This window comes from Magnolia sinica, chromosome 15 (genome assembly GCF_029962835.1).
Source record: "Magnolia sinica isolate HGM2019 chromosome 15, MsV1, whole genome shotgun sequence".
In the NCBI taxonomy this organism is placed as follows: Eukaryota; Viridiplantae; Streptophyta; class Magnoliopsida; order Magnoliales; family Magnoliaceae; genus Magnolia; species Magnolia sinica.
The window spans coordinates 71,589,039-71,661,127 of NC_080587.1; the positions used below are offsets into that span (position 1 = coordinate 71,589,039).

A 72,089-nucleotide genomic window follows, 5' to 3' on the forward strand; every position below is an offset into this window, starting at 1 on the left:
TTCCATAAAACTTCTATGATAGAATGGTTAGGATTGTTAAATCAGTGTGATATATATTTGGGTTATGACCCATTCAACCTATAGGCTACCTTATGATTGGTCTGGATCTCATAAAGATGGTGAGAAACACCATAGTATAGCATATTTTACATGTAATCACAACAGAAAACCTAGTTTAAGGGTATCAAAAAGTCAGATGCATGCACCCACAAGCTAATCATCCTGACTGCTTCTAAGTGGGGTGTGCGCCACACTATCTACAACAAATCAGGTTCAAAAATCAATCTGAACTGCCTATAAAGTCCAGATGACATTTTTATGGGCTCAAAAATCACATTGATCAGATGATCCAACCTATTCGTGATTTGTCCCTATTCTTGTAGCCATCCTTTCCCCGAGCAATGGATGGATAGTTATGATTGTCCAACAAAAGTGTCTTTTTCGAATCATAAGCAATCTATGATGAGTTTTGACATATCTCATTTCAATCTTTTTGCTAGTAGCATTCGGTAGCAGCTACAAAGAAGGGATACGGATATTCCAACTGCAAACAGAACAAGCCAAGCTTCTCATCCAGTCCATTCATATACTATACATCCTGGCTATAGGTGCATTTTTCATTCATCTTCATTTCTCAATGCATGTGTTAAAAACCTATAAAAAAAAAAAAAAAAACATGCCAGTAGAGCAATTGCATTGGAGAGCAATCAACATAGTACAATTTCTGCTCTGGTACTGTTGATATGGATATCCAGCAGATTATGTACTGCCGATCTTAGGCCATGTTTGGATGTGTTAAATTGCAAGAATGATCAATTTCCCCAATACAAGATACAATGTGAGCACAGTCTCACAAAGGGGGCGTTTGGATGGTAAGTTAAGATAAGCTACTTTATAGAATCTGTATTCCCTCATTTGATACCATATCTTTCTGTTGTCTCTTAATCTCTTAATTACTTCTACTCATTCATTCTAGATTCTTAGGTTGGTGCGCAGTCTTACATCTTCATAATGTGCTTTTTAGGTATATGTAAAATCCATTGTTTCGTGTGCAACTGGTGCTTTGATTTTTACTCTTTGTTATAAATTTCCAAAGCATGACTCACTCGTTCCTTTTGGTAGACATGGGATTCTGTACCAAGATACTCCACTGCCCATATGGTGGTTGGTAGGAGTTCCATGCAAATTTAAGTTTCTATTAATGTCAGTTTTTCAAAAAGTGGGCAAAAAATGTGGATTGGTAGTTGGATGTCTGTGACAGTCTCATCTATTGACGGGTAAAGATCTTTTCTCATTTCCTAATTCTTAAGATGCTATAAGTTTTAGAAGGCTGGTTTAGATACTATTGGATGGCTGTCATGTTTTTTGAATTAATGGATGCCAAGAAAAAATTAAATATTTTTGTGCAGTTTTGATTTGCTGGAATCTTTTGACAGGATAATCCTTAGATGTGGTTTTTTACTGAAAATTTTGGATGGTATAGTCTGTGTTAAAAAAAAAAAAAAATCCTTTTTGGCACAAGAAGCATCTCTTTTCAACTCCACTTCACCCCACTTTGAATTATATGGTAGCAAAATCTTCCAATGTATTCTTTTATTGGCATGCCATGTAATTTGAACATTCATGATCCACATGTACTGGCTTTAGCTATATGCTTTCCACTGTAGCTTTGATACTTTTTGTGTGAAAATTCCAATGACTGAGATTTTATTGCCGCATGTCAGGCATGTTTCTGAACTATGGATTTGTTGTTTAACCAAGCCTTCTGTATTGGTGAATAATATAGGAGATCTATCCTTTTATCCTCTCTTTCGTTAGTAAAATTTATTAAACACTACCGGACACCCTCATGATGGATTTCATGAGTTTGTGACTGTGGATTCAATTGCTATCTCACTAGTTCCACAGCTTTTTCATGTGTGTGGTGTGTTTGGCTGATTGCCAAGTGAACAACCATTGCCAAAATCCACCTTTGTGGCAACCCACATTGGGCTTACAATATTCTCGTCGAATTCCATTCTCAGCATAACTTATTTCCCTTTAACCCCTCTCTTTTCATTTTCATTCTTCTCTATGACTGGCCGCGACATTGCTCCGCATGCTATTTCACTTGTGAAGTTCAAGCAACGTTTGAAAAATGACCACACCAACCTACATTGTATGGATAATGTGACTTCTATTAATGGAGCCCTACATGGGGGAAAGAATTATAGGGAAGGGCTAGATTCCAACATTAGTTTTGCACCATTTAAAATGTAGTGGTGACTCATCCCCTCCTAGGCAGCGTTGACATATACTGCTATCTAGACCATCTAAATTGTGTCTGATTGTGAATGTAGTATATAGCTAGAATCACTCCAATCAACAAATTCTGACCATCAATTTATGGCTACCAAATGGATGGTTAAAAGTAAATGCTGAGGTGTCCAAATTTAAAGGTAGATGGTCAATATTGTCATATTAGTGCAATCTCTGGCTACGCTTCATTCACAGTTTGGTCAGGGATTTGGTGTGTCTGGATTGCTGTAGAACTGTGCCAAGTTTGATATGTGTTTTGGGTGATTCAACTTATTCATAACAAGCTAATGTTATTTCACAAGCATATTTGTTTTGGGAGGCCTGAGTTACATAACTTGCGCCGTGCATTATTTTCTTTGGACATGCTAGTTAATATGTTATTGCTCTCAATGCTCATTGTAAATGGTGTTTGTGCTAAAGGGGTGTTGCTAGATGACCTTCTTGTGGCTGAAGATCTAGCTACTGCTAAAACAACAAGTGCTGCTTCACACATGCTGCAGCAGCAGCTGCTGCAACCAATGTACAAGCAGGGAGATTACCTACAAGATACACATTTGTTGATGAAAGAACAAGACAAGAAATTCCTGAAGCAGGTGTTGAGGGTGCTGTTGTGCTGGGTAGCCTGGTTGCCCCTCCTATAAATGGAATATGTACACCAGTATAAGTGCTGAGAATGCAATGCTTCAAAGGTAAGCTATTGGAGATCTATATTTTGTTTAATAGATCAAATTTTGTTTTGATATACTCTACGATTGTATTCCCTGAGGACCTGATGCAAATTATTGAATAGCACTTAAAAATATCTTTATCATGTGTGAGCTTCCCGGAGAATTGTACTTGGTTTAGATCACACTGCAGGAGACTTAGTAAAGGGGTTGAATACTTGGTTGATGCCTCAGCTGCAGAAGCTGGGGCTATAAGTGCTACATTAGCTGCTGCCAAGGCCTTACAAACTAATTCCTAAGATGTGATAGAATAATCAATCAAGAATTTGCTTCATCTAATAAATTGTACATGTGGAGCCCTTTTATTGGTACTCTCTACATAGAAGCATTGTTGTGCATGTTTCTTTTATCGTTGAATCCAGAATTTTTAGATGAGTTGATCTATCAGGGCATGCACTAGCAATGGTAAGCCATTATTTATTTTTATTTTATTTTTTAAAATAGAAACTCACTACGGCTAATAGCCGTAGCTCTAGACGTACGGATAAAGTCATACTTTTAGCTACAAATATTATTCGTAGTTTTACGTAGATTTTGCTACAGAAAATATTACTACGTATCTAATCGGTAGCTATGACTGTCTATGACTACGTATTAAATCCGTAGCTATATCTTTTTGACTGTTGTTAATGCACTACGACTACATTCATGCTACGGATTCTAACCGCAGCTTTTTCCCTTTTTGGGTAGTGTCAGCAGAAGTGTCTACTTGCCTCTTACTACTTGTCGTTTTATTGCCTCATGTTGTCATTGATTTTGTCTTTTGCCTTTTGAATAAATGGTTATCATACCTTTCAAACTCAAATTACCTAGAGAGCACAATGAGTTTCAGGGAGGATGTTAGAATAGATTACAGTAATCTTCCTAGGTTAGGGTATTTCTATATTTGTTAAGATGTGAATCTACTAGCATCTCTCAAGATCTCCCATCTCTTCTATATATTGATGTTATTCTCATAGAAATAAACAAGTTGTACTTTCCATAATGTAGTCTCTTGTGGGAGATCTTGAGAGATGCTAGTAGATTCACATCTTAACAAATATAGAAATGCCCTAATCTAGGAAGAATACCCTAATGTATTCTAACAAATATTTAAGAATTTCCAGTTCTGTTCTCCTTTTATAGATGCTCTTGCTTTAACGTTTTACTCATAGATCCTCTGAGTCGCTTCAATGAGTTCTTGAAGTACCATTTATCCCAATGTCCCATCTACTACTGGTGAAATGTTAGCTCTTTGTCGAGGTTTGATAATACCCATGTGTTCTTGGAGCACATTTGCATGCACTTTTTGATATTGCTGCATTTGTTAATCTAGTAAACTATAAACAACCAAATTGTGATCTTCTCAGCAACCATATTGAGGTTCTGGTCTCCAAATCATAACTTTCAAGTTAAGACTCAAAAGAAACGCAATTGGAATTCGAGGGCTACTTTCTCATTATGAATTGTAAGAAGCATCATTACCGCTGGTCACTGCCTCTTTCACTTAACTGAACATAGACGATTCGATTCACGATTCATGTACACATTCAAACATGGGCTTAAAGTTTCTGGGATAGTTCATTGCTTAAATAAGCTTCTGATTACATGTTGTTATTTATGCATTGTTCCAACTTGTGAGTTGTGACCAATTGGATTTGACTCCCTGCAGGATTTCCAATCAGATTTTCAAGGCAACAGAAGGACGAAAAATGCAGTGGCCACTCAGCAGTTTCAAATTCTACTCTTCCCCTGTTCAGCAGGTAGGCCCCACTGTGTATCCTGCATGGTCTGAAATGAAAAGCGCAAAGTAGAAGGAATTGACCAACAACGCATATCAACATGTATATGCTCGCTGGCTACTAGACAAATGATGGCGCCGACTTGATGAATGGCTTAGATCTTGCACCCACATGCATGTTGGCGGATTCGATGTCCAACTCTCACAGGGAGTCTTGGTAGGGTCAGGCAGGAAACATTCGCCTGCTACATGCCGAGGGGTCTCCTCCTGTCTCGATTTTCATGCATCATAAATTCTATTGTCATGTAAAGAAAACCCAAATTTAGAAAACAATCCGATCCAATAAAATCTTGTTTTTGGTGTGTTCTTCCTCATAGCTTAAAATCTGTATTGAATAATCATGGAAATAATCCAGTCAACTTGAATCAGTTGTGGGATTTTTGGGTTTTAAGGGGGGTATTATTTTCTGTTATAACTCAAAAAACCCAGCATTGAAAAAAATCCGAAAAGTTGCATAAAGTATATGCTTGATGGACCTTTGTTATGATTGATTAGATGTGAATGTGTTTTACTACTTTAAGGTGAGAAGAACTATCTGATGGATATGCACAAATGGGGCCTGGGTCAGTGATTGAGACCATGGGAGTGTTTGCAACAGGTTGGATGAGCCATGCCCCAAAAATCTACTCAGCAGGTCAATCCTAGCTTCTCTATTTAAAAATGGGTACATCAGCTATCCACATTCAAGTTAAAAAGCCGATCGGCCTATATGTCAGCTATCCACATTCTTTATTTTTTTTAAACACTCTATTTTTGTATATATATGAATAGAGGGTGTACAATCCAAAGATAACAGGTGGGCTCCACAATAGGAAAACAGGCCTCACCTATCAAATATCAGTATAAGCAAACACAAGATGAGAAAAGAAAAAGTCTACCCCACCCTGAAGAGCTACAACTAGCCACTCCTACCAATAAAGTCCACAGCCCCTGCTTCTCCACTCATTACAGAAGGAAAAATCGACAAAAGCATCTTATCAATAAATTTATTGTATTCTCTGTCCCTTTGTCCAAATTGTTAGCGAGGGGGGCTTGGCCTTATCCTCGGCACTCCCTCTTCTCAGAAAGTTGAGCTTGACAGGCTGTGGTCTTTCAGGCCCCATCCATTCTTCCATTTTCAGATTGCCAAACTAACAATACTCTCCGGGAGTTGTCCCTATCCCACACTGGATTATGTAGCAACCTACAGGATTCATTGAGTAATTCCAAAATTGTCCCTTTGTCCAAATTGTTAGAGTCCAAAAGAGAACACCCATTCCTGCTCCATATCCAACTCCAAACCCAATTGCCATGAGTTTCCAATCATATTTGCTTTCCGATTGTGCCAGTGGTAGTAAAGTCATTGCTCGCACTCAATGTCCCACAACCATTTCACAGGCCGAATTCCAATATCAGTTGGGAACATAAAGGCTCTTGAGTCATTAAATATGTCACAGAATAATTTGTCAGGTGAGATCCCATTGCAGCTAAACAAGTTACCGTTCCTCACAGTGTTGAACATTTTGCACAACCTCCTTGTAGGAAGCATATCTCAAGGTCAACAATTCAATACATTCACTGTAGGTTGCTACGGTGAATGTATTGAATTGTTGACCTTGAAATATGCTTCCTACGAGGAGGTTGTGCGAAATGTTCAACACTGCAATGAATGTTAACTTGTTTAGTTGCAATGCGATCTCACCTAACAAATTATTCTGTGACATATCTGAACTGCGATGTTTGCCCAATTGAGATGGAGTTCTCTCAGACTGGACAGATTTTGGACGAATGCTCCGATGCTTGAGTTTTCGAGTTTCAGGTATTCAAGATACGTACCATTGAAATGTTTGGCATATACATTGTAAGATAGATCAAGGGACACCAAAGTGGTGAAGCGGGAGATTTCCAGCGGGATTTGGCCATAAAAAATGCAACGAAGAGAGGTTGAGATGGGTCAAACTGGTGAGCTGCTCAAACCCAGATGGGATTGTAGAGCCATCGAATTGATTGGAAGCGAGGTTGAGCCTCTGCAGGCCCTGAAGACGAAAGAGGCTTGCAAAATCAATCCGACCGAGGACATTGAGCTCGCTGAGGTCGAGACTGGTCACGTGACCAGTGGCACCATCGCACGTGATGCTTCCCAAGAACAACAATCGCTGAGTTGACAGTGTAGGAAGAGAATAGGTGGGGAGGCATTATATAGGCGAGAGGGAGTGCACTTTCCACCGTAAAAAGATGCACATTTGCGAGAGATGAGATCACCCAGTCAATACACATGAAGACCCTTGAATCCAAATTACCGTAAGTAGCCATCGCTGTATTTCGTTGAAACAGCGAGCAAACCACTACTACTGTAAGTGGCGATCAGCTGAAATAGCGAGGAAGATGGTGGCGATCCGCTGAAACAGCGAGGAAGATGATGGCGATCCGCGTGGAAGACGGGTCCGAATCCCCTGTTTGCCAAAACCCCGACTTTCATGCTTTTTTCCGGACGCGCGGATTTCCTGCGAAAGGCTAAGTGGGGTCCACCGTGATGTTTGTTATAAATCCATCCCGTCCATCCGTTTTCCGAGATCATTTTAGGACATTATACTGAAAATGATGTGGATTAAAAACTCAAGTGGGCCATACGAGAGGGAAAACTGGGGAAATATTTTTCTACCGTTGAAACCTTTCTGGATCCACCTTGATTTTTATATGCCATCCAAACGGTTTATAAAGTCATTCCCACTGGGATGAAGTGAAAACACAAAAAAGTTAGCATGATAAGAAACTTTTGTGGCCTTAAAAATGTTTCAACGGTAGTGACTGAATCACAACTCTTTCCTCTCGTGCGGCCCATTTGAGTTTTGAATCCACTTCATTTTCAGTAAAATGTCCTAAAATGATCTAGTAAAATGAATGGACGGGATGGATTTATCAAAAACATCACAGTGGACCCCACTTAGCATCCCAGCGCAGGAACTTCCTGCCAAAGAAATCCCCGCCCTGAACAACCGGGCCAGTATAGTACATCCACTGAAGATCGCCAGGAATCTCCTTCCCGAGTTTTATGTGTTTCATCCATTCTGTTCATTCATTTTTAAAGATAATTTTAGGGCTATAAACCAAAAATTAGAGGGGTATAAATCTCAGGTGGACCACACCACAGGAAAACAATATTGTTTGGATATCCACCATTAAAAATCCTCCTAATGCACAATGTACTGTTTATTTGACATCCAATCTGTTGATTAGGTCATATAGGCCTAAATGAAGGTCGAAAACAAATATCAGCTTGATCCAAAACTTTTATGACCCCCAAAAAGGTTTTTAATGGTCTACGCTCATTCAACACTGTTTCCTGTAATGTGTTCCAGTTGAGATTGGGATGTAATTCATTTATTGTCTAATACCATAAAATGTTCTAGAAAAATAGATGGACAGCATGGATGAAACAAATACATCATGGTGGGGCCCACATAGCACCGACCATCAGCCATAGGCTGGTGGAGGGGGAGTAGCCGATCCGCTTCCCCTTTTTTCCTCCTTTGCCATCAATGATTGGTCCGTCTCAGTCAGCGACGCAAATTCAATGCATTCACGGAAACGAATTGGCTACTCCCCTGCCACCAGCTCCGTGGCTAGTGGTTGGTGATCTGTGGGACCCACCATGATGTATGTATTTCATTCATTCTGTTCATCCATTTTTGTATATCATTCTATGACTTAGATCCCAAAAACGAAAGGAATATAAATCTCAAGTAGACCACACAACATGAAAAAATAGTGATTGGATATCCACCATTAAAATCCTCCTAAGGCCCACTATACTGTTTGTTTGACATCCAATCTGTTGATTAGGTCATATAGGCCCAGATGAAGAGAAAAGACAAAGATCATCTTGATCCAAAACTTTTATGGCCCCAAAATGTTTTTAATGGCCGACCCTCATTCAAAACTCTTTCCTGCAATGTGGTCCACTTGATATTTGGATATACCTTATTTTTGGAATCACACTGTAAAATGATCTATAAAAATAGATGAACGGCATGGATGAAACACATACATCATGGTGGGGCCACATAGCACCGACCACGGCCACTGGCCGGTGGCGGGGGGAGTAGCCAATCCGTTTCCAGATACACCATGAAATTATCTGAGAAAAGTGATGAACGGCGTGGATAAAACGCTTACATCAAGGTGGGCCTCACAGAGCCTTGCCCAGACGGATTACCGTCCGGGCGGGGGAATGGCACAATCCGCGTCATGGTGGGCCTAGGAAGGTTTCAGCGGTAGGTGTCATCAGCACTGCTCTTTCCCATGGTGTGGCCCATTTGTAACTAGGATCTACCTCACTTTTGGCCATATAATCTAAAATGAGATGTGAAAATGCATGGACGGTGTGGATTTCTCACAATTCACGTTGGTCCTCTTAGTACGGGCGAGGAAGTATCTTAACAGAATTGGATAAATATTTCAAATACGTTTTGAATTCAATGAAATTTAAAAGCTGACTGCAGATCGCCTTGTTTTGGCCGAAGTTGCTTTTTTCCTTGTTTTGGCGGAAGTTGCTTTTTTCCATTTCTGGAACTTTCCTAGCGCATACGGTTGTGTATCTTGACTTAAGATACAGCGTTTTATTGATAGCTGAGTAGCCCTCATGTACAACATCGGATCCGTCAAATGGGTGGGCCACATAATAAGGATTACCTGGGATGAAAAAGAAAACTGTCCTATCATTTGGAAGTCTACAATTTTGAAATAGATGGATGGGAGCACGTATTGGGTACCAGTTACACGTTACACGTCGCTGTAAGTACCACATCACCGGCCTTTTTTAATATATTAAAAAAATTTAGGCCGTTAGACGGTTTCGCTTGGAAATCGGATTGCACACCGATTACCGTACGCTCCTGCTCTTACCGTACTGAGTAAACTCAGTTAGGCCCACCTCGTATGTATGTGGTCCATCCAAGCTGTCCATCCGTTTTTCCATTTAATTTAAGGAGTTGAGCCCCAAATATCAAGTGGATCTTACCACTGTAAACAGTGGGATAATGATTTCCACTGTTGAAACCTTGTTAGGCCCCACAGTGATGTTTATTTGTCATCCAACCTGTCCATAAGATCATACAGGCATGGATGAAGAGAAAACACAAATATAAACTTGATCCAAAACTTTTGTAGCCACTGAGAAATTTTCAAGGGGTAAACGATTCAATTCAACTGTTCCCTGTAAAGTGGATTGAAATGTATATGCTTCGTTTTTTGTATCAAGCCCTAAAATTATCCGGTAAAATTGATGGACGGAGATAAAATACATAAATCATGGTGGACCCTGCAGAGTTTACCCATTACACTAACGTAGTGAGTTACTCGCAATCCGCTTCCTTCTATCCAGGATTCAGTGCACGGGTTGAGCAGCGAGGCCCGCTACCAAAATGACATCACCTAATCATGTGGATCCCACAATAAAGTATGTTTTTTATCCACACCGTCCATCCATTTTCAGAGATCATTTTAGGGCATGAGCCATAGAATGAAGCAGATCCAAAACTCGAGTGGACCCCACCACAGAAAATTGTGGAGAGAATCACGCCCACCATTAAAAACTTTTACGGGTCAAAAGTTTTCCATTAAGTTGATATTTGTGTTTTACCTTCTTCAATGTTTGTGTTAACATAAGGTCCACTGTGATTATTATTTAAGTTTTCATTTGGAGATTCGCACCGGTTGAGTAGTGAGACTCACTGCTAAAGTGACGTCACATAGTTATGTCAATCCCACTATAATGTATGTTTTGTATCCATGCCATCCATCCCTTTAAGGTGATTAAATGAAGCAGGTAGTTTGATCTGGATTGTCCAATATCTGAAAGTTGACAAGGTGAGCCATTAAGAGATGATGGGTGACTATGTTTGATAAAGATCTTGCCTTGAGGTTTCCGAATCTTGGTTTGGTTGTTTTTATCAAAGGAATTTTGGTGGTCACAGACAAATCTTTAGTGGCCATGAAGATCTCAATAACAAATTAGTTATGAGAAGCAGTTCCGAAAAGTCAGTGACTTTGGAGTTCTTTTTTTACAAGGCAAAGCTTGCACGAAGAATCCCAAAGGATCTAGAAGCCCATGGCTAAGGGCTTTCAACTTCTCGAGAAAGTTATAAAAAGATTTACATTCATGTTTATTTTACATATTCTAGCCTAACCTAATTCACTAATATCCAACAACTCTCGCTCTAATACGTTTATCTTATGAGTAAATTAAATATCTGTAACTTTAAATTGTCAAATCTCTATGTCCATCTGAATTCCGATTCAATTGTTCATGCTCTGATCATATCCTGCTAATTATCTGCATTGATCATCTGTTCTAATGGGTGCATTAAGTATTTATCTTATTTTTCGCTTCAATTAAATTATAAAGCACAATGGTTGTAACAAGGCCAATACATTAATAAAGATTGATCGTATTATATTAGTCTTTATTTTATTTTATGCAAATCTTCTACACTAATTGAAGAATATTATGTTAAACTACTTATGAAATAGAAAATCTATTGACTGGCCGATTCTATAATCACTGGTACAAGGCAAAAAGAACTCATTCGTGAGAGCTAACCCCTTCCCTAGCTCAAATTGCCTGATTACGACACACAACAAATCAACAAGTCAGTGATAGAGATGACTTTAGGTTCCGATCTAGTCTCCAATATGTCCGTCCAGATGTAGGGATGCTGGCCAATTCAGTCAATATCCTTGAATTGAGTAGACTCTATCATGCCTGCACAATCATACTTGCACACATGCTTTCTATCCAAGCCCTAGATCACACGAGTAACCATGACTTATTGAACTAAGAGCAACAAAAGATATCATGCTGGATCACAGTTATTAGTTTTATTTGAGCTTTATATTTTTTATTGTTGTATTTACATGATAACCATTCCCTAGGCTACCTATTGAAGGGTTAGAATATTTGAATCCAGGAGATTTTTAATAGACGAGACAATGACAATGGACCTCTGAACATAAAATGCTTAGATTTCAGCAAAACTCTGCCGATGAGGTCTGCCTTATAGGCTCTCAATTGGCCCACCTAATCAACTGAACGGATGCATAGAACCATCCTATCTAGAAAATTTTCAAGAAATGCTAATGAGGCCTATCATATCAACAGTCTAGATCACTTAAATAGATTAAAGATATGAACAGGAGAATTTTATTAATTTATTGGAATTGTAGCATTTATTGAAAAATGACATTAGAGGACTGTACCAATGTCATACATATTACGAAAAACACCTTCCTGCATTTTTTTTTTATTTTTTTACACACGCACACACATACACTCACGCCAGTGGGATTTCACCACCTATGGATACTAAAACCCTTGACCGGGTGTTGAAACTCCTGAGAGTCTACCACCAGAGCAAGAGTAAAGGATCCGTCCAGCATCTGCCTTTGGTACCATCTTCTCAACTGCACACCACCACACAATGTTAGCTAAACACGTGTGAAGATAGATTGGACATGTGGGGCCCACAAGGCCCACCTCTGATGATGCTGGATGCTTGGAGAAGGGATTCTACAAGGACCCAAAAAGAGATCTGATCGGATGATCACAGCCATCTGAATAAAGACATGGAAAATGGATGGTGTCGATTTCACATCACCTTAATCCTATGGATGTGATTATCAATTATAATTGTTTTTGGCCCATGTACAAACTATTTCAATGGAACGGATTTTCTGCACTTCTTTTTGTTGGACGTCAACAATTGGTTTTGTTGGGCCACCTAATGAAGGGTTAGGATCTTCACATTGTGGATCGAACATCCACAGCCGATCTATAAAACAAATGGTTCAGATCAAATAAACATGGGCCCACAACTTGATTGCCACCAATTGAATGGTTAGGATCATCAAATCAAAAACTTTCTGGGCCTTTTTCTATTTAAAAGATCCACCCCTTGCCCATCCAAGTGGGCCCCTGCATAGATGGTACATGTTTTTAAAACCAAAACCATTCACACATCGATGGTTAGATGGCTGGGATCATCTGACCCATTGACTATTTTGAACCAAGTGCCATAGGCCGTCCCATGGTTCCAATACAATGCACCATACCTGGTACACCGGTAGCTCAATCCAAACCGTCGGAACGGTGGGCCCATTGCAAACTGAGTGTGGCTCAAAAACAGAGCAACCTGTAAAATCTAAACCATTGGAGCAAACCAATCGAATCAGCACCGTTGATTACAAATCCAATTTCAAGATTCAAATCCCATAATCCAATTTCAAGATTCAAATCCCATAATCCTATCAACTAACAGAGTAAAAAGGGAAAGTAGTTTTTTCTGTTCTTAGTTTCTAAACTTTCCATTCCAGTTTTCAACAAAGAAGAGCTTAAAATATGAGACGTTTTTAAGGCCACAGAAATGGAAAAGAGCCAAGGATGAATTGCCATGAAACACCAGAGATGCTTCTTCGATCTGACAGGAAACACCATAAACACCTCATGTGTCCAACATGTTCTTGCGGCCTGGCAAGCGGGCAGCCACCCATCTCTCATCGATTGATGGGAAACAGATGGTGGGACCCATTACAGGTAATACCGCCGCCACCCATGTGGGGAGGGAAGGTGGGGTGGCCCAGATCGGTCCGCTGAATGATGTCATCATTGTTCGAGACGCTCGTTACGTCCGAGCAGGTAGCTGAGGCGCCAGTATTGCTGTTTTCCGAGCGCAGGACGTCTGATTCAAGGATCCCACCCAGCTGAAGGACGGGATCAGAGAGGTTATGGCTGTCAGTGGTGGTGGTTGGAGTTAGCTTTGATTGCTGGAGCTTCTTTGTGTTGAGGAACCGTCCACCGGATCCCCTCGGTCGGTTGATCGCATGACGATGCCTAGACTCATGAAGGTATGGCTGCATATAATCACAGTTAGAAATCAACGAGAAAAATAATGAGAGAATAGGCAGTACATTCACAAGACCCGCACCAGTCATCCACTGGGCCCCATTGTTTAATATAAGATGGACTGTCCCTGATGTGGGCCGCGGATATGCACCGATGCAATCCAGTGGTTCATGCAGGTGGCCGGCCTGATGACTTGACCAGCATGAATTCCTGGTGATGGCACATTCACAAGGGCGCCCACCTAACGGACGGGCCGGATCTTGCACATACATGAAACATTGGCATGTGAGGGACGGATCTGTTCAGTAACATACTTTTCTATCTTTGATCAGTTTACTCTGAGCCTCTAGCTTGGCACGTAACATTCTCCGCCTGATGATTCCCCGGTATTGTTTTGCATTGACATAAATCGGACCATCCTCTTCAAGGTTGAGAGGGAGCGGCACACGTGCAGTAGCCATTCCCAACATTTGGGGATGAATCTGGTCACAGGTCCAATAAAACAATATAAACAAAGGGTGCAATACAAGAGAATTGTTACAAGAAACACATCCACATGCAGCAAGCCACTAGAAAACACACAAGATCCAAGCCATTCATCAGGTGGGCCCCACCAGATTCCATTTGACAAAAAATCAGGCCAAGACAAGTATCAGGTGGGTCCCACATCATGAAAAGGCCGATCGATGTTCCATTTTCAAACAAACGTGTTTGATCATTTTGAATCTAAATCTATTCATGCATGAGATCAATCCACAACTGTTATGGAATTTTTCAGGCCTTTTTTTTAATTGATTATTATGATTTGCTTTTATTTATCATGATTTGTTTTTATTTATTTTTCACATGAAGATCAATCCTAGGCTGTCAACATGTCAGGTCTGAGTCAGTTTTGGTGTACTCGTACCCTGTGTTTGTGTGTGTGTGTGTGTGATTCTAACACATCGAACGGAGGTTTGCTAAGTCCACACACATGTATAAGAGACCCGACTTACATTGGTGTGAGATCTAATCCATCCCTGATCGATTAGATGCCCTACCCGACACGGACCTGACTCATACATGACCCAAACACAAGCTCAGAAGACCCAATGGGGGCCTAAAGATTTTGAGGATCATTGCCAAGTCTCTGTGATTAGGGTGTTTCTATCTTAGATTAGATTGATTTGACATTTGAAATCAATGTAATAGTCGAGGCATCTTGATTAAAGATTTGTAAGAATGTTATCTTTATGCTTTTTGGGCTTCATAGAAGGGGGGGTCCACAGAAAGGGGGGTAGCTCCCTATAGGACAGCCTATTTTGTTAGCCACTGATTGGATGGTTGGGAGGAACCAAGTGATTCTTAAGAGCAAAGGGAATCGGAGGTGGGTCCCACATGATTAACAGTTCAGAACCATGATTACATACTTATCATCATTTACCTAGACCATCAAGTTTGTTTGTCCATGGATCAAATGGTTAGGATTATCAGTTCGAAGTAATTCTTGCAAGGAACAATGGAAGTGGAGGTGGGACCCACAAGAGGGGCAATCTAGATCAATGAAGATGTTTTTGTCATTAATGATCTAGACCATCCATTTTGGTGCCGTTGATAAGATGACTAAAGATCAGCATATCAAAGTGAACTAGGGGAGAACAACAAATCAGCCGTAGGGTCCACAAATCAACATTTTAGATCCATGATCAGCAGGTTTTTTGTCATAAATGATTTGGATAGTCCATTTTGTTAAGCATTGATCGGATGGCTAAGATCATCAAATCAAAGTGATTCTTGAGAGTAAAAGGGATATCCAAGGCAGAGCCCACAAAATGATCAGTCCAGATCAATGTTTAGACTTGTCATAAATGATATAGACTATTTACTTTGTTGGCCACTGACTGGATGGCTAAGACAATTAGATTAAAACAATTCTTGAGAGAAATGGGAAAGTAGAGGTGGGGCCCATAAGTCAGTCAAATCCATGATCAGACACTATTTTATCATAAATGATCCGGACCATCCATTATGTTGCCAATTGATCAGATGGTTAGGATTATAAGATCAAAGTGGTTAGGATCATCATATTGAAGTGATTCTAGAGCAGAACGGGGAACTACAAGTGGGGCCAAGAACATGGAAACTCCCAAGATTAAACATTTTTTCATCAGAAATGATTTCAACCATCCACTTCTTTTGGATATTTGATTGGTGGCCAGCATCAATAGATCAAAGTGATTCTTTTGAGGCATGAAGAGTCAGGTGGGGCCACCTTGTGGACAATCCACATCCATGATTAAATTCTTTCCATAAATGATCAAGACCATCCATTTTGTTGGCCAATGATTGGATAGACATAATTGTTAAATAAAATAGATTCTCAAGTCACCAGCTGAAGCAAAGGTGGAAGGCGCACATGATGGACGACAGTCTTCATGCATGTTTGGTCCTTTTTTGTCAAAAATGAATTAAACCTTCCATTTTATTGAACATTGATCGATGTTTAGATCATTTTATAGGGCCACCTTGTGGACTCTTCACATTCATGATCAATTCTTTTTGTCACAAATGATCTAGACTGTCCATTAAGTTGGCCATTGATTATTTTTTTTAAGGATCATAACAATTCATTAAAACAAAAGGGATGACAAGGCATAATCCAAAGACAAAAGGAAAAATATAAATATAAATAAAAAAGAGGCCTCTTACAAAGAGCCAAAAAAATCCCCAAATACATTGACTATACTGACCCATTCAATGTTTTGATCAAGCCAAACCAAACTCGACTGTTTTGATCGAGCCAAACCAAACTCAACTGTTTTGATCAAGCCAAACCACCCAAGCACTAGGCATGAGACTGTCAATGGGTATTCATTTGCCCGAAAACCCGAAATATCTGACCCAAGAAAATCCTTTTCGGATTCAGATTTTTGTCCTGATTACCCAACTTCTAAGCATTATCATATCCATATCCACCTTACGCAATGGTATTTTCGTAATTTATCCAATTAAAAATATTTTAACTAAAATATTAAACCTAACATATGATCATAGTCGAATCTTAAGCAAAAACAATTTGAATCCCACCTTTTGAATCCTTTTTTATATGAATCCTACGATTTTATGATTTGAATCCTACGATTTAGGATTCAAATCCTGATTTATGATACATATTATACTTGTTTTCTTCTATTTTAAGCTTCACCTGGCTTTCATTTTATATTATTAAATTAGCAGGGGCTTTAAGAATAATAATAAAAATAAAATAAGAAGAAGAAGAAGAGGAATTGTTTAGAAAAGGTAAATTATTTTATTTGGTTTTTTAATAAGAGATTAGATGCTATATATTCTCTTCAATGTTAAATCATAGAGCTTTTTTTAATGATTTATTACTTCTTAACTGGCCAAAACACCAAAATTGATGTATGACTTATCTAGAATGTTTTTATCGATGGTTACGATCATGTTGAGTTGTATATACTGTGGAATGGTGGTTATAAATCAAAATATCTATTTTCGTCAGTCTACAAAATTAAATGTTGCTTTTCCAACGTGATTATGCATTTTTTTTTTAAAGGTAACAAGAACATAAATTATTAAAGTATCCTTGTATGCTTTTTAAGAAAAATTTCTTGAAAGACAAAAGAGAAGAAGAAAACATAGAATCCTTTAAAACTATCATGACGTGGTATTACAATGTGCATGTTGATGGCAAAAGGATGATTGTTGAGTTTTTAAGTTTTATTTATTTATTTATATTTTCATATATTTAAAAGAATTATAAGAAAAAATTCACGATTTACGATATGATTTGCGTTTCGATACAATTCAAACCTTACGATTTCCAATACGATAACGATTTTGACAACACAGGCTATGATATATTAAATTCTTTGTCGTTGCTGACACCGACTTCGATGATGAGGTTGTTATGGTGGTCGTTGCTAATGACTGACTATATATTATTAAAGTTGCTAAATCTTTTAATTTAAATGCGCTGGGATTTAGGTTTATATTAGGTAATTATGTTATCGAAATTGCAATTTTTTACTAGTTTATTAGGTATTTATCCATGTTGAAAATATTTTTCTAATTGTATTAGGTATTTAACTTTTTTAGTTGTTTTTATTTAAATATTAGTCAGATATCCGATTACCTGACTATCCGACTTCCTTGGATTACATTCGTATTTCACTTTTATACAACTTCTTTAGATGATCTCCAAATCCATGTCCGTATTATCCAACCCTAACTGCGCATAAAGATAAACACCACATAATTTTCCCTTTCTTGCATCCCTTCCCGCAACCAATCCAAGCCCTAAGGAAAGCCCCAATATCCTCTGCAAATATGGAAAGAAATTTCCTTTATATGGATTGCACATAAGAACTATGAAAGAAAAAAGTGATTCACCAATTCTGCATCCTTAAGACACATGATGCACCCGTTCAAGACACATGATGCAGCCATTCGTACTGTAAAGACTTCACTTCCTAAAAGAGATCTCGCCTATTCTAAACATGTGTTGTGTGTGCAAGCAAGATGCAGAAACCATTGATCACTTGGGTTATGACCCTTCACCAATTATGCCCCTTTCACCATGTCCTAGCTGCTTTCGAGGTGCATTGGGTTATGCCAGGTTCAGTTTGGGATCTCCTTTGGACGTTGCATGGGGTAACAAGGGGAACAAAGACCATTCTAGCTGGCTCCTGTCGCTGCCGGCTGTGTGGTGGTCAATTTGGGGTGAAAGAAATAGTAGGTGCTTCTGGGATTCCCCTCAATCGGTTGAGTCTGTGGCAGAGGCAGTCTTAAAGTTGCTTTCTGATTGGATAAAATTTAGTTGTTCTCAGGTCTAAGCCCTGGTCCCTGGCCGCTGGCAAGTATTCTTTTGTATTCTTTGCCGCCAGTTATTTGCTCGCAGCTTTCTAATAAAATCATCATAAAAAAAAAAGACTTCACTTCTTAAGGTTGTCCATGGCAAGAACCTCATTTTTTGCCCACCAACCAAAAACACGCAAGAACAAGGGGAGGGGCATTGTCTTTCCAGATAAGATTAATGTGGTCCCCATGAGGATGGTGAAATCTTTGATCTCGTCCACCGAAAGGTTTCTACAAGATCTTGGGGCACAAATGTATGCTCCTACCAACTCTAACACAATGAGATATGGAACCATCACAAGCAACCGCTATCCTAAACAGCCTGGGAATGCCATGCGAAGCGGGTTGTCCCCATACCATTTTTCCATCCAAAACATCATGCACGAGCCCTCCCCTTGCTTGAAAAGGATTTCCCTTATGAATGAATCTGCCGCTTCAATCACTGATTTCTGCAACCCGAACCCCTTAATAAGGGGAACCACCCTCCTACCACCCCATATGATTGGATAGATGTAACTGTAAAATCAATGAGAAGAGATTCTCAAGTCATGGCATCGAGCAAAGGTGGAACGAACATGATGACTGGTCTAGATCCATGTTTGTACTTTTTTGTCAAAAAAATGAATTGAACTATCCATTTTATTGACCATTGATCAATGCTTAGGATCATTTGACCGCAATAACTGTTAGAAGTTATGAGCAACCAATGAGTCCGATGCAATCATGACCCAGATTGACAATATTGACAATAGAACCTATCATAATCAATTTAGAAGCAAGTGGGAGTCTATTCTTCCATAATATAAACACCCAAAAACTATTATTTTCAGTCCATTCTTTTAAAGAAGATGGAGAGTACTAATAACCAAATACCATTAATTACAGAAGATGATTGCAATTAATGGCGCCCATCCTCATGAGTAGGCAGGAGGACGAGATTGAAGACTTCACCATCCTCATGAGTTGGTAGGAGCAACAAAGTATGCTCTCCAACAGAGTTTGGCTTCTTCAATGTGCTTCATGGATTAGAATTGACGAAAGCAGTGCTTGCCGGTGTTGGCTTTGCAGCTTGATTGATATCTTTTGACCAGATCGACGGCTAAATGGCTTCATTAAAACATGTTTGATCCTGAAGGAGTTGTTGAGCCTTCATCAGAATGTTTCTGAGCAGATCCGGCTTGGCTGCATAAAGCTTGATCTTTGAGAAGAGTTACTTCTTCACAGAGCCTATTAATTTCCTTGAGGGGGTCTTGCTGGATCTGTGTATTAAAGTCAGCAAGGGCTGCTTCTTTGAAGGATTTTGGAGGGACCAGAACTGGTTGGGAGTGCGATGGGTGACCGAGGTGAAGTTTGATTTTTTAAGAAGGGATATCAAACTTGTTCCACCATTTACCAAAGATTATCCAGTATGAAGAGGGGGTAGAAGTAGCTGGGTTACGCTTAATTTGATATTCCCAGTGAATGATCCAAGGGAGAATGTTTGATGAAAAATTCCATGGTTTACTTCATTGACGGGGGAGCTTGGGGAGAGGCCTTAATTTGCAATTGAGAGAGACATCGTTCAGGAATAATAGTATGTTGTGGACCATAAATAATCCACCCTTAGTCTAGGAACCAAGCAGGAATTGTTTGAGAATTTTTTGTTATAACTTATGAACCAAGAATGAGATTTATTGGAGTTTCGTAGTAGGTCATATTCCAATGCGTCTTGATAGTCAAAGTAATTGAAAGGGAGCATGATTCCATTGGGGCTCTTTACAAATTTATTTTGGGAGAGGTTCATTTCCCATTCAGGAGGAGAGATGACTTGGAGAAGGCTATGTCATTGGTAGAGGTGTACACGAGTCGAGCTGAACCGCGCTTTGCCCAGCTCGTGCTCGGCTCAGCCTTCGAGCTCGGAACAACAGCTCGTGCTCAGCTTGGCTAAGTTTGAGCCGTGTTTGAAAGGGAGGAAGAGAGGGAGGAAGACGGCTATGCGTCGGTGCGGCCGTGCTGGTAAGGGAGGATGAGGGAGAGAGTAGAGAGAGAGAGAGAGAGAGAGAGAGAGAGAGAGAAGGAGGAGCTTCGCCGGCCGGACTGACAGAGAGGGAGGAAGAAGGCCGTGCGTCGATGCGGCCATGCGGGTAAGGGAGGATGAGGGAGAGTGAGAGAGCAGAGAGAGAGGGAGGGGGGGAGGAGCTTCGCCGGCCGGACTGACAGAAAGGGAGGAAGAGGGGGAGGAAGAGGTGGGGTAAGGTTAGGGTCGTGCGGACGGGATGTATTTTGAAAAAGGGGATAGGGTTTTTTTTTTTTTTTTTTGAAGGGTATATATACCTTGTACCGAGTCGAGCCGAGTTCGAGCAATATTCGAGTCGAGCTGGGGCAAGATCGAACTCAGCTTGAACTCATTCCGAGCTCCAAAAACCAGCTCAACTCGGTTCGAACTCAGCTTCGATCCGAGTCGAGTCAAGCTTTTTCGAGTCGAGTCGAGTCGAGCGAGCTACCGAGCTAACTCTGCTCATGTACAGCTCTAGTCATTGGGTGGATCATTTTCCTTTGTGTGAGAAATGAAGGCATGCCCTTCTTTCTTTAGGGGAAGAGTTGGTCTCATGACCACCCACTTCCTACTTCCTAATCAGCCTCATGATGCCCAAATTCACATGCAAACATGCTAAGATCTGACTGTTCAAATTCCAGATAGTCATATACCTATATAAGCCCTGATGTCCGATCTAACCTATTCAAGACAAGACAGCTAGAAATCCTGACAGCCGCTTTTGATGGGAATACCATAAGCCCTGACATCCAATTTGGACATCTTGTTGGCCCTCTTTGACGTGAATATCATAAGCCCAGATGCCCAATCTGTCCATTCATATTCAATATAAGGATGTTGACATCCTGACAGCCCCTTTCATGAAACAATCACAAGCCCGAATGCCCGATCTAACCATCAATATTTAAGATGTGGACACTGGACATTGCGCCAGACCATATTTGGAAGAACCATGAGCAAAGCAGCAACAAATTCAGGTGCAAATACAGGAAAGCGTCTGTTTCAAAATACTATTAAGTATTAATCAAGTATTTAACACCAAGAAGCGGAAGCAGGCGGGCAAGTATGAAGCATTTGAAGCGGGAGCATGACCTAGTTAGAAGGATCCTGCAACTAAGCATCGGTCCATTTGAAAATCAGATCTGACCATTCATGCTTGATCTGACCATCGAAATATTTATGTCACCATCAGACCTATGTAATGATTTTTATTCAAGTTAGGAAACCCACTCAATTCAAGGAGGAAACCAAGACCATATCATGTCTGTAATTGAGGCGCACGTGGTTGTATAACATGATCCATTGATGCATCAGCACACATGCCAATATGGAACACATGAAAGATCATACCAGTCTATCAGGTGGGATAGTGTAGATTCCCAGCCCCAAAATCATGCATGTTAACTCATCAGGTGAGCCACATTGTACAAAACAAATGGAGGGCGAGGTAAAAACTTATTTTATCTATCCATTTCTTTCATACACTGAAACCCATAAGAAAATTGGCCTGCTAGATCATCGGGCCACAATATCAACACCATATCCCACTTAATGGACCGGTCAGATATTTCATGTGTGACATACTGGAACATGTGCTGGCATGTAGATGGGCAAGACTATACACATGTAGACTTAGCAAACCTCTATATTTATCCCATTTTGTGCAATCATTTCTATAATTAAATATTTAAGAAGCCAAGATTCTTAAGAGGCGCTTACAATAGCTTGTGGTCCATAAGATGCCATTATCCCACAGTAGTATGGATCTACATAAGCATACGGGAACCGAGCCTGTAAAGGAAAACAGAAGAGGGATTAGCCATACAAAGCACACCTAGAAGAAGACACAGGCAGAAGGCATGATTCAGGTAAAGGCAGTCTCAGCTTGATGCATGGACTTACAACTGACTGGCTATGGTCAACCTGCGACCGTGGGAATCCAAGATCAGGACCTCCCAGTGAAAGAACCGACTTCACATGTCCATCAGCATTGGGCCGCTTCCCATAAGTCTCATCATTTCCTAAGGGAAGCAGAATAGCCACATATAGTGAAAGCGAAATGGGTCAGAAGAAAGCAGGAAGCAAACACTCAAACAAATATGTGGAGAGAGAGAGAGAGAGAGAGAGAGAGAGAGAGAGAGAGAGAGAATCACATAAGAACTAGTTCTCATGAAAACCCGTGAGAACCTCACGAGAGCCATCCCACCATGTGGCTTATATGAAATTCGGGCCATACATACCCTTTATCTGACTTGAACTAAGGGTCAGGCCAAAAATAGGCTGTTTTGCAACTCAGGTGGGCTCCGGTGATAATCAAGTGTGGGTGTCCCCGTGCACCTTGTTCCCTTCATTGTGGCCCACCCTAATTTTGCATTGGGTTGATTTTTGGGCCCTATAGGTTTCATGAGGTGACACATTTGATGGATGGGTTTGATGTTGTGCATATGTCACGTGGGATGGGTTATATTTGCAGACCGGATGTTATTCAATTGAAAAAATATCATTGACATAAGAGATGTCATTTCCACTCTACCTATTTCTATATATGGAAAGTTCAAAAATCAACATATAATAATTGAGAAATTACAATTTTTTATTTTTTTCTTTTTAAAAAAAGGAAGGTTTTGTGACACCTTTCGGGTGGGGGTAGAAGTCTTTTCTATTAGGTAATATATTTATCCTTCTGTATGAAGATCGTAAATTCAGTTCTTATTCTTGTAGTCGGACTCTATTAGGTATGTCTGACCACAATCTCCATAGGCGACACAGATTGCCTGGTGACCCGGTCACCCAGGATATCCCGGTGACCCAATGAATCGGGATTTGGTTGGGCCACATGCCATGTTAGAGATGAGGCCCATGCAAAGCACGTTACAAAGTTGTTTGGTCAAAAACGTACTTGACTGGGCCCCATCTCTAATAACAGCTCGTGACCCAATCAAATCCTACATGCCAGGTCACCAGGCAATCCGCTTACCTCTTATCTCTTCCTTGTCAAAGCTCGAGTTATGGAAGAATGAACCAAGGAGGTATCAGCATCAACTAATTTTATTACGGGACATCTAATATTGGATAGACCTCATGTAATAATTGTCATATTTCTACAGTATCTTTTGTTTGAAATCTTTTCTACTAGGTAATCTATTTATCCTTATGCATGAAGACAATAAATTCGATCATTGTGGTCAGACTCTATTATGTATTTCTAACCACATTCTCCATATGGGACGGAAATTGCCTAGCGACCCGATATGGCGGGATTTGATTGGGCCACGTGCCACTGTTGGAGATGGGGCTCATGCAAAGCATGTTTGAAAATTGTTCGATCAAGTACGTATTTGACCGAGGCCCATCCCTTATAGTGGCTTGTGGCCCAATCAAATCCCGCCATGTCTAGTCATCAAGCAACCTGCTTCCCTCTATAGTGGAAGAAGGACCCAAGAGGGAGGTATCAGCATTACGAGACAGCTCTTGATGTTCATATAGAACTATTATGTGCCTCTACATCTAACATTGGATAGACCTCATACAATAACCATCTTAGTTCTAACTTGCTAACGGATAGCATCTCTACCCTTAACTATCAAAGCATTGTAAATATTAGGCATCTTGCCCAAGGGAAAAGCTACACCCAGTATTGGACCAATGATTTGAGATGCACCCCAGGTTTTTTTTCTTCAAGTGTGGAAACCCCAAGACAAAAAATAGTAGGATATATTCTCATAATAATAATAAATTGAAATATGTCGAATTCTTTTACGAATATTACCGAATCGAAAATAAATGTCTAAGATCAATTAATTCAATAAGAAATGGGTGCTAGCGCTTGATTTCGTTAGTACCATCCAACTGAAATTCGATCATTTACCCATTCACTGAGTGAATTTTTCAAGTCCAACCAATTCTCCTTAGGGGATGTGGATTGCCTGACCACATTCTATTATGCATTTCAAACCACATTCTCCATAAGGGACGCGAATTGCCCAATGACCCCGATGACCCGACGTGGTGGGATTTGATTGACCCAAGTGTTGCCGCTAGAGATGGGGCACATGCAAAGAATGTTTAAAAGTTATTCGGTCAAGTATGTACTCAACCAAGCCCCATCTCTGACTACGGCTTGTGGCCTAATCAAATCCGCCATGTGGGGTCACCAAGCAATCCGCTTCCCTCCATAGGGCCCTCCAATCTCTTCCATGTCCGAGCCAGGGTTATGGAAGAAGGAACCGAGGAGGAGGTATCAACATCAGCTAGTTTTATTATGGGATAGCTCTTGATGTTCATATCGATCTATTATGCGCCCCTATATCTAACATTGATAGACCTAATCCAATAATTGTCTTAGTTCTACCATATCTTTTGTTTCATTACTTCTAGAACAATCACAAACACTTTTTTGTATTAAGGATCTACCTCATAAGTGTTGTACCTCAAGTGACATTAATTTGCTAACCGACAGTATGTCAACTCCTTACTACCAAATCGTTGTAAATATTAGGCATCTTGCCCAAGGGAAAAGTTACATCCAATACTAGACCAATGATTTGAAATGCGCCCCAGGTTTTGTCTTTTAGTGTGGAAACCCTAGGACCAAAAGTAGTAGGATGCATTCCCATAATAATAATAAAGCAAAATACGTCGATACTTTTTATGAATATTATCGTATCAAAATAAATGTTTGATCACAACTTGATCAGTTAATTCAATAAGAAATGTAGCTAGCAATTGATTTCGTTAGTACCATCCAACCAAATTTGATTCAATCATTTACCTATTCACTGAGTGAATTTTTCAAGTCCAACCATTCTCCGTAAGGCATACGGATTGCCCAACCACATTCTATTATGTATTTCTTGTTGGGGAACCGAGGAAGCACACAGAGACGAATCAAGCAAAGGAAAAACCATTTCAGGAAAAAACCACGGCAAAAAGCAGCGAGTACTGCACTATGAAAGCAGAAATTACAAGAGAAAGAGATTACCGATTCGAACAAGCCTCGAATCTACTCCACAAACCCAAGCTATGCCCTAGAAACCCTTAGGAACAAATTAGAAAGCCTAGAACTCCTCTACTACTTCTCAAATCCCAATTACGCCCGCTATATATAGCATAACATAGTATCACAATTGAAATAGGAAACAAATCCCGCACTTAATGCAATTTTGCGCGCACGCTCGCTCGATGGCATCGACGATCTGTTGATGGCATCGAACACCTTCGATGACATCGAGTAAAACACCAAAACGTTTCAACAACAAAACATGGATTTTTTGGATTTTTCCGATGGCATCGACAGATCCTATTGCTTACAAATCTAAGATATCAACAAATTTATAACCACGTTCTCCATATGGGATGCGGATTGTCTGATGACTTGACGTGGCTGGATTTGATTGGACCATGTGTCATTGTTAGAGATGGGGCCCATGCAAAGCATGTTTGAAAGTTGTTTTGTTAAATACGTACTCAACCGGGGCCCATCTCTAACAGGGCTCGTGGCCAAGTTGAATCCCGCCACATCGGGTCACCAAGCAATCTTCTTCCTTGTCCGAGCTCAAGTTATGGAAGAAGGAATTGAGAATGAGATATCAGCATCAACTGATTTTATTACGGGACAACTCTTAATGTTCATATAGATCTATTATGCGCCTCTGCATCTAACATTGTATAGACCACATACAATAATTGTCTTATTTCTACCGTATCTTTGTTTCATTACTTTTGGAACAATCACAAACACCTTTTTCATTATGGATCTGCCTAATAATTGTTATACCTCACAAGTCGCTTTAATTTGTTGACTGATAGTATCTCGATCCTCAACTACCAAACCAGGGTAAATATTAGGCATCTTGCCTAGGGGGAAAGCTACATCCAGTACCAGACCAATGATGAGATGCGCCCCATGTTTTGTTTTCTTCAAGTAGGATTGTTGGATGGATGGATCATCATGCATATGTAGGATAGACGAGGACTGTAGGAATACTACAACTTAGGGATTGAAAAGTGCTATCCTTCTTGGAAGCTATCTTAAATTTTGAATGTTTTGTAATTGTGTTCGTGAAATAGGAGATTGTATATAGTCAAATTCCAAGAAAATTTGTATGGACATTTCATTGGCTAGGGAACAGGTCCATAGAACTGCGTTTATACAGGGGACTCTTTCCCATTGTTTTAATGGATCCTTCCTGTCATTTTTTCCATTTGTTCCTTTTGTTCAATCTTTTTATTTTATTTTTTGTTCGATAAAGAAAAAATGCTTCAGACCAGTTGCAACTGCACACAGAGAGACCAAGAGAAATTATACAATGCATAGGCTGAACATTTGTATGGTACTGTTTGGCTTTCAGTTTTTACAGGTGCAGCCCATGGTCCACTCTACAGCTGGCCTGCACTAATAATCTCCCAGATGGAACAATCCTAACGCTTCGATAGGTGGCCCAACAAATAAACAGTTAAGAAAAATAACATGTCAATGGTTGACATTCAACAGGATAATGGCTAAATATTCTATGTTGCTAGGAACTTCAAATCTGAGCATTTTCAGTGCATGACAATCTCGATTGAGGTCCACACTAGACCAATGGTCTGGATTAATAAACCATGGTCCCTACCCTTTTTCTTTTTCTTTTTTGAAAGGTGAGAAACACACATAATCTTACACCCCCACACACACATGGGTTCTCTAACCCATGACCTCAGAGTAGAAACACAGTGTATACCACTGAGCCATGAGTAGAGACCCCTACTTGCACAAACTGAAAAACCAAACGTACTGTAAAAATTATCAGCCTGAAGATTGTATAATACCTTATATATCTGAGAGAGCATTAGTCCAAACCAACTGAGATATATGAGCACACCAACCATTTTACAGCTTTCCACAGTCCTAGAGAGGACACAGGTAAGGTTTTTAATCTTTTTATCTTCTTTTTTAATTTATTTTTTTTTAAAGAGCAAGATGCATATGCACCTCAAGAAGCAATAAAGAGAATCTAACTTAATACAACTTTCTCTATTACAGAAGAGAGATTAACTCATACCCGACTGTCCTGAAATGCAATGCCCATGCAAGTTTCCTCCCCCTACATTCACCGCATCATGATGAGATTGACCAGTTGACTGAGTAGAGGATGATTCTTGGTCTTGAAGTTGACGGCCCAACTGTTTCGTGTTGTGACAATGTTGTGTTGGAGAGTCCAAATTCAGGTTCAAGCTCTTGGAAAATGAAGATTGTGGAATCTGAGACCCAGCTGCATTCCACCATGATGGGCAACTGGCCGTGTATGCAATCCCTGAATGGACAGAACTTTGATCTGGCTCTTTCTTGCCTGTGTTATGCATTCTTTACAACCTTGTACCAATTTCTCCAAGTTGCCTCTCAATGACAATGCAAAGAACTTCCAGATGCTCAGGAAGGTTCCAAAATTCTTGTGTTGCTAATGTCATCAATGCTGACCAATAAAAAGAAATGTCATCAATGCTTGCTCCTAAATAAATAAATAACTACTTAAGTTGCACTGGCCTCATATTTATTTTAATTAAATTAAATATTTGCAATCTTGAATCCATGGCAAGAAAAGGCAAATTATAGTCAATGAAACACTGGATTCCTAGTTGAGCAAAGATACATTCCTTCAATATTAAATAAACAACAATGACGAAAGGGGTGGGGTGTGGGGTAACATCCTTTCAGCTTTCAAGGTTCTTTGGGTTATGCCAATCTATGAGGGAGCTGCTTCTGTCTTAGCAAGGAGGATATCCTTCTCCTTCCATCAAAAGGAATTCACATCTGGCCTTGATAGCTGTTTAATGGTGCACACAGTGGGAGAGAAATGACAGATGCTTGAGGGACAAATGCCACTCAGTTTTCTCTGTCAATAAGGTGATCTCCATGTTAAGGGAGTGGGATTCCTGAAACCAGGTTGGGGTGTTGTATTTTATTTTTCTGTTTTCTGTTTTCCTGCTTTGCCTTCAGGCAGTTTAATAATATTCATCCTTAAAAATAACAAAAGGACTCTGGTCAAATACATCAAGTTATGCAAACTTCCAATCTCAGAGACAACTAAAGCATTTCAATAGAAGAAAATGGAAGAAGTGAACACTTGTTGCACCAAGGTGCACCAAAAAGTGGAAACAATTTTTTAAGTGCAAAGAGAAATGTTAACCACCTATGGCAAAGGGGGCAACTTGTCCATCGAACTTGAACGTGAATGTTTTAACGAGTATACCGCCATAGACCAAACAAGCAGAAAATGAAAGAGACCTCTGTAAGGACTCGCCGAAAAAGTCTTACTTGACCTCAATGATAATAAAAGTGTCTAGGAATACAATGCAATAATCCCATCAAAAACATACACAATCCTCCATATAGGCTAACCGCAACATTTTTGTTGAACAACATTGAAGGAGTCAGATATCAGTACTGAGGACAAATAGCTGCAAGTAATAGATCAATTCCCCCCATCACCGTGAAATGGCCCACCAAAACTTTTAAGCCCTGGTTACTTTCATTGCTGCCATTGAGATTTAGCTTGAATAAAACTGTCCAAGTCCATCTAATCCAGAGGAATTAGATATTAATTAAAAAGAGGACAGCCTAAAGGTGCAGCAAGGAGGATTAAATGGATCAAGTTTGCTATCAAAACAGGCCGAGTATGCTGTCAGAGTGCACAATGACTGATCAGCTTGACGTTAGTAGAAAGTATCAACACAAAAAATGATCCCGAGTCAATTACCATAAGAAAACAAGGCACGCCAAAAAAGGATGAATAACCCCATTCAAGTGATGAGTAATTAAAAGTCTCCAAAGCATAACGAGACGATGTACAAAGCTCCCATTGATGCCGAAATAGATATGTGACTTTTCTCTCTCCCATGTTTAACTACAAAAGAATGAGGTGATAAAATAACCCCTAAGAGCCCAATAAAATTATGGTGCATGAGTTTAAGTTTTACAAACACTTTAAAGAGATGAGAGGAAACAAGCGGTGAAGATTTAGGAAGCAGAAAGGATACCACTATGTTCCGGAAAGCACCGAAAATAACACCCAAAACTTTTTGCAGGCCATCCACTTTACAACACGGCCGTTTGGGGAAGCATGACAGCACGTCCAAGAGTGCACTTAAAATGGGTTTTTTCCTGTTAAATGGACAAAATGTCAAAATTCAAAATTCACTTCAATCTTGTGACATTTGGACGAACAGGCAGTGAGCCGGTGACTCCTATGGGATTTTACAAATGCATCATGAGGAAGCAAGTGAAAAGGCAAGCACGATAGCAGCAATCTAAAGCAAAAATAATATCTTTTGGTGACCCAAACCAAGGTTCAAATATTGGTATTGTTGCAGATATCAGTTTTCTGAAGGAAAAAAAAAAAAAAAACAGTAGGCATTGCAAGGGTGGTGATGGGTCAGATTTGGGTCATGTCAGGAGCAGCCTGAGCCTGACATATTTACTTAATGGGCCCAGAATTCAGGCATGAACCCAACCCAAGACACATTATAAAATTACCAGGCCAGACAAAAGAGGATATTACCAAGCCAAGCCTGGCCAGTCCTAACCCATTTATCAAAAAGATAGGTGAAAAGAAAGGCTCAAACCCTGGACCTTTAAAATCTAAAGGCACATCTTTACCTCCAAAGCAAGCACTTGGTTGCATGATCCTTCTAATGATGTGCCACTCCCACTTCGCATCGCACTCTCACTCCCACTTCCTAACCATTTGTACTTGATAACATTTTGAAAGAAATGCTTCCCCACTCCCATACTTGAATTTGTTGCCACTTCAGTTCATGCTTTGGGCAACCAAGCAACCACAAGCTCATAAACTAATGGTGTAAACATACATTTATACACACACACACAAACACATACATATAGGTCTTGCTAATGTCCTGACCTTTATGGGGACGTTAGCAATGCCCGCAAACATTTTCCAATGACACATGGCACATCCAATCATCAATTGGGGCAGTTCATTCAATAGTACCAATGGGAGCAAGCCATGTTACAAAAATCACGCCAATTGGATGATCCTAACCGTTTGAATGGGGACAATTTGTTACAAACATCTGTTGTTTATGACTTATGAGCCATAGATCACATGGTTAGAATTATCAAACCAAAGTGATCAAACACTTTGAAAGCTTAAGTTCTATCAAGCCAAGTAATTTGGTGTTTTTTTATGATTGTGCAATTTAAACTGATCAAATCGCATACGATCAGATCCTCGTCTATCACTATTGATTAGAATAACAATGAAAAGATGTTATGTAATGAGCCAAAGTCACATCCAAAACTAAGATGGGATCTATGTGGTGACCAATATTAGTTGTTGTACATGGAAAGGATTGACAAGAGAGATTCTTTCTCCTTTTTCTTTTCCCAACCTGACACTACATGTGTGCGCAAGATACAAGGTAGTTTTCAACCTTAGCATACAGCCCAAGAGGACTTTCACACTCTGAAAAAACCTCCTTGCCAGTGTAGCAGGGTTCAACCAAAGTCACATCCAAAACTAAGATGGGATTTATGTGGTGACCAATATTAGTTGTTGTACATGGAAAGGATTGACAAGAGAGATTCTTTCTCCTTTTTCTTTTCCCAACCTGACACTACATGTCTGCGCAAGATACAAGGTAGTTTTCCACCTTAGCATACAGCCCATGAGGACTTTCACTCTAGTTGAATGACTTAAATGTAGGTTAATAAAAGCAATTTTTCCGTATTCCACATGGACACTAATCAATATGCACGCAACACACACATGAATGCTCTACCTCTCCCTAATAAGGGCTTCTCGGTTATGACCCATCACTAGATATGTGTCATGCAGCAACAGTCTCTATCCATTGTCAACAGTCTTGTCATCTAGATTACATTGTACCATCCATTCAATAGTCCAAAATATCTGATGGTAAATAATCAAGACTTCGCTCCAAATGGTCTTTAACCATCAATACAAGTATCTGGGACCATCTCCCCCCCCCCCCCCCCCCCAAGCCTTGTCCCAGTTATTTGGCATTGGCATTATAAATGCTGTTTTGCCAATCATATCAATCCAAAACTAGAAATGCACTGGAAAAGTGTGCCAGCCATACCTTTAAAAAAATTGTGGACGTTCTACAAGATATATATAAGATCAACCATGCTTTTTGGGACAGAATGTTGGGCACTTAAGGAACAACATGTTTATAGGATAAGCGGTGCGGAAATGAGGATGTTGAGATGGATGAGTTGCAAGACAAGGATAGAATTAGAAATGAATACATTCAAGGGAACTTAGGGGTAGCACCGATAGGTAATAAAATGAGGGAATGCAAACTCAAATGGCTTGGACATGTGCAATAGAGGCCCATAACCACACCGGTTAGGAGTGAGTTGGTTCAAGTTGAACGTTATAAAAGAGAAAGGGAACTGCACTGGTTAAAAGGCGTGAGTCAGTTCAAGTTGAAGGCTCTCAAAAAGCAACAAGAATGCCCAAACGGACATGGGTGGAGGTAGTAAGAAAAGACTTGATATGATTTATCGTTTAACTAAGGATATGGTTCGTGAAAGGGTGGAATGATGGAACAAGATTCATATAGCTAACCCCAATTAGTTGGGATAAGGCTCAGATGATGATGACAGTGATGGTAATATATCAAGTCAAGGCAAGATAAATCAATAGACACCCTAAAGAAAATGAAAGACCATCCATACTTGTCCTGCCCACAAACGTTGAATGACAAGGTGAGCATTCTCATTTTTTGTAATGGCACTAGAAGCCTAAAATGCAATATTTTGCTGGGCAAACTAATACCCAGTGAGAACTTGCCATTATGAATGAACCGAGTGAACGCTAAAGACCCAACCAAAAGCTCAAGACTTCAAATATCATAAATGGGGCACAAGGACCTCAATCATAAATCAATAGGAAAATAAAGGTTCAAAGAGGGGAACCAATTAGCCTCCTTAATCCAGATTAATATATTTGTATTATCATATCAAGGTTCTTAAACCAGCCATGGCAGAGGCCCACATTAGCAACATCAGCAAGCCAACACAATCGCGCCTGGTAGTAAACCACACCCCGAATGGCAAGCAATCAAAGTAGGATCATGAAAGGGCAGCTGCCAATATAGGACACAATATAGGGTGCTCCATATCATGTTCAAACTCCATTCTGTGCAAAATAGATCTACACACTCAAGTTCAGGAAGTATTGATGTTTCTTGTTCTGTTTGTCCTCTTTTTCTTGGAATTGTGGGAGTGTTGTTGTAAGTAGCTATTTTCAACCTAAGGGGTTGTTTGGATGCCTATAAGTTCGGTAAGTTGTAAGAGACTTACAACCAAAACTTCAAGGCAAGTTACATGGGGGAGGTGTGAGATTTTGCCTCCATTTAGTCAAAAGCTAACATTCGAAAATTCTGAATCTCGTGGTAGAGGGAGAAATGCACCTCATTTACAGCAACTACAGAAAAGTGATCATTCAAGCACCTACAGCTAGCAGAGCAGCACCAAAGAAGCCATTATAGCACCTACAACCAATAGAGAAGCCATTACAGCAACCAACAACCATCAGGCAAGTCTCATTCATCAGCCATTACTGGATGGTTGAATGGAAGCCCTATAAAGGGGGGAAATGGAATCGTAGCACAAAAGCTCCTCTGCTCTCTCCATCTGGTGCAGCATCAAGGTCGGCATCCTCTTCTCGTTTCTCCTTTTCAATTATTTTTTAAATTTCCTATTGCGTCAAGACTTATGGTAGTTACCATACACTAGAGTTGTGGGGCCCATCCTAATGTGTAAATGTCGTCCAAGCAGTCCATTAGGCCTTCTTTGGCACCATGGATTTGAAATACCCTTGATTTGGAATCCTCCGATTGTGTTTGACACCCTGGATTCAGAATCCCCAGTCATTCAAAAGTGGCTATGCATAGTATATTTATAGGGGTTTGAATTTAATTACTAAATCAACTTTAATATCCCTAATTAGCAAACGTATGTAATGATTGACACAATGATTGTAATAAGCCCGTCGAAATATATACTTCGGTCGAAAACGATGAAATTCCAAGTCTCGGATGGGCCATATGCATAGGATCACATCCGAGTGACTAACCAATGATTTTTAACCATTGATTTACATGAACAATGTTTGGACTGCGCAGATCATTCTATTAAAGTAATTTTAGTGATACAGTTGATAATCTGTGTTTTGGGATATCATCAGTGGGCCACGTGCCCAGTAGATTAGTAGCCTAATGACACACATGTTACACATGACTCATGGGAGGATTTTAGATGTAATCCTAGCTTCCACCTTGGATTTCAAACCCTCTCAAAGAGGCGATTTGAAATCCCCAGTTCCTTTATTGTGCCAAACAGGCAAGGGATTTGAAATCCCCCCAAATCCATGGTGCCAAACGACCCCTTACATGAGTTGTGTGGAGCTCAACATTATGAGTGTCATCCACCCCATAACACATTTTGGCCATAGCAAAGGGAACAATGGGTCACATCGAGAAGGGGAATAACCATCATTGAAACTTCCAGGTGGGTTCCACTGTGATTCTAATATGTAATCCAACCCAACCCATTTATCAGGTGCGCCCTAGCTAGACATGGCCCGTATATGTTGGGCCCAGCAGATTGGTCCAGATTAGATTTCTAAACTGCCCATCTAAACAGGATGAGAATTGCATGTTCCCCTGGCTTTAATAGTCGTATACTCCTACATGTTACCACCAGCTAAAAAGATTTCTCAAAACTAGAATATTCCTGAATTGATTATGATGTAATTCCAGCAGGACCTATATTTGTGAAAATTTTGCAGCCGTATTGCTCCCATTTCATCAAAGGCCATTAATGGATAATCAGATTTATGATGTGGGAAGATTGTTTCTGTAACCAATTGCTATAGGTACTAATCGTTCTCCATCTCTGCTGCAGCAGCAAGGTGTAATCAGGACCATGGATGTTTAATTCGCATATCCTTGAGATTAATGTAAAGCATAAGAGCATACGTGCATGCATGGATGCATATGCATGTGCATATGCTCTGGAATTTCTACAATCAGATCCCTTGTTGTTTCTTTAAGAGTGGGTTGCTCTTTGGTGTGTAAGGCGCCAACGAAGTAGCTAATAGGTTAGCTACATAGGTCATAACAATGGTCACTCACTGTCAATTCATATTCAGATCTTGTGTAATGAATAGTCAAGGTTCCATGTTTCTTGCATTTCTTTTTTATGAACTTCTATGTTCCTTTATTTCCTCTTTCTGTTTAGTTGCTTGTAGAAGGTTCATGTAATTGACATTATCTTGCTACAATGGAGATGTGTGAGTTAATGATCAATCAATCATTTGTCGATGTTCCTTAATTGAGTGAACCTTAGCTAGAAACATATATAGTTGGAGAAGATGATTACCAAATAAACATTTTTATTGACGTGCTTTATTTGTTGGTAGTGGATTGTGGTAATTAAGACTTATGTTTGGATTTATGATAATACTTTTAATTTTCTTGTTGCTTATATTAAGTTACTACTCCACATTATAGCCATCCTGAATATGTGGGCCCGCTTTTGTAGTCCACTTGATGATTGGTTTAGCCCAAGAATCAGGTCAAAGGTTCATCTAGATGATCTCAACCCAATGATGTATTTTGTGCCAAGATTTCTTATGTGATTATGAGATATTGGAACGATTCCATACTCCCAAGCTTTGTTTAGAGTGAATACATAACAACTTTCCCGTGAGAGACTTCCAGGTTGCCCAAACACAAAAAACTACTTATATGTAAGTATAAACTACTTATTTGTAAGTATTAGCATACATCCAAATAGGCAGCATGTATGCATTCACACTTTTTATTTATGGTGTTCCTATAGCTTTTACCTTTATCTCTATAGAGATTTCTAATCTAGAATTGTACTACACAAAAGCACCCATAAGGCCATAACAAGATTCCAACACTTACGAGACATTTAGGAACAAAGACTTTGATAAACTATTGGGGTAAAGGACAATAATTGTAGTCTACCAAATGGGACAACAACCACTTCAAGTGCGGCCCATCATGGATAGGCCAGGGATGGTCCTCAACCCACTTCAAGAGGTACGGCCTGCCATGGATAGGGGATGGACAGTCTTCTTCTACAAAGATGATGGAAACCATTCGTGACATGGACTTGAACAAACCATCAACCAGTAGGCAATGCAACTAAAAAATGCAAAACCCACGATAGGTGGTGAAATTCCACCAGCGTGAGTGTGTGGGGTGCGTGTGTGTGTGTAAAATAAAATTTAAAAAAAAAAAAAAAAAAACTAGAAAATGCAAAACCCACGATAACCGATTACAAGAGCAAAACAAATCAAGAAATGTGTTTACATCTCAACTGCAGAAAATTTGAAACACAACTCATCCCAGGATGGCCAGGAAAAGAAGTCAAAAATAAAATATTAAAAAAAATATTAAAAAAAATTTACTAAATGAAGAAAAGAAAAGGAAAATGATTGAAAGAAAATCACTGCATAACAATCATAATAAATAAATAAATTTTTATTTTAAAAAAATAAAAAAAAAGGAACCATAGTTCCCCCCCCCGGCTTCTTATTCCTGTTATACAACAGTCCAAAATTACCAATGAAATGGGGATACCCATCAATCATGGGTGTAAATATAACTTCCAACTTTTCATATTCAAACACAACATCTTCTCAAATACACCCCTCAACCATGAAAAAACTTACAACTAAAACCCATTTCCCAAAAACCAATGAAATACCATTAAAAAAAACAATAATAAATTTTATTTTAAAAAAAAAAAAAAAAACTTACACCTAAAACCCATTTCACAAAAACGAATAATAATAATAAATAAATAAATAAAACCCCAAATCCAATAAATTTAAAAAATAAAAAAAACAAATACACCCCTCTTCCATAAAAAATAAAAAACTTACAACTAAAACCCAATTCCACAAAACCAATGAAAAAAAAGTTAGAAAAAAAAAAAAAAAAACCCAAATCCAATGAATGAAAAAATAATTTAAAAAAAAAAAAAGAAAAAAAAAATCCCAATACAAGTCTTCAAAGTGGTATGATATTAACACCCTATATTTTCATTACAGATACAAGACTAACCTTTTTCAGTATACTATTTAAATACCAAAATGGGTGTAAATAGCAGTTCCCAATGAGAGTTCCATACCTTTTTAGGAGTTTTGGGTGTAAAGTAGGAAGGAGTTTGGAGGAGTTGTATTTGTGTAGGAAAAGATTAGAACATGTCTCCTCGCTCGGAACCCTTTGGAAGGTGCCTTCTATTCCACAGCAGCAGCATCACCCCCGAAAACAACGGCCCAACTCACCCCATCTCCCTCTCTCTCTCTCTCCCTCCTATGCAAACACTTCTCCGACCTCTTGGCTTCACTAGAGAGATTCGCGCGAAGAGAGGAACAATCACGGGGGAGATTGAAATTTGAATAGGGGAGGGGGATGCTGTGGGGCCCACTTTGATGTTTGTGTGATATCCACTCCGTCCATCTGTATTGGTGTATTATTTTAAGAGATGGTTCAAAAAATGAGGAAGATGTAAAATTGAAGCGAGCCACGTCACAGGAAACAGTGGAGATTGAACGCTCACCATTGAAACATTCGTGGGGGCCACAGAAGTTTTGTTGATCCGATAAATGTTTTATTTTTCAGCTCATCCCCGTAAAAGTAACCATACGAACGTTTTGGATGGCAGATTGAACGCGTAGCCCATAAGAATGCTTCAATGGTGGTGTTCAATCCTCACTTTTTTTCCTGTAGCGTGGCCCACTTGAAATTTGGATCTACCTCATTTTTGGGTTCGTGTCCTAAGATGAGCTGGTGAAACTGATGGAAGGAGTTGATGCCACAAAGACATCACGGTGGGCCCCACGGACCTTCAACGGAGTTACAGTAGATTCGCGTGGGAGCCGGAACACACGTGCCAATTACACGTGAAGCGTGCTTTTCATACGCTGGTGCGGCCTAGTCGGGTGGTCAGCGCGGGAACACAGGCAATCAGTGCGTTTTCTCTTGAAAAATGTGGCCCACTTAGGATTGGATGGGCCTGATTTACAGGCGGGAAGTCAATACTGTGTTTTTTTGGGGCAGTGTGCCAATCTTCGATGCGCGCGAGTCGTCTTTCCGTCTCCCGTATTTTTTAAGGAGTAAATACGTAATAGTTCACCACATATTTTAAGTCGCGGCATCTCGTCAACTCGATGGTTGGATCTTTCTGTAGATGTAGTCCGTTAATGATCCCTTTAATAGTTGGTCCTTTAATCTGAACGGTATCGATTGACACACGAATATTCCCTGGTTACTGTGGATGAGATACCACAATTTAAGAAATCGTGATGAACAAACACCTTTGTCTCATTTAACACCGGCCGCCCTGTCTCTCTCACTTCTTTAAATAGATGCAGGAGATTACATCCTTCGAAACTGCCCTACTGAGTAGTAATTAATTACGCAGATGCCCTTGATCATTCCAGACCGTCGGTTTTGGGACGGAACTCATGAATAAAACAACGGACCATACGGTCATCGACGCCACCTCTGCCTTGGTTGTTTGAGTGACGAGAAGTGTAGCGCACGTTCGTTTATACGGACCGTTGATTTGTTGAAGGATATCAACTTGAGCTGGGGGCCACAGTCAGCTATCCAGAACGTTGGTTTGGCACAAGCGATTATCCAGAACCCTCGGATTACCAGCCATCAAAAGGTCGTCCACTGGTTTTCAAGGTATGACAGTCCAACGTGGGGCCAATGTTCTGGACCACTGAACTGTGGTGCCCACTTGTACGGACTCAAATGATGTCACGTGGTAGGGAGGCCACAATAAATATCGGCTTCCTAAGGGCGTGTTTGGACAGGCCCGTCCCACGGGATTAGATTGTAATAGGGTGGATTGCATTCAATGATGGCTGTTGCAGTGGAATGCAGAATCTACCACCAAGTATGTTTGGCCCGCCTGGTCAATCCCGGGATTACGCCCAGCCAATCCTTTTCAATTTGTTCATCCAAACATGTCCCGGGCAAAAATCATGGGATTAGGTGGGATTAGGAAGGATTGGGTGGATTTCAAGGTAACGATGGTGATGTCAGTGGATTGCTGGCAATCCCATGGGATTGCTCTAATCCAGGCAAAATTTCACCGTGCTTGTTTGGCACACCCGGCCAATCTTGGGATTACTCCTTCCAATCCCCTTCTAATACAATCTAATCCAATCCAGCCTGCCCGGCCAAACAGGCCCTAACGGATAATAGGTATCGAGTAAAATACGCTGGTGACTAATGATAAATTTGGGCGATGTACCGCAGCATTCCATGGAAGAACTCTGTCTGCCAAATCCGTTTAAGAAGTCACAAAGTAACCCCAATAATACTGCTAAGCTGGTGATACGAGTAGTAATGCCCAGTATATATTTTCACAACTTATGTGTGTGCGCCCATAGAATTTTAAGCATTAGCTGTATAATAAATGTAGAGCTAGGTAGAATTCGACCCGATCCGATTCAAATCGAAGGCCAGGATCAGGTTGGTTTGAGTAGGCCCACTCAGATCTGAACATACATCAAGTCGAGTTTGGATCAGTGGTCAATCTGAACTGATCTAATTCGGGATCCGATCCAATCCAAATCGGTCAAGTACTATATAAGTAATATTTACTTTTTTATTTTTACTTTTTTACTACCTGCACACCCGAACAAAGCCTTAATCTCACCCTTCTCTTTCTCTACCCGAACGGCGTCGCACCCACCCATCTCTCTTCCTTTCTCTCCCTCTTTCTCTCTCGATTTCCCTCTTTCCTTCTTTCTCTCCTCCTTTCTCTCCCTCTTTCTCTCCCGATTTTCCACCTCTCCTCCTTTCTCTCCCTCTCTCTCCCGATCTTGATTCAGCCCAGTTTGAATTAACTGGACAGACTCAACTCAATCCAACTCGGTTCGGTTTCCCTAACCAAGTTGGACTCGGTTCGAGTCAGGCCAGCAAGGACTCGGATCGGATTGAGTCAGCCCTGTGTTGAGGATCAGATATTGCATATTAGTCCCCATTTATGTCTTGGTTTTATGAATATGATAATGTTTAATATTCTATTTTACTCATATTTGTGTTGCAAGGTGAATTTAAAAGCTTGGAATGAAAAGAGTGCTAAAGCATGGATTTGATGCTCAAGAATCACCAAGGCAAATGATGAATCTTAGATGACAAAGGTTGAAGATTTCAAGACCCAAATATCAAAGGAAACCAAGTAATGAAGGAAGAGAATCAAATATTTGAAGTGAAGAAAATGAATCCTGAAATTATCCTGAAAAAATATATTTTGAAACTCTAAGTCATTTTGTGAAATTGTGCAGAGTGAAGTCTATTTTGAAAAACGGCATGAAGTGAAGTCTATTTTAGCAAACTCGTAAATTTGAGGCGGTTTTTAGAGTTTTCCAACTAGGTCCGAAAGTTAAAGTTCCACAACAATAAATAAGACTCTCTAGGATGCTCCAAGACATCTTCTAAGGTTTTGAGGAGCAAAGCACAAGGGTGGAGAGTCGTCGCCAAGCGTTTTTCTTCTTTCTTCCTTAGTTTTTTATGTTTTCTATTAGGGTTTTATATCCAATCATATCTATAGTTGGTTAAACCTCTTAGCTAGGGCTAAGATGTGAAGCTTGTAGCATGATGGGGTGTTTCTATTGCTTTGATTCATGTTTATGTTGAACTTACTTTGATTCTAGTTTGATATTTAGGGAATATTTGTAGTTTTTAATGGTTTATTGTGGCTCAAATTACAGTACATCTGCAATAGCTTTAAGTATCTTCTTTTCATGTTTTAAGATTGTAAAATTAGAAAATCATGTTGTTCACCATCGTCCCCTAGGCATGGTCGGATGATAGAATCCCTTCTAATCTTCATGATTCTCTAGTGATTGATTGTGGGAATTGGTAGATCCTGTTGTTTGTCATTGTCTCCTGGGCATGGTTTTGTGATGGAATCACTCTCAATCCCCATGACTCTCATTTATTGAGAATTAGATCAAAGGAATTTCAGACTTGGTTATTATTATATCTTCTAACTAAATAAGATAGGAATCTAATTCCAGTTGTATCATTGAATCAAGCATAGTATCACCCTGATTGCTACAAGTGGATCCTTGGAAACCTTAGTTCCCACCGTTGAATTCTTAGTTTTAATCACTCCAATCACAATTACTCTCTTAATCACTTCAAAATTAGTTTTGCATATTCTTTTAGTTTTGATTCTAGTTGCTTTCATATTACGCACGAGATTAGTCCCTATGGATTCGACCTCAGCCTCACCGAGATTATTACTGCATCGCGACCCTACACTTGGGGTTGTGAACACCATGCTGGACTCGATTCTGGAACGGATCGAGTTCGGGTCAGGTTCTTGGAAAAATCAGATCGAGTCAAGTTGGACCCAATCCGATCCGACTCAACGCGATGCCCACCTCTAAATAAATGAATACTTCATATGTCACTTTTTTTCGATACCATTCACATCAAATGCATCCAACAAAAAGATAAATAAATTAAACTTGAATTTATTATTCTTACATCACGTACATCAACCATTGACACACTTAGTTATAGACATGTTATAACTTAAAATAAACAAGAATTCTACTGAGATATAATTAAACTTCATGAGCTAAATTCAGGGCACACAATATAATAGATAAATAGATGATTATTACTAACAATAAGTACTCCCATTTGCAATATGTGAGCACAACCAATGGTCAACCCATGACAAATGATCAACCCATATAGGACTGCATAACAAACTAAAATCATCTATGGGCCCAAACGATCATTTTCATGTTAGCGGACTTGAGAAGTAGCTACGACCATCTCCCTCTAACTACTACTTGAAAGTTCTATAAATAGAAAAAAGGATCAAAAGAGCTACAAGCCCTCACCAACCCAACATAATGCAACGCTGCTTATTTTAGTTTATATTATTTTATCTTAGCTTAGTTTAATAAAGCCTGTTTACGCCAATACATGAACTGGCTTTAACCTAGTAATAGTGTAATCTAATATGTCTACGCAGCTATACTGAACTGAATTAGCTTATGAGAAGTGTAATTTTCTTCCTAAGTCATTAGATCAACGGAGGTTGTTTTTCTTTTTTTTTAGTAATGTAACTCCCTTCGTATACGGTCAAGTCACTTAACTAAGGGAGACATTAACTTGAAGACTTTGCCATCTACACGGCGAATATTGGATTGTCAAGAATTATCTTTTATAAGCTTTTATTTTATCTTTTATTTATACTATTGCATTCCTTCTACTCTCACATTACATTAATCGATCAAATTTACTATTGAAAAAGGTCATTTCAACTGAAAGGTAAAAAGAACTCATTAGAAGAAAATTCATCCACTTCGTAAAACACCTTATTTTATTTTATAGGTGGTTAAATTGACGACTAAACTACTTAATTCTTAGTGATAAGTGGTTGCTCACAGTCTCTCTTACTAGTACACTTATTTGTGCATTTTATTTGTCAATCACATGAGTCCATGCGTCACGTACTCGGTTGAGCCATTAAATGTTAAACACCGAAGACACAAAGGACATGCGCATCAATGAGCAAAGAACAAGTAAATAAGGTGCCTTGGTAACCCTAACCCTTGACCCAAAACAATAATTGAACCTCTAAGTGATCCTTAACTTTATAGGTAAACCTTGTTGATTATTCTTTAGCTTTTGAAGCTCAATTGGAACTTGACAAGTTAAGCTAGAAGAGGTGCGAAGCCACTGTGAAATCATATGCTCAAAATAATTATTTTTCAAGTGGTGCTCGATCCCATCGAGTAGTCGCTGAGGGGTCTTCGATGTCATCGAAGATCCCCTCAATGGCATTTAGTAGGTAACTCAAATTGTCCAGCAAATAATGATATTTTTATATGAGTTTCTCGATGGTATCAATGACCCATCAAGGGTCCCCTCGATGCCATCGAAGACTACTCAATAACATCGAGTAAAAGTGTGTAGACTATCCAGCAACATTTCAGTCAGAAACATAATTTTCTCGATGTCATTGAATGATTTCTTAATGCCATCAATGAAGTCATTTTCTCCCCATTTTTTTATTGTCGAAGCTCGAACTTTATATATAGGGTAATCAGTTCTTGGGCATTTTGGATGGATTTTTTATACAATATAAGCCTAGGTAATTCCATGTTCATATCTCTTATCAAGCCCATAAACTAGTGAGTTTTAAGTTATCTTCCTTGAGATTAACACTTTGACGATGATTATAACCTCCACAGTGAAGATAAGCTTGAACTCCACTATTTTATAGATATTAGATTTGAACCTATAGTCAAATCTTTGTATAAATCCGATATAACACACATTTAGGTGAATCCCCTAAGATTACAACATTGCCATTAGCTGTAGGAGATTCAGCAACTTCACATCACCATAGTCACCTCAAAGGAGTATCACATGCAAGGTGGTTGATCTTTGAGTTGAAGTATTGACAACGCATCATCACGATGGTTGTGGGAGCAAAGGGGAGATAATTGAAATACGGAATAACATCGATCAAGCAACCCAAGACGGCGCATTAATGGGGTTCAATTCAACAAGTGTCATATAGTGAATCCGTGTACACTCGTTCATTGTGTAGGATTGAGTGTAAGAGTTTGATTGTCAAACTCGACTAGGTTCTTGTGTAGGACATTGATTCTTGTGTATGACCTAAATCAAAGTCCTTGTGTAGGCCATCGGACATGGGTGTGTACGTGTTAGTTTCCGAAGAAGCCTCTGATTGGAGTAAAAATAATTCATTGGATTAGAATCGAAGTTGTTGGTAAGCTAATAGAAAACCAACTTAAGTCTCCCGCGGAAGCCTCCAGCAGGAGTGTACGTTGGGGTCCGTGTGCAGGGTTATAAATGTTAGAAGTGGGCCTGATTTAAAACTTCCTATAGTAAAATCTGGTACACTTATGGTTTGAATGCATCCGCCGAAAGTGGAGTAGGAAAACTGAATCACTATAGTGCTTATGTTTATGATTGTCTTTTAACACTTGTTTAATTATGCTTATGTGATGAATGTTTAATTATATATATGTATAATTAAATGAATGCTGTGAATTGATAGGTATCACATCCCACACACATGTACATTGTCATGTTTATACATTAGTTGCTCCATATGAATATGATTTATAGTTTATGTGATTGGACCATCTATTGGCTCGGAAGCCATTGAGTCAATTACCCTACCTTGCTTTAATTGTATATTTTTTCAAGTTAAACAATTGTGTTTTAAAATGCATGTTTTTTTTTTCTAATCACCCCCTCCATGACATAGTTTTCATTCATTAGCTCCACTAAACTTACGCACACATAATCATGATATCCTATTCCATGCAATTTCATCTCTATCTATCTCAGTACTCAAGGTTAAAGATGGTATAATATGCATAATTTTTTAGCCAAAGAGGAGCGTTTTTTTTTTTTTTTTGTTAGCTTATTAGCTGTCAGTTCACACTTCACTGTTAGCCAAAGAGGAGCATCTTGTGCATATCCTTAAACTGAGAATTCATAACTCCTCTCTCCTCCTCAAGTGAGACAATGTCAATGATCTAATCCATTGGCCATGCCTCACCAATGATGACCAATGCTCCAGAAAAAACCCACTATATTGAAAGATCATAGCCAATATTTTTATTAACAGTCTATTTTAAACCCCAAGTAGGGTTAAGATTGTTTGCATCAATGAGACTATTGGGTAGGGTCCATCTGATGTGAAGCCCATCGGCCATTTGTCTCAATCACTAAGCCATGGGCCCACTTACAGAAACTACAATACCAAGGATCACTAAGCTATGGGCCTACTTATAGGAACTATAATGCCAAGGATCTATGGTGAATTACATGTTCCTTAACTTTATACGTGCATAAAATGGTGAGAAAGGTAAATAACATCCCTAATGCACGAGATTTTTAAGGGGAGCGCATTAGGTGTTACTTGAGTAATATCTTAGTGGGTGTAACCCTGACCGTGGGCCCACCTCGATGATATGTTATATATCCATGATGTCTATCCGTTTCTCCAGCTCACCTTAGACATGATCCCAAAAATTAAGCAGATCCAAATATCAGGTGGACCACATTGGAAGAAATAGTGATGTCATATCCCTTCTGACAGTACCGCCCGTTGTTTGGAACGTGTGGTTTTTACGCCCGATTTCTTCTTCTTGAATTATTTACTACAACGCTGGATTGCGAGAATCCCGCATTAGATTCTTCACTGTAATCATCCAGTTCCTCGAGCACATTGCGAAGTATGGCTGAATCCATGGCATGGTTCGAGACGGGATGGCCTCACAGATTCTACACCGTATTCATGTTCAAGGAACGTATGGCGGGATGGCTCTTAGCCACTGAAGTGACGTCACCTGGTTTGTAGGCCCCACCATGATGTATATGTTGTATCCACACTGTCCATCCATTTGGAGAGATCCTTTTATGGCATGAGCCAAAAAATGAATTGGATCCAAAGCTCAAGCGAACCCCACCATTGAAAACAATGGAGATAGTGACGCCCACCGTTAATTCATTTATTGGCTCACCAAGATGTTTATTTGATGTCAAACTTGTCAATGAGTCAACGCAGACATGGATGAAGGGAAAACACAAATATCAGCTTGATCGAAAACTTTTTTGGCCCCCAAGAAGTTTTTAATGATAGGCGTTCAATCCCCATCGTTCTCTATGGTGGGGTCCACTTGAGCTTTGGATCTGCTTTGATCTTTGGATCATGCTATAAAATGGTCTCTGGAAATGGATGGACAGTGTGGATATAACACATACATCATGATGGGGCCCAAAAAACCTGGTGATGTCACTTCAGTAGCGAGATTGCCACTCAACCAGTCAGTAGCTAATTCGCGTCCAGAAATCATCTGCAATGCTACACAGAATCCCACGAAGATTGGTTTACATGCCAAACAAGGCAAGGTGGAATTGTAGCATTTGATCTCGATTCCATGATTTTACCAAACGTGTTTAGGTAGCATTAGAGCTGGGCATTTGGGACCCGATCCAGTGGATCCGACCCGACCCGACCCGACTCGGTACCGTTCTGAACAGAACCAACAGCTGAGATCGGCCTGATCGGGTCTGGCCACCTAGATCCGTTCGTCTTTCGGATCGGGTGCGGATAGAGGTCTATCCGGACCGACCCGACCCGGATACCCGGACTGAATGGAACCGGCCCGAACCGAACAGACTCGACTCGGCGGGTACTATAAATACTCTTTTTAAGTTTTTTACTCTAACCCCACCCCTCTTTTCTTTCTTACCCTACCCGGTAAAGAACGAGCGACCCTTTTTCTTTTTTACCAAGTTACCCTATCCGATCTTCTTCCTATTTTCACCCGATCTTCTTCCTCTTCTTCTTCAGCGCCCGACGTCCGTCATTGTCCCGCCGTCCGTCACTGTCCCGCCCGAACGAACGCACGATCCGAACCCGCCGTCCGTCATAGTGTCGTCCCGTCCCTATCTGCTTGACAGTGGTCTGAAAGTATTTCTACCTCTCTCTCTCATGCAAAATTCCGTATTTCATTTTTATTTTTATTTTCTCCCCATTTTATTTGATGCTGGAATTTGGTTCCAATTTGGATGTATGATGACTGCATGCTGGAATCTTGATCTTGATTAAACATGGTTTACAATGGTAGCTTATTAAACATGGTTTCCAATCGCACGTGCACATTCAGTTATAAGGTTTGAGGCCCACTTGCCAGATGTCGTTGAAGAGCAAGAACATGGGCTGTACTTGTAGTAGTGGTAATATGTGTACGTGTGGAGGGGGAAGTGTAGGGAAGGAGAGGAGGAGAAATCATCTTCATCCATGGTAAGATGGGGACATGCTTCTTGATGTGGGTGGTTTTGGTTTGATGATATTGAGGCTTATGGAATTCTGGTAGAGTTGAAGGAGTGGTGTGATTAGAGACTGAATAGTTTAAACAAACAAGGAGCCCATGTAAGCTAAACCCACATCAAGAAACCAAGGAAGAGAGAGATGATCATCCCCTAGTGGGGGTTTTCTTTTCTAGCCAGGGAATGAAAGTGATTATCTCTTTCTAGGTCTTTGGTCAGAGATGAAAGGATGCAGGGAGTGTAGCTGGTTTTTAGAAAAAGGATTGATCAGATAGGGGCAAGGTACCACAACTTGAGGGACAGTACCATGTTCCCACAAACAGGCCTCTCATGTAACAATCTATCTTTCTCATAGATGTATGGCCAGCCTGATGAGTGGACTGACCTGTTTTTATGGTCAAGGCATGTTAAGCCGATCCCTGCCTGATGACTATTCACCCATATGTCACACATGTGCTATATTGGGATGCATTTGCAAAATACCTCTTCAGCCTCACCTTGAGCAAATTGCTCAACACTAATGAGATTCTAGAGCATGCTTGGCACTTCATGACTGGTCGCTGTTTACATTTCAATGTTGGAACCCATTTTGGGCCATGTATCATAAATTGCACACACATCTTTTCAGTGTGTTGAAGTTTAGGACACTAGTTTGTTTCTAAACAGCCATTAAGCCATTACCCTAAAATTCAGTTTGTTTTGAATGGTTATAACCACGAGTTTAGGACGTTAGTTTGTTGATGAAAAAAAATAAAAAAAAGATGGGATATTTTCATTTTCAACCATCCCTTGAATGTTGAAGAATCTGACGGTCATAACAGAAAAAAAAAAGTCTTTAGCTTTGGTTTTTTGAAATATCTAAACCAGGAAGCATGCTTTGGACAGTTACTTTTAAATCTTTTTATTCCATATATGCAATTTCTAAGTAATTTCAGTTTGGCATCAACATCTTCAAAACAGTACCTATTGAACTGTCCGTGACCCGCTCTTCATCAAATTGCAATTCACTACGATAGTGCAACCAAACACAGGTTAAAGGTATTTCTCTTTCATCATGTATCCTGTTTGATCCTTCATCTATTTGTTAATAACAATGCAATTTGGCAGGGCAAGGGATCAAAAGCCCAAGATGTTGGGAATTGATAACAATGCTAGAACAAGCATAAATGCTAGGGCAATATTTGGTGGCACCCATCAAATGGATGGCTTAGATTTTCCAAATAGATCTGTAGTGTACATGTGAGTATGTTTATCAATTCTGAGCTACACATGCTTGTAGGATTATCAAACAGATTTGTAGTGTACATGTGAGTAAAAGTGATACCTTATAGTTATATATTTTGCATGATCATCTTGGTGTTATTAAGTCAATTTGAGTTTAAACATGGATATTGAATGCTTTTAGGAAAATTCGTGGCCTTTTTTTTTTACAAAAAATGTTTTACTTCAATTTATTTTCTTTTTATTTATTTATTGTCTTTCTGATATTTTTCTGGTGGGTTATTAGATGAAGATTTCAAAATACTATCGCTATTTTGTGCAAGAAGCAACATCCAATCTCTCCTAGATTTTGAGTTTGTTAAGTTCTGCAAGAAGTTCATATTGTGGCCATCGACTGATTTGATTAATTATGGAAATGGTTATGAATAAGAGAAATTTTATCTTGTGGTGCCATCTTCACTGCACACGTCTAGACATGTGTTGATCAAGATATTTCACATGGTGGTCGCCACTTTGGATTCCCAAAAGTCAAAGATTAGATGATTGCAACTATTTCAATTTTCTGTTTTATATGGGCAATTGCCATTTTTCATTTGAAGTGTTGTTTTTCTGGCTACCTATCAATTGCTAGGATGTCTGAATGTTATGATTTTGGATCCCACTGAATAAACAGTCGGGATCAGCAGTTGTTGGTTGAATAATGATATGCAGCTCACGTGATATACTTCTTTGTGAATAATGCATCAAAGTGTGATTTAAATTCTTTCCTAAAGATAATTTCAATGAAGTGGTATTTTGTAACTGATCGGTTCTATTTTTCTTATTATCCTTTTTTGCCAGTCATCTCCGGGGTATAAAGAATTTCCTAGGAACAGTGTTACATCTCTCATTAGAGTAATTGCAGGTCAGTGCTTGATTGATCTTACCAAACATTAGATAGATGTACCTATATGTTTTTCTTTGGGTTCCTTTTTTGAATTTCTTTTCACTAACTGTTTCTGTATACCTTTGCAGATTATCCAAGGGGAAGAAGAAGAAGAAGAAAAGAAGAACTGCAATGGCTCTCCCTCTTCTTCAAATTCAACAAGAAGAAGCGATGCCATATCAAGGTACAAAATCTCTCTCTGTCTTTCTCTCTCTCTCCTCTTTTTTTTTTTGGATCGGATCCGAACCTGGGCCAATCCGATCTGACTTGGTTTTCCTGACCGAGTCGGACTCGGATCGGTCCAGGGCCACATGGGTTAGGATCGGATTGGGTCAGAGGACCTAGACTTGGTCCCGGTTCTGATCGAGTTTGGGTCAGGTCATGCAGAACTCGGATTTGGTCGAGTTGGGCCCAATCCGATTCGACTCGATCCGATGCCCAGCTCTAAGTAGCATTTCCAACAATATTGATCCAACTCTGGTATCCAAACATGCTATGTTCATCCTATGAGATCAAAACATCTTACGACATACCTTGATATAATCATTGGATGAATTGTAAAGAGCTCAATCCCATCCAATTCCGCTTAAGTTTACTGGCCAAATATGCTAAGGGCTTGACATAGAGTTTTAATTGTCATCGAATATATTTATGATGTTAAGAATACTTAAATGAAGGGAAAATACAAAGATCGGTTTGATCCAACAATAAAAAAATAATAATTGACCGTCATCTATCACTCTTTTTTTTTTTTTTTTTTTTATAGTGGTATGGTCCATTGAGACTTGGATATTCTCTAAGGTTTGGGATCTGGAGATGCAAAAAATAGATAAACAGCACGAAATACAACAAATACAAGGTGGGCCCCACAAAGTGAGGATAGCAACCTGTAAGCTGTAATTCGGCTAACAGCTAATCCGCTCTCATTTTTAAGGGTCCAATCCAACCACGTCTAGCCCTGCATTTTCGGAAGCGGCATGTTGACCCGACTCTGTGGGGTGCACCGTGATCGCCTACCGTTGGACAACGAAAGCGGATAGGTGGTGGTGTTGCCGACACCACCCACAACAGTGTGAGAGGCTGTGTTGGGAACTGTGGGGCCTAAGGTGATGCATGTGTTTTACATCCACGCCGTCCTTCAGTTTTGCCCCCTTGGATTAAGGCATGAAACTAAAAATGAAGCAGATATAAAGTTCAAGTGGACCACACCACAAAAAACAGTAGTGATTGGCTGTCCACCGTTAAAAACTTCATGGGAGCCGCATAAGTTTTAAATATAAAACACATATGTCATATGGGCCCCACAAAGCCCAACAAATCAACACACCACAAAGAATCGGAGTGGGTTGAACACCCACCGTTGAAAACGTATCAAGGACCACGGAAATTAGGATCAAACATTCATTTCTGTTTTACTTTCATGAGGTCTGTGTGACCTCATGGACAGATTCTCTGGCAAACAAACATCATGGTGGGCCCTGACGAAAGTTTCAACCGTGGACGTCATTACTGGGACCGGATTAGGTGAGACTGACGGATCCACCGAGGTGGGTGGGACCCTGACTATAGGGCTTACAGTGATTATATGCCTTACATCCACACCGTCCAACCATTTTGACAGTTCATTTTAGGGGATGATCCAAAAAAATGAAGCTGACTTAAATCTTAAGTGGACCACACCACAGGAAACAGTCGGTAATTGAATCCCCACCATTAAAAACTTCACAGATTTTATAAAAATGTTTATTTTCCATCCAACCTATCAATAAGGTATAAAAAACAACTAGATAAAGAGACCACATAAATATCATCTTGATCCAAATATTTTGCAACCCAAAAGAATTTTTTAACCGTCAATCACCACTGTTTCGTGTACCATGGTCTATTTGGGATTTGAATCTCCTTCAAATTTTTTTTTATCATACCTTAAAAATGGCTTTCAACACAGATGGACGGCGTGGATGTAGTCAAATACATCACAATGAGCCCCACATTCAGAGGACCCACTTACCTGTGTGGATCCAGGGTCTCACCTAATCCGCTCTCGTCATTACCCTAGCTGTGTGGTCCACTTGAGATTTGGATCTTCTTCATACTTCTGGGCTCATGCTCTGGAATGAGCTGTAAAAACAGATGTACGGCATGTACAAAACACATAAATCATGGTGGGCCCCACCGTTCGGTCAACAGGAATATCCGCAATCCGCTTCCGGCAGTTCCAACGGTCCGGATCAGTGAAACATGGCCCGAGTATCCTGGCTAATACCCGGGTCCAGATGTATTGGGAATTTCAGGGAAAGATTGGGGACTTTCTGTCTTGTCAATGCTTATATGACAGGTGACTCTATGCTTTTCAGACTACAGACGCCCATGCGTCGCAGATCGTATGCTGCCGAAAAGACAGAACTACCCATAGCTTCGAAGGAAATACGTGGATGTCGCACGAACAGCAAAGCGAACTCTAGTCCACTGGTTGGGACTTGGGTATATCCATGGATGATCAGAACCGTCCAAGAGGTCGGTACCACTATGAATATATCATGAAAAAGGTAGGAGTGGACCCAATTTATCTTGTTCGTTAGATCGAAGAATAGATAAGATCTTATACGGATCAACGGTCTATCTTGATGTTCCCTTTCTAACAGTAGGTCATTTGTTACTGAAACCATGGCCTGTGGTCCTATCCACGGGGTCGAGCTGGTGGGCTAGGAATTTACTTCAATGGGTCTGATGATTAGGTGTCCTTTGTTTATTTTCATCTGCTCATTTAAGGATAATTTTGTCTTTTCATACATTACAACAAGTTTCAGTTTCTCATTGGACGGATGGTAACTAGTATCTTAGTACGAGGTTTTGTAGCAATACCAATCCACGCAACAACCGCTGCTGGAAGCATTGCTACAAATAGCTCTTTGGTACCAACATGACGTCTGAGTTAATCCCGTCCGTCCATCAGTCCAGCTCGATGGCATGACTGACCCAAGTAAGCAGCTTCGTGTCAACCTAATTTTTATGTTTTCCACGGTCTAGGCTTGTCTGACATCATTAGATATGTTGGATGATAATTATACATAAGTGTATGCCCAAAGAAAGCTTCAACCTTCGTTGTCTCCTCATTTTTCTTATAGTGCATACCACTTAAGGTTTTATTATTATTATTATTATTATAAATTTATCACAGGTTAAAATGAGCTGGAAAAATGGATAGAACTGGATAAACGCGTGGTTAGGTGTGTTGATGTCACTGAATTTTGTGAGCTCCACAGGGACTTGTCTTACATCCATACCATCAATCTATATTGTAAAATTATATTAAGGCATGGGCTAAAAAATGAGATAGATCCAAATCTCACGTGAACTGCACTGTAGAAAGTAGTGCAACGTTACGCTTGTAGGTGAAATCTTCCCAATGATCACCACGGTGTTTATTTGCCATCCATGATAAGGGGAAAACACAAATATCATCTTGATCCAATATATCTGCTTTATTTTTTGGCTCATGCCTGCAACTGATCTTACAAAATTAATGAACAAAGTGGATATAACACGTCAAGAAGAGGCCTGTAACAACACACCACCAATGGCTTTCATAAAACACATACCTCACGTTGGGCCCCACATGGTATTGCCACCATGTCACAGGTTGGTTAGTTGTGGCAGGGTCATCCGACAATTCAAGTAGATCTCAAATGGAAGTGGGACACTATTCATATCTAAATGGTGCTGATGTTGCCACTTAGCATATGTGTGGTTGGAATTCGAGTATCAATTCGTCTTTGGATACTTTTGGTATTTTGGTTTTCATGGGTAGATATGGACGTAGAGCTGGGCAGAATCCGACCTGATTTGACGGATCCGATCCAAAACGAAGGTCGGGATCAGGTCGATTCGAGTAGGCCCACTCAAATCCGACCGTACATCGGATCGAGTTCGAATCAGTGGCCAATCCGGACCGATCCAATCCAGCCAAGTCACATGGAGTTAAAATAGAGTCGTTGGATGTTTGCAGCTTTAACCGTTAAGAAATAAAATGTTAGGGTTAAACCGTTTCTTAAGAAGGGTGAGCCAGTGGGTGGCGCATTAATGAGGTTGTGTTGGGCAGATGTACCAGACCTTGAAACTCGGAAGTAGATTAGCTAGTGTAACATGGAAGCGGATTGGAGTAATGCATTACATGTATTGAGTAAACTTTGTGGACCCAACTATCATTCATGCAATTTATCCACATCGTCCATCTTTTTTAACAGATAATTTTAAGGTTTTATCCAAAAAATGGAGTGTATCCAATCCTCAGGTGGAGCACACCACCGGAAACAATGTGAATTGAACATCTACCGTTGAAAAATTATTGGGGGCCAAAGAAGTTTTAGATCAAGCCGATATTTGTTTTTTCCCTTCATCCCTGCCTTTTTGAACTTATGAACATGTTGGATGACAAATAAACATCACTAGGGCCTTATAAAAATTTCAACGGTGAAAATTAATACTTATACTTTTTCTTGTGGTATGGTTCACTTGAGCTTTGGATATGCATCAATTTTGGGTTCAACCACTAAAATGATATGGAAAAACGAATGGACGGTGTGGATAAACCACATGCATTCACGGTGGTCCCCAACAGAGTTTACTCAGTATGATAAGAGTGCACTGAATTACTCGGTACCACGCAATCCAATTTCATGATGTGCACGTCAACACAACAGCTCACAGCTAGTGTAGATACGTGTCGTGCGAAGACAAGCAGAGACACGCCTTGAGCTCCGAGTTGTACAAACTGCTCAAATGAGAACAAAATTACATGGGCCCCACAATTATGTATTTATTATATCCATACCGTTTATCCTTTTTCAAGATCATTTGAAAAAAAAAATGAATCATATAAAAAGCTTAAATGGAACACACTAAAAATAACAAAGAGGATAATGATTTTCATCATTAAAAAATTCGTAGGGCCCACCATGATGTTTATTTTCCATATAATTTGTTAATAAGGTTAAAAATACATTTTTGAAGAGGAAAAACAAATTTCATATTGCTCCGAAACTTCCGTGATCTCCGAAAGGGTTTCAATGGTAAACGTTCAATCCCCCATTGTTTTTTGTAGTGTGGTCCAACTGATCTTTAGATCTTTCTTATTTTTCAGCTCAAGCATTAAGACGAGCTCTCCAAACGGATGGACGGTTTGGATATAACACATACTTCATAGTTTGACCAACAAAACTTGCTGACGCCAATGCACCACCAACCAATCCGCTCCCGGTTCTGACTTGCACTCCACGTCTCCACCTACTTCAGTTCTTCTATCCCACCCATTCGCCTTCCGTACTGAACCTGATTTGATCATACCCACCCCGATCCAACTCAGTTTCCCTGACTGAGTCGGACTCGGTTCGGGTCAGGCCACCAATGCATCGAATTAGATCAAGTCAGCTGACCTGGATTCGGTCCCAGATCGGACTGAGTTCGGGTCAGTTAGTTGAAAATTTCAGATTGAGTCGAGTTGGACCCAATTTGGTTCGACTCGACTCGATGCCCACCTCTAAATGAACGGTTGCTCTAGCCACGTTAGCTTCAAAACGCATATTTATAGATGAAATTATGAATGATAAAGTGTAACCGCTCCTTTTCCAATTGGTTGCACACGATGGTTCATGCGGATGGACAATTACTTTCTTGTCACTCTCTTTGAAGCCTATAAATACTAGAAGCGTATCTAAGAAGAGGATCGCCCGCTCTCAAAACCTAACAACAAATATAATTATTAATCTAGCGCAACATTGTATATTTAGGTTTAGTCTCTCCCTACTTAATAGTAGCAGACCTTTAGTGTAGATTTAGATTCAACATATCCTTGCGCACTCGCCGAACTAACTTAGAACATAACAAATATTTGTAATTCTTTTCCATTTGCGCCTATGTGCCGGATCTTAAGGAATACAGTAGTTTAAGAAATTGTCCGCCCACGCTCATAGATTAGGCCAATCATAGTTGTAATTCTAAGCATTGCCTCTACTTTGCTCATTGGCACGCTGCTCTCGGAAGCACTTTGCTGCTCTCAGTCAGGCAAGTGTTCTTTTCATGGTAGTAATTTATTCGCATCTTCTCACTGCATCCATCTCCTCTCATTTTCATTCCGACCACACAATTGTTACACCTTCGCAAGTCATTTGATTTCTAAGGCAATAAGATATCATTTGGAGGAAGAGCCTCAATGTTCGCCAATCATCTAAATAATGAGCGTACGACAATTGGTTGAATAAATAAATGGTCGAGTCACGACTAAGCCTCGCTCTATTTCGACACAAGGGATCCATGATTGCAATTTGAATCAGACCCTATCGGTTCTGGCACACCAGCAAACCTCACACATTTTCCACATAGCTGAATTTAAGACCAAATAGACACACCAAAACAGTAGAATGGGCCACTCAAAATTAAAACCATCCAGGGCGTTTATAAGTCAATTCCCACCAATATAAAGGAAAAACAAACATCAACATGATCTGTTTAATCTAAAATATTGGTGGCCCTAAACTGATTTCAATGATAGGCATTATATTCCTACTTTTTCTTAGTGTGGTTTATTTCAATTCTTGATCTGCATTATTTTAAGTCTCATATCCTAATATAACCCATTTGTTTTGTGCCTACAGCGCATCCAATTCGTTGACTAGCCTAGTTCTCAGATCAGGGTTTGTTTACATGATGGGCCCACCCAATTGATGAATCGAATGTGCCAAGTTGTGCTCACGTGCCACTGTACTTTTTCTCCCGCCAACATGTCATGTGTGGGGAGCATTCGAAGCCGCAAAGCTGTCCATATTATATATATATTTATATATATATATATATATATAGAGAGAGAGAGAGAGAGAGAGAGAGAGAGAGAGAGAGAGAGAGAGAGAGAGAGAGAGATTTACACCCCACATGCACTTACACCATAGTAAGATTTCACCACAATGGATACTCAAACTCATGACCTAAGCATGCATGTTTGGACCATCTAATGTGCTGATTGGCATTAGTTTCAAGCCAAGTGATTTTCATGATGAGGCCGACCATTTCAACGGTTTGGATACCGTGTGCTTGATACATCAGTGGCCAAAAAAAGGTGGAGTATGGTGTCAGCGGATTAGGTGTTACTTGTGTTTCCCTTACCATGGGCCTACCATGATATCTTGTATACCCACACCGTCCATCTGTTCTCGAGCCCATTTTAGGACATGGCCTCAAAAATTAAGCAAACCTAAATCTGAGATGGACCACACCACAAGAAACAATGGTGATTTAGTGTCTCACCATTAAAAATTCGAAAGGGCCCATTAGAAGGTTTTCACAAGGGTTATTTGCCATCCAACTTGAGTGTAGCTTGATCCAAAACTTTTGTAGCCCACAAAAAGCTTTTAATTGTCATTTGTAGCTGTTTTTAGCAGTATGGTCTAGCTAATATTTAATTCTTCTTAAACTTTAGGCTTACATCCTAAATTGGGGTAGAAAAACCGATGGACAGCATCAGCATACAACAAAATAAATCAAAGTGGGCCCCAGACGGTTATAGGGCAACACCCACTAGGATGGGGAGCGGATTAGGTGTCCCCTCACAACAATCGCAGCCCCGACCGTGGGGCCCACTTTGATGTATGGGTAGTATATGTTTGTGGTCCATCCATTTTTATATATCATTTTAGTACATGAGACCAAAAATAAAGTAATATAAAGCTCAAGTGGACCCTACCACAGAAACAGTGGTGATTGACTATTAAAAACTTCTTATGAGCCAAAAAAAAAAAAGTTCGAAAATAAATGTTATACAGGGCTTGGGAATTTTTTAATGGTGGTGGTTCAATCACCACTGTTTCCTGGGGCGTGGTCCACCTAATATTTGTATCTACTTTATTTTTGGGCTTCTTTACTAAAATGAGCTGGAAAAATGGATGGACGGCATGCGTATCGAACACAAATCTCAAGCTCCGCTACGGTCAAAGGCCGTACCTAAGGGCTGGATTGTGTGTTCAGGTCACAAAGTTCTGTGAGCCCTGCCATGATCTACACCGTCTATACATTTTAAGTGATCATTTAAGGGCATGGGCCCAAAAAAGAGGAAGATCTAAAGCTCAAGTGGACCACACTATAGAAAGCGTGGGAGTTGAACGTCTACCCTTGAAAACTTCCTAAGGGCCACGGAAGATTTGAATCAAGCTGATTTTTGAGTTTGCCATTCATCCAGGTCCGTGTGACCTTATGAATAGTTTGGATGGCAAATAAACATCATGGTGAGCCCTAGGAAGGTTTCAACAATTGGAGCCATCGTCTCAGCTGCTTTCTGGGGTGTAGTACACTTGTGCTTTGGATCTACCTCATTTTCCGGCCCACACCTAAAAATGACCTTGAAAAATGATTGGACGGTGTAGATATGACACATACATCTGGTGGGACCCACAGAAGTTGGTGGCGTCAACACACCACCGAGGTCGGTGGTGTGTGGCTAGCACCTGGTCAATTCTCCCACACTTGCGTGAGGGATCGATAAGCAGCATCGTTTGTAATGATACTGGATTCCATATCGATTCCAAAAATGAAGATAATGCGGTAGATTCAGGAGTATTGGAATGTAGTATAGCCAGCTCTAGGCAGCATTTAGGCCGGGATAATGCACCAATCGCATCCGTCCATCTACCTGGATCTAGCTTCGATGGACCATGTTTAAAACATCAAGCCTGTTAGATAACACCATCCACCGCTTTTTTTCACGTGACCTTACTAAAAATTTTACCATGACCTATTTCATTTTCCACCGTTGCCTCAATGTCCACAGATCAGATAAAATATAATGTCCAATGGGTATTGTTTTATATATATATATCAACCATTCATGCTAGTGCACAGCATATGGATGGACCAGATTAGTACAATATCTCACCAAGTGTTATGTAAAAGGTTGGCGTTACTGTATTTAGATTTTCACCTCTACTCTATCATATCCGTCACCCTAGTGTTGCACATTGTTTCTAAGTTTTATTAAAAAGCTAATAAGGAGGTTACGTATGCCATTACATCACATATGACAAGGGTATGAAAAGTTTTTCTTAAATATTGGAAGTGCTTTTTGTGAAATTATAACTAGCATCGATTTAATATTGTATGCTATCGAGGACCGAAAAAGTAGTTTATTCGAGATATTTAGAAGCAAAATGCGGTCGAAAAGCAAACTACAACCGATGGAAGTAGAGCTTAGCTAAGAGAGGAGGAACATTAAAAATGAAAAACATAATAAGAGAAGGATCTAGGTGGCGATGCCTTAATTGTTATAACCGTCCAACAAAAAAAAGAAACATTTGAAGAATGATTATAAAAATAATTTATAAATAGTGGGTAGATTAGTGGAGCAACACATAATCCAATACAATAAATAAATCAAATATATCAATTTATCTTAACTCAGTCTATTTTAATAGTGATAATTCATTAACAATAGTTTTTTAAATATTAATCCAAATTTATACTCATACACTGGACTAAATCCTTATCTAGGATAATTAGTTCTTTCAAAAGAAGCGTTCTTACAATTGTTCTTAATGATTGACTATAGTTTATTTTTTTTCCTTTTATTTGATTACACCAATTTACAAAGTCTTTTCTTGTGAAAGGTAAGGTGTGACCCATCTTCGGAGGAAGAACTCCCACCTTGTGATTATCACCTGATCATTACAAATATTATATAAGTGGTTAAGTAGATGATCGATATTCTCATATTTGGCATATCTATATATTTTGACACTTGGAGTCAAAGTTGATTGTTTTAACTCGAATAATAACAATTTTGACATGCCCCCACACACCACAGGTGATAAAAAACAACCTAGTGCCAACACCCATAACGTTGTACAATACAACTAAACAACCACCGCCGTTTTCTATAAACTATGCGGGTGGATGGTTATTTTTCTTTTCTTAACAGAGGTCTCAAAGTCCAACCAGTTGGACCACAAGTGAAAATTCACACAGTAAATAACTTCCAGCCTTTCATGTGTCTAAGACATCCAATCTGTCCAATAGGTTGGCCCCACAATGAAATTTTACTTGGGGAAAAATCACCTGTATCCACTCATTAAATGGACCACACTTGTACTTTTCTATTTATGAATGGGTAGACATTGTTTTCTATGATGTGGCCCACCTAATGAGTAAATACATCCGGATTTTGTATTAGATGATTTCCATAGTCAGGCCAACATATTGGTAGGGTTGGATTTGATCTTAACTTACTAGGTTGGAAGTTATCCACTGATGAATCATAACCTATGGTTCAAACGGTCGGACTCGAGACCTCTTTTTCTTCCAATAGAACAACTCCCCACTTCACCTACCTTTCTTTTGAAAAATCAGACCCAAACTCCACATCAATGATTAGTAAGCAAAACCATTCTCTATGAGATTGTCAATGTATCGAGTCTGTGGAGATCCGAAGTATCCGATTTGATATATATATATATATATATATATATATATATATATATATATATATACATATTCATTTTTTCCTCCGATTTCGCCCGACTCATAATAGCATTGGATTTGGCTACACAAACTCGGGTCTGGCTAAAAATCGGGTCTACGTGCCCAATTCAGTACCCATTCTTATGTAGATGATCTCGTTCTTAGTTCTATACTATGTCTAGTGCTATTTGTTATTTTAAAATGATGGACAATGTATGTTTTTTCATGAACCCAAATTCGGATCATGTTGAGCTTGGAACCGATTTGGACCCGATTCCAAATTCAAAAATCCAAATTCCCATTTAAAATTAGATTAAAATAGATCCAATGAATGCCTGAATTCAATCTGGATCCGTATATTTGTACACAAACAATCATCTTGAATCCAACCCATTAACAATATGCTTTTACATGTATTTTGCTCAAAGTATTTAATATTTTGAAGTACCCAAATTTCAAAAGTCTGAAAAACTGGTCATATGATGTGGCCCGATGTAGGTGATCAAATAACAATAGGTTAACCCATCTGCCATTTTAAAAGGTTTGGGGATGTTGCTAACATCCAATTAGCAAAAGATATTTTGGGCAAAGTCCTTAACCAGTTTAAAGTCCATAAAAGATATTTTGGAGAATGAAATGTCTGAAATGCCTTGTCTGTTTTTTTTAAAAATAAAAATAAAAATAAAAACGTAGAGTTAATCATTGTCGGGTCCCATGTTGTGTGTGTATAACATCAAAAGTGTTTGAGAGGTTGATGCAGGGAAGGATGTGAGGTCAAGCACTATCTTCCTTAAGGGGATAATTATTCTGAATTCACGAAACTTCTCTGGACTCCTCACAGAGACTCCTCGAATCCATGAGGAAATGAACAAGAAAAATAGAAAATAAATTCTATAAAATTTAAAATTGATTGATGAATGAAATAAATGAGTTCACAACCTTTTAAATAGAGATATTAAGCAATGGGAGAGAAATCAGAACCAAACTACGACTAAAACTCGTAGAATTCACAACTTACTATTTATAAACGATTGTGATGTCTACTAGTGTGCAAGGTTTTCAATCAAAATAGTAAGTGTCGTATTTGGCTTCCGAGTCGCTCTCCTAGTTATTCTAAGCACTTTTCATGTTGAGCACAACTCCTAAATCCCAACGGGTGAATAATTATAATCAAACTAAAACTTACTATTTATAGTAAAAACAGAATTAAAAAAGGAAAGCGACCGTCGATTTGATGGTATTTCGCAAATTCGGCTTGTGCAACCCGACATAGTGGGGTTGGGGTTGGGTGACTAAAGTAGCTCATCCTACTTCGAAATCATATATTTTATGCCGGATAACTTGTTCCAGTTTGCAAAATACATCCATTTTAAGTTCTGACTGTCCAGAATATCTCCATCTCCAATCGGGCCTTTTTTGGTCCATCTTGTCCATGAAATTATCCGCAACCCTCTCTACATCAAAGGTGCACCCCCAACTTGATGATGAGACAAAACAAAATTAGGTCAATCCAATAAATAAATGGACCAAACCTACAAAGGTTTTCGAGTAATTATAATGTTTGATATGGTGTGGGACACCTAGTGATTAAATCTACCTTATTTTTGGGGTATCTAATCATCGAGGAGGGGTGCATGTTTTAAATGAGTTGGATGTCAACTGCACACCACATGGCCCATTATAGAACTATCTTTGGAAAAGAAAAAAGACAAAGGGCATTTTGTTATTTCACCTTCCAACAAAAATCACTTTTTAATAGTTGGGTATTTTTTGAAAAAAATCATAATTCTTGCAGATTTTTGCATAAAAGCCCTTAAGGTAAATTAAGGTGTTACTCAACTCAAGCTACCTAAATGTATGTAATTTGAATTCGAGCCCTTACCTTAGTGGTAGACTCGGAGGAGTTTCAACACAAGGTCTTGGGTTCTATAACCATAGGTGGTGAAATCCCACTACGGCGTGTGTGGGTGTGTCTAAAAAATAAAATAAAAAATGTATGTAATTTTCTTTATATTCAAACATGTAAAACAACATCAACAATATCCAATGTGTTCATTGTATTTCATTGTAGATGATTTAAGATATCAGAATTGATGGGCAACCAATGCCCTATTAATATCCAAATGTTAGAACCATCTAATTGGATTTAATCAAAACCAAATATATAACTTTAGCATGATTAACAATCAAACTGGATTTGTTCTAGTAATTCAGATAGGATTAGAATTTGGGTTGAATCTCCAGCACATGAATCAATTATTTAAATACTTGACTGTCCTATAGGGTCCGGGTCAGTTATGGTTATGTGCCATGTGAACCTTATCCATCATAGTATTTATCTTAACTATTGATATTAATGATCTTGACCATAGATTATGATGACCATAAATCCTACGTGGACATGTTATTATTGTCATAATTCATTTATGAATTTACCTTAAAACATATACGAAAACATGAATTAAAGTATAGAGCTTCTCTACTATTCTCAAAAACTTAAGTTTGGACAGAGCGACCACTAGCCAATGAAGAATTATGTTCCATCAATCTAAGTACTATGTTATTTCCTAATCACATAACAAGTTTTAAGAATGGAAGGTGACAGCTAATGACGATTTGGGATGGAAGGTCTTCATCATTGGGCTGAACAACAAGTTGATACTTTTATCTTACCTAACATGAGATGATGAGTAATCCATGAATGAAGGATATTATTATTAAACTTGTTAGAGATGCTTACATTAGATGATTATTTGAAGTCTTTAGATTGGAAGTCCCATCATGCTTAAACTAAATTGACTTGTATATCTGCTCGTTTTTACAAATCCTTAAACTCAAGGATGTGTGCAAGCTCAAGTTCTTAGTATAGTGTACTTTAGCCTGCTACATGGAGGTAACTGCAGTGGTTCATATACATATATGATTGGGTACGTGCATTAGGACACAGTTGAGGTTCATATAACCAATTAGGGATCAACTAATTACCTAAGAACATTCTTATAACTCAGATATGATAAATTGGACCATTCATCAAGTGGTTTTTAAATTGGAACGGGCACTCAAAATGTTTTAAATGTCTTATCAAAAGTTTTCAATCATTGATCTTTTGTTTTAACCATTAAAATATTTTAATTGTGTTTAATAGTAATTTCGATGATCAAGATCTTATGGTTCACTACCTAGTTTATACAAAAATTAGATTAAGGGTGGATGTCAATTGTCGGTGTAGGGATTTGGCCAATTTAGGTAAATAGATACAAGATGAGATCCTATTACTTTAGATGTGGTATTCCAAAATCTATACAGTGGGAGAGGGGGAACCACAACGGGTGTCTCTTCATGAGACTTTAACTACTTGTATGTAGATCTTATGCTAAATGAGTAAAGAGAGAGAGAGCTTGGACGTCCCCACCCTAACAATGTCTCCTTTCACATGTCCACATGCTTACACATGTGGGGTTCACCCTTTGGATGGTTCTATATGCTTGCCTAGTCTTGCTCTAAGTTAACATGTTGGCTCTTATCATTTTCATCCATCTAGGATAAATCAGAGAGAGACCTACTTTGAACGATTAGTATTAGATTATTTATCCATTTGACGTCGATTAAAGAGATAATTATAATTAACGATATTTTTTTATTTTTTTATTTTGTTTTTTTCATTTTAAAAATGTGATTATATCTAAATGGGATTGTAAATGCGTAGAATACATCTATCACATCTACAATTTTTACCATGGCAATAGAGGATTTAAGCTCACTAATGCAATGCATACAACAAATGTAAGAGAAAGAACATGAAAAACTTATTTTACTTTATTTGATAAAAATCATAGATCGAAGAGATGTATTCTAAGCCATCCGTTTTATATTCTATAAAACTATTTGGTTGACCACATGTGTATATGGGTATTGTTGGAAAGTTCACACAAAAAGATTAATTGAATGGTTCAAAACATCCAATTAGTGGGCCTTGTGGGTCCCATGGTTGCGTCAGCCCTGTTCTTGAGATGACATTTGTGCAGACGTAAGAAATGAGAGAGGGAAGCATAAGTAAGCACTCTCTCCTTTTTCCACTTTCCCTTTTTCTTCTCCCCCACTCTCTCTCTTCCTTGCTTTTCTGCTAAGCTATTGTCCTATTGTTTTTTTTTTTTGAAAAATTTAAATCCATCACATCTAAAAGTCTATTTTGATTTTTAAATGTGTAAATTCCTAAATTAAGTGAGCTCACATGTTCCTACATAATCTTAACCATTTAACATTAATACATTATGTATATTATGTTGTTTTGATTCAAATTGGTCCATCTGTGCGAAGATCGGACCATGTGACCACTTAGTGATGTGGGGCCCACCATAATCTTGATGATGAACAAAACCCACAATTTGAGGATGATTAGACTAGTGTATAAGCTCAAAAATGCACATGCAGTGGTCCACCTATAGGGACACTTATGTCATCCCAAATGGGCTTGTGATGGGCAAACAAGTCCAACCAGAGCTTGGCCCTAAATTTTATACAGGGCCTAGCTAAAGCCCACTCAAGCCCAAGCATGATGGAAAATTTGAAAATAAAGGAACACACACCCTTGATTTTTCAAGGGGTCCACCTTGATGGGTCCAGAAGATTTACTTCGACAATTAGATGTGTAATCACATGTTAGGCTAAGGGGAAAAAATCAAGCGCAGCGGTGATTCAGGTGGGTCACACCATCTCTCCGTCCTTAATTGTTAATGGGACAGCTAGCCTGATGAACAAGGTGAATTTACAAAAGTAACCCTAGTATGTATGTAATTGGGAGTTACCAATTGTGATTGCAGAAAATTAATTATAATGAGATAGTCAACATATACCGAAAATAGTATAAACCATTAAGTGGCATTTACAAATAAATGATGTACATTTTCACATTTCTAAATATTCAATTTTTTAAATTATTTTTTCATAGTCCTTAAATACATAAAGTTATTAACTATTAGAAACTACTTGCAAGGGCAAAAATGTCCCATACTTCTTGCAGTGTAACATATATACCTGTATAATGTAGTGGGGTTGAAAGTTGAGCGGGTTGGTGCTCAACCCTAGCCCAACCCAAGGTTCTTATACCTCAACCCTAATCCAACCCAACCCAACCCAACATCGAGTTGGGAATTCTCAACCCAAGCCCAACCCAATAGGGTTTGGTCAGGTGGATATATGCCATAAGATCTAGCTGCATTAGAATTTCTTATGCCTTCAACACAGATGATTCATACTCAATTATAATTTATAACTTATATATCTATTGGGTTCAGGATGGGCAGGGCAACCTGAGACTTCAACCTAAGCCCAACCCAACTTTTATTGGGTTGGTGTTTATATAACCTAAGCTTGAGACCCAACCTGATACATCCTACCCGAGCCCAACGCAATGTCGATTCAGTCCCAGGTTGGCCGAATTGAGCCCACCCAACTTTCAGCCCTATAATATAGAGATGGAAATGATTGATATGAGCACTTGAGAGCTGCACCTCGTTGCAAATTCCATTTACCTCATTATAGTGTGTGATCTAATGTGGGTGTGGTTGAGTGGGATGAGTTGATGAGACCCGTCCAATTCCACTCGTACCTGTTCCAACCGAACTGGTTCAATATACCGAGTCATTGGCTGAGTCAACCCCATCTTGGGTGAAGCCGGTTCGGTCATGAAATGGGCGAGTCATGAAAAGACTCAAGACTGAATGAGTTGATGATCATAGCCGTTCAAATAAAAGCATGCCTATTCATTTTTCCTGCAGCTGAAGCCTACACAACACCTGTTTTTTCACGGCCCTGCCTAAAACACCCAAGCTTCGTGGGCCCCACCGTGTTGTATATGTAAATCCACTCCGTCCATAAGGTGAGAAACCTTATTTGAAGTATACATGCAAAAGATCGCTGCCGACTAAGAAAAACAAAAAAAAAAACACTCTAAGCCATACCAATGGGGCTGGTGCAGTGTGCCTGAGTTTCTGATCATGCTGATTTTTCTATCTTCCCTTCATCTTGGGGAGTTACACTTGATTAACGGGTCAGATGAAAGATATACACCGTGGTGGTCCTACACTCCTATTACTGGCGTCCCATCACCACTGATCTATGTGGTGTGGCCCACCTGAACCGTTGATCTGGATATCTTTTCACCAGTGCCTATAACCGAGGATAAAACCTGATGGAAGGAGTATATTTTACATATACAACATGGTGGGCCCCTTAGAGCCTGGGATTCCGGTCCATTCTGCATGGCTATGAAATGATCATCCAATCACGCCCTTTTATTAGGGGGTGTTCAATCAACGGTGGATTGACTCCTTCAAACCTACTGTCTTCATAGATCAACGGTGGATTCGCCTGGCCCATGTTGGAATTCACACCTCGATGAGTTTTCCAACATTCAGTCCTTGATTTAACGAAACATCGTCAGCCATTAAATGAAGTGTCCCATTGTCTGCAGTCTCTCCTTTTACCGTGAACTGCAGTCACTCCTTTTACCGTGAGACCCCAGCCTCACCCAAAACGGTGCTGCCTCATCGTGGGGCCCACTTTTATGTATGTATTATTTATCCACACCGTCCATCCTTTTTCCTATATCATTTTAATGTATTATTCCAAAAATGAAGCAGATCCAATTATCAGGTGGACCATCCAAAAGAAACAGTTGTGATTGACCATTAGTGGGCCACAAAAGTTTTGGATCAGTATGATATTTGTTTTTACCCTTCCTCTATCCTTATTTGACCTTATTAAAAGATTGGATGGTAAATAAATACTACATAAACATTAAGGTGTGCCTTAAGAAGTTTTTAATGGTAGGACGGTCGATCACCACGGTTTACTACGGTATGGTCCACCTGATAATTGGATATACTTATTTTTTGAGATAATGTAATAAAATGATTTTTAAAAACGGATGGACGGCGTGGATACATAATAAATAGATCAAGGTGGGCCCCACGGTAATCCGGGCCGCACCCTATTGGATGAAGCCGGGGTCTCACCGAATCCGCTCACGAGCGGCAAAGGGGTAGTCCTGTAAAAAGCTCCAGCCAGTGAATGGCATGTCTGATCGTTTAAGAGGTGGGCCCCACCGTGGAGTTGAATGCGGACTGTCATCGTCTACCACACCTACTCTTTGGGGCCATCATGTCGTTTTTTGTGAAATCCACTCCGTCCATTCAGTAATAACCCTTATGTTCACTCTCCAGAAAAAAATCAGACGGATAAAAACTCACACGGGTCACATTACAGGGGATAATTAAAATTTCACGCTCTGTGGCCCCCTGAGATTTCAATCAGGTTGATTTTTCTGTCTTCCCATTCATCCTATTAAGACACACCTGTTGAACGGGTCTGATGGAAGATAAACATCACGGTGAGACCCCACACAAAACTTATGGTGGGCGTCCCGTTCTCACTGTTCCCTGTGATGTGGCCCACTAGAGTTGTTAGTAAGGATGATTTATGTCTTCCAAAACTAGAATCAAGGAGAGCGTCTGATGGATGGAGTGGATTTTCGGTATAGAAATTGGTGGGCCACAAAGTGGATGTGTGTTTCGCCACTGCCTAGGGGCCTGTTTGGGCAGTGGGATTAGAAGAGATTAGGTGGGATGGGATTCAAAAAAAACATAATTATTAGCCACGACAGGGATTGTCCCCTATTGCCATGGGATACAATTAATACCCTGCTTTGTTGATAATACGGTGGTATATTGAATGGATATACCCACCATCATTTGAAATTACTAAGAATAACACACGTGTTATATCTAAATTGTTCATTTGTTTTCTAACCTCATTTTATGGCATGGGCCTAAAAATGAGGTAGATCCAAAACTTATGTGGCTCCAAAGAAGTTTTCAACGGTAAGTATTCAATCCCTGTTGCTTTCTATGGTGGGGTCCACTTGAGCATTAGATTTACTTGATTTTTTGGCCCATGCTCTAAAATAATCTCAATAAATGGGTGGACGGTGTGGATATAGCCCACACATCATAGTGGGACCTATAACAACTTGCTAACATTGAGTGAAACTGGCATGGGACCCAATGCAATTCTATTTAATGTAATTCCAGGCTCTTCTATTCTTCCCAAACATGGAGTGGAATTGGCACGGGACCAGATGAATCCCATCCCACCTGATCCCTTCTAATCCCACCGCCCAAACAGACCCTAGAGTTACAGAGGATTCTGTAGGTTGAATGTACCGAATAAAAAGTAGGAAAAAATTAGCACGTTTAACTCTTCCTACGATGTCCTTCTTCTTTTCTTTTTTTTTTTTCTTTTTTTTTTTTCTTTTTTCCTGGCGCCCAAAATGTAACACCCTGAAAATCGGGGGTCGTGCATACGTTCGACTCCCGAGTTCCCGGGGTCACTTATAATCGGTTTTCATCAATATGCGATTAATCCAGGTTTAAAAGGCGCAGCATGGAACTTCCTGGAACATGAAGCACAACCACACAAGTCTACTGAAATAGAAGAAAACCAATTATACTTATATATACATGCTCAAGAGAATGCAAACGAGCGCACAAGGTGACGCCCAACAAATTCACAAAAAAGAATGACATGACCAAAGGAATAAATCTGAGCCGCTACTCGGCAATCCAACAACCCATCTACTGATTCGACGGGGTCCCACTCATCAACTGGAAGTAAGGGAACTCGTCCTCCTCCTCGAGGCTCGCATCACAGGGCTCCACGAAATCTGTATCACCTGCATCTATGAACGGGTCTAGTTGGTGTTTTAAAACACCGTCCCAGAGTGGGAGTGAGTGATCAACTCAGTGGGTGCTATTAGCCATAAGTTGTAACAGGCATCAATTATAATAAGAATTTAATGAAAAGCAATCAATCATAAACATCTATCTAGTCTTGTTAATGTGCATGCATGCAGGATGATATGATGTATGCCCTCACCACAACACTCCCTCGTGCGACAACATCTAACGATCGCCAATGCCAACACTCCCTCAGTGCGACCTCGACTGCTGAGTCGCTAACCTAGCTAATGCCATACAATGATGATGTTAACCGGGTTCTTAGTTAAGTTCATTCATCTAGCCGATTTGGAAATCTGATACACCCCACGTATCAAATGCCCTGAACTAATTGCGAGGCCAAGACCCCCCAATGTGTGAGGCCGAGACCCCGCGATCCTTGACCCCATCGGGTTTTTCCCATCCCCGACTTCAAGCATATGGGGGGTGCTGAATGTGGGGTCGCTCGCCGTCACTACGAGGAGGCGCGTCACCCCAGCGTAGGCCAACAGCTCGGACATAGTGTCTCATTCCAACATGCCCAGCTCACGAGACTGTGGATCAATATTCCATCCGGTATCGATGGGCTACAATGGTGGTGGGGTGTTCCAGTTTCCATACATATGTGAGCAAACAAGGTTAACAAACTAGGTGAGTCAGCTAGTGGACTAAACCGCACGAGCCCAGGCAAGTATGTGGCGGAACGACATCGGGTACAAGAGACCCATGTAGCCTAACTACTACCGCCCACACATACTCGTCCAAACCCATGGGTTTAGCCTCAAGGTGGTCCTACCAGCGGAACCACCTTCGCTCTCCTCATGTTCCTGACCAACCCAAGGGTAGGAATAATGATTCATAGCATGCCAACTACTAATGTACCATCAAACATATTCAACACCATATTCTCATGTTACCCAACATACAATTCAAATTTCTCTAGCAAGCAAGCTACTAATATCATGAATAAGGTGTATGTGTGTGGTGTGGGTTGGTGAGGAAGTTAAGCACTTCCTACACCTCAAAGGATCAAGTACATAAGAGCAAAGGAATCAAACACAAGATGAAGCAACACATATGAGAAGAAGAAATCAACCAAACATGAGCATGTAATCATCTATACACTAATCATGAGAGAGGCAAGATTAACATCAAAGAGGAATAAACATGCAATTTATACAATTCCAACAATATGTCATCCCTAGGTTCCTCTAGATTCTTCCATACAACATACCAAGCAAACAAAATCATTAAACTCTAACTATAATTGGTGTTAGGCCACCTAAGGATAATAGTCCGCACCTATGGATCGTTGAGATCTTGGAAAACGACCTAGAAACGCCAAACTCGATGTTGATCGGCCGGAATCCTAAGACAATGCACTTGCATGTTAGGATTTCATACAAATCCTTACTCAACTCAAAAGATTACAAAAAGGATGGGTGCTTACCTCCCTATTCGGATAGAAGTGGCTTGTAGTTGTGCATATGGGAAAGGAAAGATATTTCTCTAAGGCCCCAAGCTTCCTTGGGCCTTACCTCCTACCACACACCCCCTTCCTTTCTTCTTCCTCTCTCTTTCTCCTCCTTTCTCCTCTTCCTCTTCTCCCTTTCTCTCTTTTCTCTCTTCTCTCTTTCCTTTCTCTAGGGAAAATTCATATGGGGAGAGGGGTGCCCCAAATGAGGCCTTTATATAGTCTCAGGTTTGGTGTAAATGGCCCTAAGGGATGGGTTTTCACTATACTAGACCTATGAGAGGGTCTTTCTAACCTTTAGGGCCCACTATGGGGTGTACGAGTCAATATACACCGTAGGATAGCTAGCCCTAATGATGATCTACGTATGAATATGATCGACCCGTCATTTGGATGCGCCGATCGACAGATATGATAAGAAGTCTGTTCAACGGTCACCGATAGTCAATCAGGGCCGCGGCTATACGGATATGAGCAGAGAAATATCCTTACTCCATGGGTAAAGTTTGGTCGCAAACCGACGGTCCGAAATCCTCAACTTTGCATAAGAGTAGATGACTCAATTCACTTAAGTTCCAACTCCTTCCTTTAGGGTATTTGCACTTCTCATGCACTCGTCATTCGGCTCAAGTTGACCGATTCTGGGCAGTACCCAGGTCCGACTCTCGTGATGGACGTCAAGCCCAGTAAGATGGACATTATTCTATAGTTTTAGAACTAGTGGCCCGCCAACTAGCGGTGTAGAGCTTGTTTGGAGAATCAGGACAGTTCTGGTGGCCCTTTGGCCATGAAACTTATAAGATAAGTGCTCCATGTCCCGATGAAGGGCCATGCAAAATTTAGGGATGATCGGATATGGGGTTTGGTCGCACGGGTCTGATTCGCGATCAACGGTCACCGTGCCACGATCGGGACCCAGATTTTGTGAGCGGGCGCAGAAAAATACATTAGACTTTTACCGTAAATTTAGAAGAAATCTGACAGCTGAAATGTCTTACATTTCAGTTTTATTTATACGTGCCAGATTCTAATTTTGGCATTGGTGGGGCACATCTGGCAAGTGCCAGATTCCACTTCTGGGTGTCCACTGGGTCCGTGGTCCGCGATGGTCCCCAAGCCCAGTGAGATTTATGTTCTCTTAAATTTTTATAATTTTCTGACCTTCCCATGCCGTGGTATAGCCCACACGGGCTGCTGCCAAGTGTAAATGGTCATTTGGCTTGACGGCCCGTACTTGGCCCAATTATAACCCGACTGGTCTACTCTAATGGGCTAATCCTAACTTGATTTAGTTATGGCACCAAACCCTGAGTAGTTTAAATGAACGGTCCTGCGGCAAATCCTACGAGGATGCCTCAGTACACTGTTCTGGTTGGACGGGACGTTACATGATTAACTGGACTTGTGCGGTTCTTCACTGGTACACCCTGTATAAACTGACATTGAGTGTTAATAGTCATTAAGTAATATTTAGGTTAATTAAATAAAATAAAAATAAAAATAAAAATTGATGGATTTTTTTGAAAATACAAAATAGTGAAAATCAAGGATGTTACACAAAACTTATCTCACCAAAGTGAATTTTTAGAGTATGGAAGTAGAGTTTTTGACGAAAATATCCATAACTGTTAAGATAAAGCAGCTAGAAAAAATAAGGGCATTTTCATCTTTATAGGCTCATCAGTACGTTTTTTCGAGTCGAATGAAAAAATATGGGTGTTACGTCGGGTCTATACTAAAAAATTACCCGATAAGTAGGGTGCGTCTTCGGTGGATCCGGATCCACTGAGGTGGGTGGATCCCTTACTGTGGACCGCACCATGATCTATGTGTGTTACATCCAATCCATTCATCTGTTTTGAAAAATCATTTTAGGTATGATCCTATAAATGAAGCAGATCCATATCCAAGGTGGATCACACCATAGGAAATAGTGGTGGTTGAATGTTAAAAGTTGCTTGTGGGCCACGAAAGTTTTGGATCAAGTTGATATTTGTGTGGTCGCTTCATCTAGATCTTTATGACCTTATCAGCAGGTTGGATGGAAAATAAATGATTATGTGGCCCCCAAGAAGTTTTTAATGGTGCTTATTCAATTACCATCGTTTCCTGTGGTGTGGTCCACCTAAGATTTTGATCTACTTCATTTTTGGGTTCCTGTCCTAGAATGATCCGCAAAAAATGGATGGATAGCGTGGATGTAACGCATATAGATCACCATGGTCAGCCCTAACTCGGTCCTAGAATGAAACATCTTTACGATGTTGTTGCTTCTCTCTCTCCCTCCCTTCCTCCCCCTTCCTCCCTCATCTCTCAATCCGCATCGTATTTGAATAGGTGCTAACTTGAACTAACTTGGTACCTTTTACTAGGTCGGGCTCGATTCGAATTAGTCCAAGCTAGACCCGGATTCGAATTGGTTTAGGTATGCCGGACTTGGTACCGAGTCGAGTCGAGTACGGGTCAGGCCTATTTCAAAACTGGATCGAGTCGAGTCAGCCCTACTCGGTCCGATGCCTAGCTCTAGTTCGGGTTAACAATGTCATGCTTGAGTTTAAATAAAAAGTTACCGACGGTGCACATTCGAATTTAACAAACAAATGTCCATCTACTTGAATCATCCAATCAATCTGACTCTACGGCTGTGCCGATCTATGGTGTGATTTGGATGGTTCTGATTGATTTGCATG

The 72,089-nt window shown here is 39.8% G+C and overlaps 3 protein-coding genes across 16 annotated transcripts in view; 2 read left to right on the forward strand and 1 right to left on the reverse strand.

Moving 5' to 3' along the window:
• LOC131227271 (uncharacterized) overlaps window positions 1–3,256 on the forward strand; it is a 5,916-nt gene extending 2,660 nt beyond the window's left edge. For 2 of the 5 annotated variants that reach the window (XR_009162148.1, XM_058223042.1), the window contains 2 exons: window positions 501–608; window positions 2,719–3,109. Coding sequence is in view for 3 of the 5 variants with exons in the window: in XM_058223042.1 (XP_058079025.1) it covers window positions 501–608; window positions 2,719–2,939 (329 nt within the window). In the remaining 2 variants the exon portion in view is untranslated. Of the gene's footprint in view, window positions 1–500; window positions 609–2,718; window positions 3,110–3,156 lie in introns of those variants that run through there. The other 3 variants (XR_009162149.1, XM_058223043.1, XM_058223041.1) reach the window with 2 other exon arrangements.
• Window positions 1–5,178, forward strand: part of LOC131227269 (CBL-interacting serine/threonine-protein kinase 9-like) — a 20,356-nt gene extending 15,178 nt beyond the window's left edge. For 6 of the 8 annotated variants that reach the window (XR_009162147.1, XM_058223033.1, XM_058223037.1 and 3 more), the window contains one exon: window positions 4,675–5,178. Coding sequence is in view for 1 of the 8 variants with exons in the window: in XM_058223036.1 (XP_058079019.1) it covers window positions 4,373–4,467 (95 nt within the window). In the remaining 7 variants the exon portion in view is untranslated. Of the gene's footprint in view, window positions 1–4,372; window positions 4,471–4,674 lie in introns of all 8 variants that reach the window. The other 2 variants (XR_009162146.1, XM_058223036.1) reach the window with 1 other exon arrangement.
• Window positions 5,179–13,016: 7,838 nt separating this feature from the next.
• LOC131226793 (nuclear transcription factor Y subunit A-3-like) lies at window positions 13,017–36,951 on the reverse strand. Of its 3 annotated transcripts, XM_058222519.1 has the most exons (7): window positions 36,772–36,949; window positions 29,592–29,715; window positions 27,617–28,027; window positions 22,476–22,594; window positions 22,293–22,364; window positions 13,996–14,163; window positions 13,017–13,689 (listed from the first exon to the last, which is right to left on the reverse strand). In XM_058222519.1, the coding sequence occupies exons 3-7, from the start codon at window positions 27,915–27,917 to the stop codon at window positions 13,333–13,335; spliced, it is 1,017 nt and encodes a 338-aa protein (XP_058078502.1). In that variant the 5' UTR covers window positions 27,918–28,027; window positions 29,592–29,715; window positions 36,772–36,949; the 3' UTR covers window positions 13,017–13,332. The 3 variants fall into 3 exon arrangements, with proteins under 3 accessions (XP_058078502.1, XP_058078501.1, XP_058078503.1); XM_058222518.1 differs by lacking the exon at window positions 29,592–29,715; XM_058222520.1 differs by lacking the exons at window positions 13,996–14,163; window positions 29,592–29,715 and having other exon boundaries at window positions 36,772–36,951.
• Between the last annotated feature and the right edge of the window lie 35,138 nt (window positions 36,952–72,089).

Bases quoted from the DNA above. Each gene is read 5' to 3' on its own strand.
- LOC131226793 (XM_058222518.1), bottom strand. From the start codon at position 27,917: ATGCATAACACAGGCAAGAAAGAGCCAGATCAAAGTTCTGTCCATTCA. The intron at 22,365-22,475 runs GTAAGTCCATGC...TTTCCTTTACAG, and splicing joins TTGACCATAGCCAGTCAGTT to GCTCGGTTCCCGTATGCTTA. The intron at 13,690-13,995 runs GTATGTTACTGA...GATTATATGCAG, and splicing joins AACTGATCAAAGATAGAAAA to CCATACCTTCATGAGTCTAG.